The sequence below is a fragment of the Scomber scombrus genome, chromosome 21 (assembly GCF_963691925.1).
Source record: "Scomber scombrus chromosome 21, fScoSco1.1, whole genome shotgun sequence".
Classification (NCBI taxonomy): Eukaryota; Metazoa; Chordata; class Actinopteri; order Scombriformes; family Scombridae; genus Scomber; species Scomber scombrus.
Genome location: NC_084990.1, coordinates 2,699,498 through 2,771,275, shown reverse-complemented (window position 1 = coordinate 2,771,275; position 71,778 = coordinate 2,699,498). Strand labels below are relative to the sequence as shown.

The 71,778-nt window shown below is 39.8% G+C and overlaps 3 protein-coding genes across 7 annotated transcripts; all 3 read right to left on the bottom strand.

Annotated features, from left to right (window-relative positions):
• Window positions 1-71: 71 nt before the first annotated feature.
• Window positions 72-12,146, bottom strand: mbtd1 (mbt domain containing 1). The gene is made up of 17 exons (XM_062443077.1): window positions 12,052-12,146; window positions 9,473-9,677; window positions 9,249-9,382; window positions 9,046-9,160; window positions 8,857-8,939; window positions 8,355-8,472; window positions 7,438-7,572; window positions 7,244-7,332; window positions 6,920-7,154; window positions 6,763-6,818; window positions 6,270-6,374; window positions 5,814-5,961; window positions 5,579-5,661; window positions 4,590-4,824; window positions 3,803-3,874; window positions 1,964-2,116; window positions 72-1,453 (listed from the first exon to the last, which is right to left on the bottom strand). The coding sequence occupies exons 1-17, from the start codon at window positions 12,070-12,072 to the stop codon at window positions 1,335-1,337; spliced, it is 2,106 nt and encodes a 701-aa protein (XP_062299061.1). The 5' UTR covers window positions 12,073-12,146; the 3' UTR covers window positions 72-1,334.
• Window positions 12,147-13,174: 1,028 nt separating this feature from the next.
• On the bottom strand, window positions 13,175-25,812 carry tdrkh (tudor and KH domain containing). Of its 3 annotated transcripts, none has more exons than XM_062443096.1 (15): window positions 24,519-25,812; window positions 23,079-23,239; window positions 22,887-22,981; window positions 20,873-21,074; window positions 20,580-20,719; window positions 20,042-20,369; window positions 19,781-19,947; window positions 19,497-19,672; window positions 18,809-18,873; window positions 18,536-18,687; window positions 18,342-18,452; window positions 16,719-16,773; window positions 14,566-14,647; window positions 13,652-14,454; window positions 13,175-13,406 (listed from the first exon to the last, which is right to left on the bottom strand). In XM_062443096.1, exons 1-13 carry the CDS (start codon window positions 24,581-24,583, stop codon window positions 14,592-14,594), a joined length of 1,773 nt encoding a protein of 590 aa, XP_062299080.1. In that variant the 5' UTR covers window positions 24,584-25,812; the 3' UTR covers window positions 13,175-13,406; window positions 13,652-14,454; window positions 14,566-14,591. The 3 variants fall into 3 exon arrangements, with proteins under 3 accessions (XP_062299080.1, XP_062299079.1, XP_062299078.1); XM_062443095.1 differs by having other exon boundaries at window positions 25,735-25,810; XM_062443094.1 differs by lacking the exon at window positions 24,519-25,812 and having other exon boundaries at window positions 22,887-22,978; window positions 23,079-23,481.
• A 3,091-nt stretch (window positions 25,813-28,903) lies between these two features.
• On the bottom strand, window positions 28,904-70,194 carry tmem94 (transmembrane protein 94). 3 transcript variants are annotated; one of them, XM_062442226.1, is made up of 33 exons: window positions 70,089-70,194; window positions 65,951-66,369; window positions 58,303-58,419; window positions 56,183-56,310; window positions 54,984-55,120; window positions 53,635-53,840; window positions 52,422-52,573; window positions 52,202-52,304; window positions 51,998-52,084; window positions 51,672-51,788; window positions 49,775-49,831; window positions 49,325-49,354; window positions 46,817-46,921; window positions 46,084-46,257; window positions 44,422-44,643; window positions 44,034-44,346; window positions 42,435-42,608; window positions 42,230-42,332; window positions 41,929-42,137; window positions 41,659-41,840; window positions 40,665-40,797; window positions 40,459-40,574; window positions 39,419-39,518; window positions 39,185-39,293; window positions 38,858-39,047; window positions 38,572-38,649; window positions 37,935-38,020; window positions 37,661-37,742; window positions 36,456-36,619; window positions 36,128-36,222; window positions 35,915-36,008; window positions 33,926-34,096; window positions 28,904-30,073 (listed from the first exon to the last, which is right to left on the bottom strand). In XM_062442226.1, the coding sequence occupies exons 2-33, from the start codon at window positions 65,972-65,974 to the stop codon at window positions 30,001-30,003; spliced, it is 4,131 nt and encodes a 1,376-aa protein (XP_062298210.1). In that variant the 5' UTR covers window positions 65,975-66,369; window positions 70,089-70,194; the 3' UTR covers window positions 28,904-30,000. The 3 variants fall into 3 exon arrangements, with proteins under 3 accessions (XP_062298210.1, XP_062298211.1, XP_062298212.1); XM_062442227.1 differs by lacking the exons at window positions 49,325-49,354; window positions 49,775-49,831; XM_062442228.1 differs by lacking the exons at window positions 53,635-53,840; window positions 54,984-55,120; window positions 56,183-56,310; ... (1 more) ...; window positions 65,951-66,369; window positions 70,089-70,194 and having other exon boundaries at window positions 52,427-52,473.
• Window positions 70,195-71,778: the final 1,584 nt, after the last annotated feature.

Genomic DNA, 71,778 nt, shown 5'->3' with positions numbered 1-71,778 from the left:
CCTGGTAAATAGTAAAAAAAAATACCCATCATGAGTTTCTGAAGGGTTGATCAACTAAATTATTTAAAAACTGATCTATAATTAAAATATTTCAGTTGCAGCCAAAGAAGCTTTAAGTCATCTTTCTCATTTCTGTGACTTTGTTGAAGCGAACAAAGCCTTAGTATAAATGATACTGTTGAACATGAATGATATTTTTGGTTCTGTAATGTTTGAATCAGAAAGAAATGCAGCTGTGGACATCTTCTGGCCAATAAAAGATGAAACTAAATTTAAAAAAAACAAAAAAAGACCAAATATCAGTAATGCTGAGCAGCATTGTACTACACATTGTCATCCAATCACAATCAGTAATATCTATAACTCTGTAGTTCTATTTGAATAGGTCTCCACATACTATATGAATATAATCACTTTTATGAAACAATACACATTAAGTTTCCCACACAGCCACCAGAATGCAAATGCAAAAAAAAGTACATTAAGACAACTCCAAAAATCATCACAAAATTTTTTTTTAAAAAAGGAAAAAAAAAAAAGCTTCAAGTACTATTAACAAAATAAAAGTCCACCTGGCAATATTATTCAGAAGAAAAATAATCAAAATATACACAACTGTGTTCCTCTCTCTGCCAGCCTCTCTTCTCTCCTCAGGTCAATGGAAATCCTGCATTCAGTGGCTGACTCTCTGACCTGAAAACAAACCAAAACAACAACGGAAAAAAAAAAGACAAAAACAGAAAAAAAAGACCTGGCTCAATAAAAGGTTGTCACAGTTTCTACAGGTCTCTGTGCGCTGCCCAGATTGTGGCAGAGGCAGGATCGGCTGATGTTGACTTGCAGGACCCCCCCCCCCCCCCCCCCCCTCCCCGCCTTTTCTTTCTGCAGAGAGAAGGGGTTGCTTTTTATCCATCATATTATCTCGTCTGGTTGTTTCAGAGAGGAGAGGAGAGGAAGCCGATGTTACCACAAGGGTGGTACGAAAAGAGAATGCCCAAACATCTGTGACCCAGGCCTGTTACTGGGTGCTTTCCAACCCTTCAAATCATACAGGTTTGTGAGTGATTATGTGCACGCACAGCTACAAGGTTGAAAACTTGTTCAGAAGGATGTTCCATTCAGATTCATTAAAAAAACATGAAATCGACCCCCTTCGTCGCCCGTCTCCATTGATGCTGACTCCATACGAGGGCTGTGCCGTTGGTCTGTGAGTGTAATTTGAGGCTCGTTTGATTCTCCTTGTTCCTGATGCTTGCTGGGTTTTTTATGTTTGTTTGTTTGGAGAGATGCGTCCTGCCCCCCGGTTCGTCCTGCTCTGTCTCGGCCTCGTGACCTCAGGGCTCCTGTTTGATGTAGTAGCTGCCCGAGCCGTTGCTCTCCTGGTCGGAGGTGCCCTGTGAGAAGGTAAACTCGTCCACCTCTGCCGTCTCCTCCTTCATTCTCAGGAGGGAGTCTACACACAGGGACGGAGACAGATAAGAGAGAGAGAACAGCAGCAAAGATGAGCCAGTTGTGTTCATGCACTTTGAGGGAAAATAACACCAGGGAACCTTTGTCTTTGTTCCAGCTGTTAATGTTAATTCCACATGCATGAAAAGCATCAGGATAACTACTTCAAAAAAAAAAAAAAAAAAAAATCACATGAAACATGCTTCATGACTGCTTCAGAGTGGAAACACAACACTAGTAATGCACAATTCTCACAAAACAAATGAACAAGTGCAGTATCTTTGTAGACCTTCACTGACCTGGGAAATATTCACGTGAGAACAATGACAATGAACATGTGCAAACAAAGGTTGATATAACAGTAGGACATGCAGCATCAGCAGCATCCAGCTCCACAGTGAGGCCCCTTGGACTGGGACTCAAAGGACTGACTCCTGTTTAAAACGCAGGCGGGCCTCAGAGGGCTCAGTGCCGTGCTGGGTTTTTTTTTTTTTTATCGTTAGTGTGACGTTACCTGATTTGTGGGTTTGGTGGAGGTGGGTTCGGGGCCGGGGCCGAGCGGGCCCCTGGGCAGGGTAAGGGGGCGGACTCTGCTCTTCGTCCCCCGAGAAGCTCCTCCTCCTGCCTGCCTGACTGAAGGGCCGTCGACCAACCGGAATCTTCCTCTCTAAACACCAAGCCAGACTCGGGTCAGCTACCAGGGGCTTATTACACACACGGGTTCAATTCAAACGGAAGGTGTTCTCAGTGTTTAGATTTTGGATTAGGAAGGAAAGTTTAAAAAAGGTTAGAGCTCAGGGTGAAATTGTAAATTGGACCTCACACTGTTGTTGAGATGTCCATCTGAATAAGCCCCTGGTCAGCTGTACTCAGACTGCCAGACCCAAGTAAGCATATGCACTGTTGTTAGCTACCAAGAGCAAAGCTACAGCAACTGTGTACAATATATGGAGGTCCATGAATGCCAACATTTCAATGAAATCACTTAATAAAATTCCATTTTCATTTTTATGTGCATGATGTATGACAAAACTAAAAAACATTTACCACCCAATTTTTATGTTTGAAACTCTGAATTACAGCCAAAAAAAAAAAAAAAAACGAACACTGCCATAATAATAATGAAACTTAAAAATTCATTTTTATAAATAATTATTTTTTAGAATTGGTGTAAATGTATTATTTAAAAATATGTGTAAATTGGACTTTTGACTGATGTCCATAGTTAAGATCATTTCTACTGATAAATGAATAGAAATGACATTTTTCATGGTTATTTTCATAATCATCTTCATAACACTTGACTTGATGCATTGTCAGTTTTTAATGGTCAGATTGAACAAACAGGCCTGAGAGAATCCTTCTGTTACTATACGATTTCATGTTCATTAGAAACCAGCTATAATCTAATCAAATTTTCATTTAAAAAAAAAAATACAATTTCTTTCATTTTTTAAATTAGATTTTGTTATAAACATGTTATTTATTTATTTAAAATGTCAATTTTGAAGTTGAGTATGGTATTTCATTTTTGTGTTAAAATATATAAGATTTTTTTTGTAATGCAATTTTTTGAAAATGCAAAAGGATTCTACGGATTTACAGACTATGGATTTTTTCACACATCATGTACACTAAAATGAAAAATAAAATTTCAATTTTAGCAGCCATAGGCTTCCATATAAAAAATACTTTCAAAAGTGTTCAGCAATAAAAGCCTTCTACTTTAGCATTAGCATCTGCTTTTGTGAACCATAACTTTGGACCACAATAGGAGTGCACCACCAGGCCCTCTGCTGTCAAAAACCTCAAGTATCTCAAACACCAAATGAACTTTGAAACAGTTTCACTTGCTGTTATCGTCCCCCTGCTCATTCTGGCCCATTCAAAACAATGAATTCATGGACAGTGTATGTGATGAGCTCTAGTACACTTGGGACTAATGAATATTAGCTTCAGATAAACATCTGGATTGTAGCTTTGCACTCAGGGATCTTGTCATGACTAGTTTGAACAGGAGGAATGATTACAGTAAGCATTACCTGTTAAAATGTTCATATGTGCTTTAAGATGAAGATTAAGAAGAAGAAAAGTGAACCTTTCCTTTAATGCCTATCCCTCTCTAAAAGGTAAAGACACTACTTTCCCCTTTTCACAACACCCTGCAATGTGACACAAAAGGTCAGATGAAAAATATTCCAGACGCACCGAACAGGTGACCAATCAGAGAGCGGCAGAGTCTCCGCCACAAGTGTAGCCAGTGACAGTGAGAGGAAGAAGAAAAAAAGGAAAAGGCAAAGGAAGGAGTGGAGAGAAGCAAATCAGTCTCACAGTGAGAAAAGAGATTACTCACTTTTCTTTTGGCCTTTGTATTGTTGGGCCTTTTTCTTCTGCTTAGGCACAGATTGAGGCATGTCTCTGTTACCTGAAAGAAGACATCAAGAAATGACATGCTATAGAAATAAAGTTTATTATTACCTTGATATAAACTAAATATATAGTAGACTTCCTTTACACTCTCTTTAAACTCTATCTAAACATGGCTGACCCATTGCATATAGAGTTGGTATTCACATATAATTTGGGGTATTTGGTATTTACCAGGTTTAAAAGAGGGAACACAAAGCTCACGTGATGGTAGAAAATAATGACTTCAGTGATGGATTTGATTCCTTTTTTTTGCACTACTACTACTACTACTCTACATCTGACAGTGTCCAGGCATAGTATAATATTTATGGCAGGTTGGGACTGTTGTTTTTGCTCACATGCTGCAAGGTTTTGGCTGGATAGTTGCCATGAATGAAAGACAAATATTTAAGAAGAATATATGATGTTTTGTTTTTCTTCTAACACCACGGGGAAATAAAATGAATGAAAACTGTTTTACAGACTGATCAGACATGAGAGAAATCATCTAAACAAGACTGGCTCATCTACAGTAACTCATTAAAATGATGTTATTGCATTTCTTTTTGACTGAAAACTGATTTAAAGACTTGTCATTATTATTATTATTAACCAGCAGATGTACATAATGATGTGCTATCTGAAATGTAGTTGTACTGATGAAACACATTCTATTGTTTGGCCTCATGATGGCAGCATCATACAGCAGCTAAGACGTATCAGGCTCTTACTCTGCGAGGCGGGGGGTTGGAGCTGGTAGCCAGTCAGCTGACACCAGCCCACAGGGTAAAGGTCAGGCGACTCGCAGTCCACCCACTGGTCATACTCGTCCTCCCAGCCGTCAAAGTGAATCCTCAGTAGCCGGTGAACGATCCGCGTCACCGTGGCGACGCACACGAGCCGCGGCTCCATCAGATCGACGGCCTCCAGCTTCATGCCTTGCCGGAAACCGTGATTGGGAATCTCCTAGATGATGCAAGGCAGCAAGAACAGTGGCAGAAAAAAAAAGAGACTTTTAATCACTTCCATGCATTAATAAGCTACTCCTTACTTCCTGTAAATGGTAGAAAAGCTCTGATACATCCTAAATTGAAATAAACAAATAGAACAAGGAGAAAAGGTAGAAGTAGATTTCTTCCAAAGCCTTCTGCTAGAATAAAACTACTAAGTGGTAACTGAGTTAAGAAAGGTCATATTCTATTTAAAAAATCCTTTGGTTTGTTTTGGTTACATTTTTGATTAATCTGGCAATTATTTTCTTTTTTAGATAATAATGAAAAATGTTATTATTATGACAGCCTATGTGATGTATTAAAATTGCTTGTTTTATTCAAATAGTCCAAAACCCTGAGATATTCAGTTAAAACTTAAAAAAAGGTGGATCTCTCACAAACAGGCTGGTGCTACTGTGAAACCTGAAGCAACAAGAATACAACATGATTAAAAATACACTTTAACATAGCAGAGTTAGCCGCTTTACTTATCAGTTTTACTGTTTCTAATCACTTCAGATGAAACTACAGATCATAGAAATCATAGTTACTCAGTCTGTAGTTTTTAAAAAAACCAAATCATTACAACAACCTCTGTGAGAGAGTTTAATCGTCACAGGAACATCTCAAATATCACATTTAATAGCTTTAAATAAACAAGCAGAAAAATAACAGCAGAAAACAGAAGAACTCATAGAACGATATGATCTTACTAAACACACTCCTACCTTGTTAAAGAGCTTGACAGGAGCAGCTATTGAACCTGTTTCTCTGAGGTAGTCAAACCATTTAAATGGCAGTTTAGTGTACCCTGTGGGACAGAGTCAGCATTGAGACCAGGACAGAAACACACCACATGCAACAAGATGTTATCAAAAAAAACTACTTCAACTTGGCCTGGAGAGTGTATTCAGTTTCTAAAAAAGGGTTTTTAAAAGTAACAGACGTATGAATGTGGAGTACCTCTAGGGGGCGTGAGTTCAATGTTGTTGATTTCACAGAAGCCGACGGGGTAGATGGAGGGGGAGGTGCCATGGTAACAGAACCAGTCTGATCCATCCACTGCCTCCGAACCATCGATCCCGATCATGAGGTACCCGTCTGCCAACACCTAAATAATACATTCATTAAAAGCCATGATGCTTATTCTACTTATCACATGATCAAAACTGGCTTCGGATTCATTGAAATATGAAGTTGTAATGTTAAAAAAAAAAAATACTATTTCTATTACATTTGTTTTGATATTTTAAACTTTTGTCTACTATTTTATCATCTTATATTTTGTCTTTTTTAACCTTGTTTTAGTCTAGCTTTATTAAACTTTCTCTTTTATTTCATTTTAACCACATTTTTTTGTTTACTCTAACTTTTAATTAACCATATTCTCTCTTTTTTTAGGTCCAGAAACACACCCACCTTTCTTACAGTGGCTACACATATAGCTGAGAGGTTGAGGGGGTCGATGGCCTCTAACTTCATTCCATCTCTGAACCATTCCCCACTCTGATCCACATCTTTCACCTGACACACACACACACACACACACACACACACACACACACACACACACACACACACACACACACACACACACACACACACACACACACACACACACACACACACACACACACACACACACACACACACACACACACACACACAGGAAGTGAAACATGGTGACAGTTGGACATGTTTAAAAACAGTGACATTGTAGAGTATGGAGTCTTTAAGGGACACCTTGAGGTCACCATGGAAATCGATCATATATGAGATCTAAAAGCAATAGACAGCATCTGCATGAATACTAGGTCTACAATGCCGGATAAAGACACACTTGCATGTCTGGAGAAAGGGATTTTGGATGTATAGTAAATAGTACATTCGATAGGTAGTATTTTTCTGTTACCTTCAGGAAGAGCGGTGCAGGAGCATCAACCTGACCCTCGTTTTTCTTTGTAACATCTGAAAAAATACATCAACAGTTAAAAAAAAGAGATGCTTTGGCAATATAGAAATATAGGACAAAAAGAGTGTAGTGTAACGTTTCCGAATCCAAACCTTACCAGATCGTTTGAAGCGGTGTCCGATGCTGCGCGACCAGCCGATGTTGTGTATGAGAGGGCTGAACATGTGGCACCAGAAGTCGTCCGACCCATCCTGGCTCTCCTCGTAGACCAGCCTGAGGCGACCCCCGGTCACCTGCTCCACCAGCGCCACCCGTGTCCGGCACAGATAGTTCTTGTCGACCACCTCTACCCGCATCAGCTTCTTAAAGGGGAACTGTATGTTCTCGTGTACCTACAAGTCAAATACGATCAATGGGTTTGACAAATAAAGGCTGAATGTGAGGCACAAAGAGAGGTGGTGTAGGGAAATGTGTGACTTACCTTATCATTAAAGTCAGGTGGCAGTGTTTTAGCTCCAGTGAGACGCTTCACAAGAAAGGCTTTCCAGTTAGAGTACTTATGCTGTATGCCTGGAAGAGACATTACACACACACACACCCCCCAAACCATTATCATCAAACATCAGAGAGCACAGATGACTTTTAACAACTGAGAGTTCATTTTATAAGACTCACTTTTTGGAGGTACGAGAGGTTTGCGACTCGAGGCGCACCATCCCACCGGGTGCACCTCTGGGATACAGAGATTACACCAGAAGTCTTTACTGCTGTCGTTGTCAAAGCCCTCATACCTCAGGAGAGCCTTAAACCCTGCGAAAACATTAAGACAATAGTTAAAATGACAGGAAACCATTATTACACTCTGATATACTGTGGGTCTATCTGGATGGGTGTACACATGTCAGCCCTCATTCATGGTTCCCCCTTCTAATCGGGGATGGACATGATTTCATATGATTAGGATCCTCGTTCTGATTCCGATTCAGAAACTTTATTGTCTGTCGTGACAGAAAATCATCTGTGACCTGGCTCACCATTCAAAACTAACACATATAATACAGCTACCTAAAAACAGAATAAAAATATAGAGCATAAATAAGAGTATATAACATGACATGGGTATTTAAAAGTACACTGTTGGTTGAATGGATGTTGTTGTTATGTGAGCAATGTAACCATCACATACTATAAATATTACAGATGGAAGTTGATTTAATGACATTGACATTGAAATCTCATTTGAACCAAGTCTCCAAAATAAGATAAGAGGTAGACACAATGAGAAACAAGGACAGATGGAGAGAGAGAGTGATATGGACAGAGGGAGAGAGGTGAATCTATTATGTGGTAATCTAGTAACATAACTCGTGTGTGATTCTGTGGTTTATCTCAGCTGTCTCAGCTAATGTTAACAGACATTCAGCTGTGAAAATGATCTTATATGAATAGGCCATAACAAGTAAAGTCACAATAAAAAGTCACAATAATTAAGTTATCGACTTATCGTACAATAACATAATTAACAGCATCATCAGCATCATTTCTATATATGGACATTGATCGTTTTTAGCTTATTGTATACAGTTTTTTACCTGCTAGCTTTATGATTTCTGCTATCCAGTACACCTTAGTGGAGAGGTTAGTATCTGAGTTGATCACTTCAATCCTCACTCCTTCTTCAACGTCTCCCCAGCACATCCCCATAGGGGCCTGAAGCACAGGTGGCAGTTATTAAGTTAGTCATTCAGTCCAAAACATTTTTTAAAAATCAACAAATTAGTGGTAGGGCTGGGTGGTATAGATCAAATAAAATATCACAATAGTTTTGACCAAATAGCTCGATATTTCACAAAATATTTACACAGTAAGACTTTTGATAATCATCAGTAATTTGGATATGAAGACAAACTGGGTAAAGGCAAATCCTACAGCAGCTAGAACAGCCTGGTAAAAAAACAGGAAAAGACAACACTCACACCATATCACGATATTATGATACCCAAAATCTAAGACAATATCTAGTCTCATATCACAATACTGATACTGATATATTGCCCACCACTAATTAGTGGTTATTCCTGTTTCTTTACTTACGTGCTTGAAACAGCTGACTGGAGCTCCGACCGTGTTATTGCTACAGAGATACCGACCCCAGTCGAAGCTCTCAGCAGGGACCACTGACAGAAACAAGAGACAGTTTGAAGCTGTACAATAATTAAAGAAAGCAGCCCTGTTACTCTTTTTTTTTTTTTTAACCATAATGACTGCCTTTTGATAACATACCAGCTTTTGATTTGGCCTGGTTCTGTTGACTTGCTTGGTACTGGGCGTAAGCTGCCAACTTTGCCATCAGAGGCTGTTTCTGTAAGACCTTTGCCTTTTTTGTTGGTGGTTTGCCCTACAAAAAAAAAAAAAACCCAAAGAAGTGAGTATTTGTGTGGTTATATATAAATGAGCATAGTAGGCATATAGTGTAATGAATTTACCTGGAGTCTTGCTAAGATGCTAGCTTTTTTGGAATTTGAGGAATAACTCCTGGAACAAGACACACTGCAGAAGCGCTTGGTTTTCGAGTAAAAAGCATCTCGTACTCCGACCATCCCGCACATCTCACAGGTGGCTGTGAAACAGAGACAGAAAATATAATTATTTCTGTCACTCACAGGATTAGGATTCAAAGTTCCGAACATCTTCCGTTCCATGTACTGACCCATTCCCGCCTTGCCGTCGGGGTAGGTGTAGACCTGACCATTGTTCTTGATGATGGGCAGGGTGGCGGGGATGGAGGGCACCACCTCATCCTCGCTGTCCTCTGAGCTGGAGCTGCTGGTGGACTCCTCGCTACAGCTGTCGTAGCCATCAAACATCCCGAACGAGTCTCTCCGCTTACGCTCTGAACGTGGGGTGCGTTCAGCCTTCACGGTCAAGAAAACAACAAATGAGACGTTAGGGTCCGAATTAATTTAATACTACATGAATGCAAACATCAATTATCATCTTTAATAATATATCTGATTATTTCCTGAGGTCAATATTTGGTCTATAAAATGTTGAAGAAATGCTGACGACTTCTAATACAACAGTCCAAAGCCCAGACATATTCAGTTCACCATAACAAATGACAAAGAAACCCATTTATACATATATATATGTATATATATATATATATATATATATATATATATATATATATATACTGTATATTCACAGTTCAAAGCTGAAACCAGGGAATTTTTGGCATTTTGGGACCTATCATGCTCATGTCCGGCTCTATATTTTAATTCAGACTCTGCTAGAGTAGTTTTGTATGACGCTCAGTTTAAAATACTCTGTATTTATCTTGTACTGGTCCTTTATGCAGCCCCTCAGTTCAGCGTCTGTCTGAAACAGGCCGTTTTAGCTCCTGTCTTTTTACGGCTGCCTTTACAATCAGCCAACTATGTTCTGATTGGCCAAGGAGCAGCCGTATCAGTGTCATGTTAAGTTACTGCCAATGCAAACCGAACACTTCCTACTTAACGGCTTCATATTAAATGCTTTTAAATAACACTTTAACTGTGAAGAATTTACAGGAAATGGAACATATTCCTCACTGAATTAGCTGAGTTTCAATAGCAGTACTGAAAACTGGTCAACACAATAAGACATGGATATATTTGGAGCTATTTGTTCAGTGGATCAGTTAGAAGTAATTCAGGGAGGAATAGTACCAGCAGACACAGCCACAGCTGCAGATGACTAGCACGCCTTTAACAGGTAAACTAAATATTTTACTTTGCTGTGCAGTGTAATGTATAAACAGTGACAGTGACTTGACTATCCCCAAAACAATGCAAATATGTCATAATGTTAGCGGAGAAGAGCAGTGAACCTGTACGTTGTGCAGTGAGCAGATGACCATATACAGAAATCAGTCACAATGTGATGTCAGTAAAGTGGTGGAGAGAGAAAAAACAGTGGAAACCGAGCATTCAGAGCTAGTGCTTTTTGCTCACATGGATTACTACTACTTACATTTACCTCACTATCTGAAACTTTTGGCCACATTAAATATGAACATCCAACATTGTAATATTTTATATATGACTGAAAATAAGGAAAAGCATAATAACTCGACTGTCTTTGCTCGGTGTCACTACCCCGAAAACGATACATAAAATGCCCCTATGTTAGCAGAGTAAAGCAGTGAACCTGTGCACTGTGTGTTGAGCAGATGACAATATAAAGAAATCAGTCACAAGCTGATGTCATTAGAGTCCAGGGGGGAAAAAACGGTGGAAACTCAGTGTTAAGAGCAGTGTGAAACCAGTGCTTTTAGCTCACAAGGATTACTATTACATACATTTACCTCATTATCTGACACTTTTTCCACATTAAATATAAACATTCAACATTGTACTATTATATATATATGACTGAAAATAAGGAAAAACACAATAGGTCACCTTTAAATTATTAATTGATAATCAGAAATGTCCTCAATTAATATTCTATTAATCAACCAGCTGATTAATTGAATAACTGTTTCAGCATTACAATAGAATGTTGGAAAAAAGGTTTAATTAATGATTTTTGAAGTGTTGCTCATTCATAATTTACTCTATTTGCTATTTTAAAGCCTCTTTAAATATGTCATGCTTTAGAATGAGACACGGATTAGCCAATGCGGATGAATCAAACAATATTATGGTAAAATGTGCACACGCAAAAAAGGCAAATTGTAACATAATAGTAGTGCGGTGTAATACAGGTTGTTGATTAGGTGTGCAGAATCCGGAACAGTGTTAAAATGTTTACTGTTGTCAGACTAGCACTTCCTCTTGTGAGCATCACAGCTGACATCCTAACTGGCTGCGTTAACCTTCATTATTTCACCAGAGAAAAAACACAACCATATAACCAGAATGCACAGACTAAACTAAATGCAAGGTGCACAAAATAATAAAGCTGGGTAAAATGGAAGGCAGCGGCGGCCTTAGTAGAAAAAGCTCCCAATGCTAACTAGCATAGCATAGCTAGCTAGCGGAAACCTGTTTTTCCACTTTCTATTCACAAAATTAAACCACGCAATACAATTTCTTAGCACACTTGCACCTTCGCACATGTAGTCAAAACAGCAGCGGGGTTTTTTTTTGTTTCTACCATTGAGGTTCTTTTTAGAAAGCTTTCCGATATGGAAGCACTAGCTAGCTACCGTAAACAGATCAAAACAAAGGAGGAGCGCTAGCCTCAGTAAATCCTGTGCAATCGGGAGGCTCGCGGCCCTAAAAATGTATGAAATTAACTCACCAGATCCCTTGTGTCTTCCATCAGCCCTTCATATAGATAACGTTCTAGTAACCTGTGCTGCCCAGTGCAAAGAAAACCCCTCCGCCGGGGATAGAAATTCCTTTGAAATATCAAAGTCTAAATGATTACTACCAAAGCAGGATATCAACAAATTACTCTGCCGCTAGTGCGCATGTGCGAGCGTAACCTACTTTCATGTGATTGGTGGATCCGGAATGGAGGTCATCGACCCAGCAGAAACAAAACAGAGGAACTGAGCAGTGAAATGAATGAATGACCTCTTCTATTTACACATAACACACCTGAGTCTAACCAGCAGTAATCTCTCACTAATGCTGTGTGTCATACGTTTAATTGTGTTGTTATCAATGATCATTTTAACTTATGTAAAGTGTTTTTAAATACCCTGAAAAGCGCTCTGTAAAGAAAACGTATTATTATTAATTAACACAGAATGAACATGTATTGTAAAACACTTTGACTTTTGACCATTTTTTAAGTGTGTCTTAAAACATCCTTCAGGTGACCATATGAACACTGAAAGAGGTTTTCTTTCACACTTTATAGTGCCCGCTGTTTTTTTTGTGCAAAAAAACAGAAGCATTTAAAAGTAGATGATCAGCTTCTATTGAGCTTCATCAGTGTGAGTTAGTCATATCAAGTGATATCTGACACATTTACAGTCTTTTTAGCATCAAATTCCCTCTTAGTGTTTCCCTGTTGAGCTGTGGTGGAAGAATAGTAACAAAAAGACTTTGGTACTAAAAACAGTAACGTTGAAACATAGAAGATGAAGATTTGGACCAAGCTTCATATTAGCTTCAGATCAACTTTGAAATACATGTTTACACAGAAGGAGGACTGTGGATTTAGTCCTCCATCACTTCCATTGTAAGTGCATTATGAAGGGATCTTCTCATGGTCAGTATGAACAGGAGGAATGATATATTGTTTGAAGACAGATTTGAAAAAATTGTGAAACCCGTCCTTTAATGTCACTAAAATTCATAATTTTACACGACCAAGATTTGGCCATCTTAAAATATATAACTACAGTATGAATAGTAAAGTAGCAAAAGAAGCTGACACAGACACATCTCGTGACATAAAATAAATCCTTTATTATACAGTGCATTCAGAAAGTATTCAGAGCCGACTGTCCGGCCAAACTGAACAATCAGGGGTGAAGGACCTCAATAAGGGAGCTGAACAAGCACTCTGTTCAGCTCATACTGGCTGAGCTCCAGGAGATGGGAGAAACATCCTCAAGGGCAACCATCACTGCAACACTGCACCGATGCGGGCTGAGTGGAAACAATTTCTGCTCTGATGAGAACAAGACTGAACTGTTCGACCTCAAGTTCTATGCGTAATTTCTGGAGGAAACAAGGCTTCGCTCATCACCTGCCCAATACCATCATGGTGGCGGTAACATCAGGCTGGGGGGGGGGGGGGGTTTGGGGAAAGCTAGATGGAGCAAAGTTTTGAGATATCCTGGTCCAGAGCAGGATGGACCCGAGAAGTGTTTAGGTTGTAAAGGCCAAAATTGCTTCAACAAAATACTGAGTAAAGTGTCTGAATGCTTTTAATGTGAAATTACCTTTTTTCCTTTTTAAAACATTTGCAAAAAAATTCTGACATCATTTTTTTGCTTTGTCATTCTGAGGAATCTGAAGTAGATTGATAAAGGAAAAAAATACTTTCTATATACTTAAAAAAATACATACTTACTAACATAACATAAATATGAAAAAGTCAAGGGGTCTGAATACTTCCTGAAATCTGTAAAGTGCAATCTATTACACCCCTGAAGATAAACTAACTCATCTTCTGTCCTTAGATAATGATCCAGTAGACGCACATTTTCATACTGAACACACTCTGAGGACCACATTCAATAATACTGCAGGTTTTAATGTCCAAAATAGAACTGGTGAAGCCCGGTATTTTAAAGTATACCTTTAAATCTTAATATACATACGAGTGGCGAGACGAGAAATAAAATAGACATCATTAACCACAAGACAGCTGCTTTCTGGTTCCACTGACTCATATCACAGTGCTTTTCAATAATAATAATGATAATAATAATACTGGCAATTCTGTCCTTGTTCCTCACTTCATATCTAAAACACAAAACAGTAGTAACGACACGTCAAAAGCAAAGCAGCGTCGGGTACAACAGAACAGAACAGCGTGAAGGCAAAAAAAACGGAACAATTGATTCAGCACTGAAGTAACAACAGTAAAGTGAATATATCTCTGGAAGAACTGTCGCACGTTTGTCAGGTAGGTAAGGCTTCATAATGAGGAGTTATGCGGTTGGAAGTTTGGGTCAGAAGAGGAAAACGCTCTCCTCATTCCCAGCTGGGCTGATGCTGAGGAGCGGACGGATGGTCAGTGCTGAGAGACGGAGAGAGAGAGGAGACAAAATACTTGTTTTTATTTTTGCAAAACCTTCCTTTTTATACAGAATGTCATCATTTAGACAAAAACTTGACATGAGAGCGATACCTTGACATTTATGGACGTCTTTGGTCTCAGAGCAGGTCGTCCTCTAAGACGTCATCGACACTTCCTGAGATCGAGGCAGCTTCTGAGGAATGAAAGGAAGGAAACACTTCTGTTAATGCTTCAGTTAAAAATGGCTTTTCCTTTGAATCCACATGTGCAGAAGCTTGACAGGAAAATCAGAATGTAATAAGTTCCAGATGTAGACTTTAAGACGTGTCACAGAAGGTGTAAATAACCACTGTCTCACTGTACTGGGACACTTAAATACACATCTTAAAATATCAGTGAAAAGGCCTACAAACTATAACATAGTTCCTCTTTTTGTATTAGAAATGAAGTACAGTGTGTTCATGTCATAAACCTCAAACTTCTGTACTAATATGATATCCACTCATATGTGCCAGTAGCAGTACTTAAAAAGCACTGCCTTGTTTACTCATTTTTTAATCAAATACTGCATTCATTATTCAACTCAATTCTGACTGTATATTAATCAAGTGAAGCTGCTTAGGGCTGTCATGATAACTACTTTTATTTGACGATACATTGTCTCAGAAATAATCGAGATAAACCATATTATTGTAATTTTAAGATCATTTTATACCACTGATATAATGATAATATAATAGTATAATGATGTAAGGGGGGTGGGGGGTGGGATTGGAGAGTGGGTGCTACATTATGGTTGGGGACAGAGTTATTTACCTTTAATTCTTCTACAGTCTCCACTCAGGACGTACACAGTGAGGAATGGAGGACACTACTTGTTTAGTCAATGTGACATGAATAGCATCTTAGCTGCTAATGTGAGGTGTGGCAATATTGAGGTAAAAAAAAAAAGATCAAGTTCATGTCCATGTATCATATGATAAGTCCATATATAGACATGATGAGGTGGATAAGTATGTTATTGTACGATAAGTTGATAATTGTTGTGACAGGCCTAAAGCTGCTTTGTGTTAAATTAAAAATGTATTATTTGAAAATGATCAAATAATATACAGTCCTCATAAATCCTAAAAAGACGTATTACATTATACATATATTCATTTCCAGTCTTGCATTGCTACTATACTGGGACAGCTCTGAGAGTGCTTACAGCTGTGATATACTGTGTACAATATAAAGTGTACTTTACAGCTATACTTCATTACATTTTTACAAGTTCTTACATAATCCAGCTCTGATTTCAATTTCAGGGTCCAGTATATGAGTGCACACGCCACATTTGATTCACAGCATTACATCATGTGTGTGATAGAGGTATCAGTGCCCACATGCTGTACTGTGTTTAGTCCAAACAGTGTGAATTTAGGAGTTCTAGTTAAACATTCACCTCTATCTTTATCATTGTATAAGAGCACAGGTAAATGCTGAAAAGCGATTGGTTGATAGCATATTTCCTCTCTCTGACAGAGTCTGTTTGGTGTCTCTTGAAATGCTGCATTCGAATAAACCAGCTTGTTCATCTACTCCAGCTCCATTTTGATCACTATTTACCCCAATTTCACTTCTCTTCACTTCACTGTGGTGGCAGCGGCCCATTATTTCTTTCCAGTTCTTGCTGCCTGTCATCAGATTCAATAAGCTCCATGTAAATAACATCAGTGCCATCACGAGAGAAGCTTCTCTCTCGGCTGTCACGTCCTCCTTTATCCTCTCCATCTCCTTGTTGCCAAACATCCTCTCCGCGCTCATCGAATCATTTCATCAATGCTCAACTCCCAAATGCTTGGAGAGCTCTGCAGTGTTGGCACGGAGACGTCGGAGGGAGCACGCCCGAGTGGAGTACTCAACACTGAATTTGATTTGTGCCCGCTGGTAATTGGATCACATATCAGCGAATGAGGGGGGATGATGGACTATTGCTTTTCCTAGCTGGGAAAGGGGAGGCTGCACAGGATGGCATGGTGTGTGTAGAGCGTATACAGTCAATGTGTGAACAGTTTAGACTGTGTGTCAGTGAATACTTGTTCCAACTATGCATTTACAGATGTTTCTGAGTCAATTTTAATGCTCTGATATACTTTTAAAAGTGAGCTGCTGCTTTAATAGAGACGTTGCTATTTTTTGTGTTGTGTTCACACGCTTTTTGTAAATGTATATTCATGTATTGAGACACTTACTGACTCATTACCCCTTATTCTACTCACCTGATAAGCTGATACAGGACAGACTCAGCTCTGAGGAGGCTCCTATCACATCATCCTGCAGGACGATAAAAAATAAAGAGCGTTAAAGCAGCTGGTGGGCAAAAAAATGAGAAGAATGTCATTTTCAATATATGAATTAGAAGTATAATGTTTGTTGGAAGTAGTCATGTTTATTGAAGTTCAGTCATTCTTGCTGTAAGATGGTATGAATACCTAGAAGAGTCACAATGCTTCCCTCAAAATAGAGATACACCCTCTAATGTTTGTCAATGAATGATAGAGAACGGCTCAAGAATGGCTTTCAAAATGCTCAGTCCAGGTTTAAGCTGATATGAGTCCAATTAACAGTTCAGTCACCTGTAGGAATCGGGGACGTGGACTTAAAGTCTCCACACAGAATACTTATTTAGGGCCCTTAAGAGAACATTTCTGCAGTACTAACAGAAACACGTGTCTGTACTGGCTTGCATATCGTACCTCCCTCTTCTACTTATATCTTTGAACTTCCAGTTTGACAGTTGGATCATGAAAACTCTGCATGAAGGTGATAACAAATATGGATGTATTATAGGAGCTGGATAAGGCATCGCCTCAGCCTCGTAGCCAATTTTTCCCAGTGGTCACTCTCAGTATTACAGTTTAAAAAATCCTCTTACAGCACAAAATGACCACCATTGTAAAAGAGACATCTATAAACCTGCTGACAGGACATCTCAAACAGCAGACAAGGTCAATTATGACTCTTTGTGCTATGAATTTTTAATCCATGGAAGCTTTATATTTGTAAAACTTTCCTGGAGCCAAGAAACACCATTGCTGACAGACGCTGACTGCAGGTCTGTGTCAGTGTGGATTGAACAGATAGACAGAGACATTTACACACCACTCATGTCTCACTTCCTATCTGGATTCTTAGTGAGAGCGAGTTGGGACTTTTAGGGAGGGGCGGAAGCGCACTGCTGTAAAGGAAAGGTGTACACTGGATTTATAACCCGAGACACAATGAGGTCATCATTGTGAAACGAGATGCAGCGCAATACTTTTTTTTAATCTATTTTTTATTATCTTTTCATTATCTTTTCGAAGCCAAAATTGTGAGTTCAGCAAGCATGTGAACTGCTGATTAATTGCACATTTTTAAGTCTCATTGAAGACAAAGTTAACAAACTGCTGTAGCTACAAGTCATGGACAGACAGCGTGTCTATGGGCACTAACAGACATTTTGAATAGCATCTAATGCGTATGAAGTGGCATTTTCAGGTATGTTTACATGCTGATTTCTAGTTAGCGGTGCACTTTTTCATTGTAAATATTTGTTTGATGACTGCAGGAAGAAGCTATCATTCCTCATGTAACATTTTCATTTAACAACTGAGTATTGAATATTTTATATATTTTAAGTTTGTATTAAATCATTGGACATCTTGAATGTTGTTTTCATTTAAGACCATGGTTAAAAAGTTCTTTGCTTCAAGTCTTTTACAGAATAAATAGAAAGCAGTTATTTATCTCTCTTGTTTTTTATTGCTTTTTGCTGAACTGACAAATGATCCAAGACTCAAAACTGTGATACAATCCAAACCGTGACTTTTATGATCAGTTGCACCCCTTCAGTGACTCACCAGCATCCTCTGCAGGCAGCCGAGATTGTTCCCCTCACTCTTGCCGTTCACCAATTCCTGGAAGCTGACAGCATGGTCCAGCCTGATGAGCTCCTCACCGATATCTACAGTCTGGAGGAGACTATTTTCATTTCAACAAGTATGCAACAGGAGATAAAAAAGAGATGAGTAAATTAATATGATTGCTAGCAGACCTTGCCCTCGCTGTTGTCATAGAGCTTGACACTGGGCCAGGAGGAAATGTCAGAGTGAGAGTAGCTGCACAGTTTGGCCTGTAGGGGTCTCCAGCAGGCGCAGTGTGTCAGCTGCTCAAACTCGTCCAGGGCTGCCTCAGTCCACACTTCTCCTGGAGAACAGGAAGAGGACTGATTAGGAAATATAAATAGTACATTTTGTGGAAAAGGTCAAAATCAAAAGATAAAAAAAAAAGATGTCTGTGATAAAAGTTATAAAGATGAAGGCTTTACCTTTTGGTCTCACTCCTGCTAAGTTGCACTCAATAGCCTGGAATGGTAAACTGAGGAAGTCACTCCTGAAATATTAATGTAGCAAAAGCAAAAAGCTGTTATTGAATTAGCTGAGTCTAAACTGAAGTCTAAAGTCAGAAGAAAGAGAGAACTCTGCTTGCTGATCTGCTGCAGGTGTTCTCTGATGAGCTGTTAAGACTGGTTTGTCTAAGGGGGTCAGAAGGTGTCAATTTTACATGTGCAGGTGTGGTGTAGGCTAAGTATCATGTGGTTTCATTATGAGGACATTTCAGCCAATCCTCACAACTTCAAAGGGCAATTTGAGTGTTAAGACTTGGTTTTAAGGTTAAGGTTAGGATTGGGTTTAATTCGGTTTAGGGTAAGGGTTGGGTTTAGGTATTTAGTTGTGATGGTTAAGGTTGGGGTAAAGGGCTAGGGTCCTTAGAAGGACATAAAGACAAACGTCTGACTAAGACTGACATTAACTCTAATTTAGATGAGTTTAGATTGTTCTATTGCTGTGGAGCATTAATTTCCACAGACTGGTCAACACTGTGGTCAATGCCAGGATGCTGTAGATCTGTGTCTTTTTCATTTTGGATAATCATATTATTGTTTGAAATTAAAAAGTTACAATAGGAACATCTAAATTTATTTTTAAAAATGCAGTGGATTAGTTCTCTTTCACCTCATACGGCGGAGGCTCTCTTTGGGAAGCTCCCCATTGTCCCCAAAGTCAACATAGTAAAGATCCACCAGTCCAGAGGCCAGGACTCCCAGCACCCTCGCCCTGTTCCATGAGTCGTGCTCTCGGTATGGAGCTGCCACGATGTCCCCCACCACGATGGTCTCAACTCTCTGATCCTGCAGAACACACAGCAGGGTAAACATCACACCGTGGTTCAATTTGTTATTGAGTATTATTTCATTAGGACAGTGTTATAACATCAAAGTAAAGGCACTCGTCCTTACAGTGGGGCTGCCGCTGTTGTAGAACCGGTTCATCTCTTCTATCAGTTTGTCCAGCTGGAGGGAGCGGACCCCTAGGATCTGGATCCAGAAGTGGTTTGGGTTCTCTGATGCAGAAACATAAACTTCAAGATGTTCGTCAGGCTGGAAGCTCAGGTCAGGACTGGGAACTGGACGACACACACAGGGAGGAAAATATAATGAGATCTTTGTACGGAATGACTGTGTTCAAAGATAGATTGGTTCTATTATAAAGAAACTAACTTTCAAACTTGGAGACTTCAGAGAGTGAGTCTGTAGACAGACTCTCCTCCTCCTCTTCTTCTTTGCTGTCTGTGTTGGTTATTTTAAGCTCCTCCACCTTATCAAAAATACGTTCTGGTTCTCCAGTGGTTCCGTTGGCGTGGACCACCCCCCTCTTCTCTGCCTGGCTGTAGGGGCCGTTGTTATTCAGGCCCAGCGGTGCTTCTGTCTCTGTGCTGTCTGCTCTCTGATTCGCTGCTGTCTGTCCACGTTTCTGACGCAGGGCAGAAGACTGCGAGATCTTTGTCCTCACCATCATGTCCTCTCTGACTTTTTCTAGAATCAGCTCCTGCAAATACACCACAAAAGAAGAGTTGACTTAAGATTCTAAATAGGATGCTTTGAAAAGAGGACCCACCACCAGAAATGGGTTATTTCCCCCTGAGCAATACCACAAAGTTGGGTTCAGGAACAAAAGCAGGAAAGATAATGATGGCAACACATTAAGATACGGCTCATTAAGTTCCTGCTATGTGTCCACTGAATGAATCGTCCTCACCTTGGCCTGTTTCACTTCCTGTCTGGTCCCTGTGATTGTGACGCTGCCCTTTGCACCAGGACCCTGTGTCTTCTCTTTGGAACAAGCCACTTTGACCCCTGTGGTCCTGGTGATTAGTTTCAAATTCTCTCCACCACGCCCTGAAACACACATGGGGGGTGGGCACAAGACTTATGTATATGGGGCCAATTTTGTGTCAAAAACATCTGTCAACTTCAACGTTCAGAATTCATCAATGCTACTAACTAATGTAATGGTTATGGTCTAGGAATCAATCTGATCATCCTCGCTACCTATAATACGTCCAAACGCAGTCTGAGGGACCTCCAAAGCCTCAGTCATGGGTTGGCAGTCTGTGACCAGGTTCTCCAGGATGCAGCGAGCCAGCAGGACTTGCTCCTTAGAGCCCTGCAGCACGAAACACACGGCCGTCTTACATCCTGGTTCCCCCGAATCTGATAAAACCCGGACATGAGCTCCAGACTTCTGGGTCACCTGAAGGAGAAAGAAGCAGAGAGGGAAAGCAAAGAGTTAAAGACTGAAATCACACACTGGGGAAATACACATAGTAGAATCAGATTTCAGTGGATTTGTTTTGACATGCAGTCATGCAACTACAAAAATGGGTTAGGGTTAGGTTATTTTTTCAATAGCAGAGGCAGTAGGCAAGAATACAATATAGTTTGAAGTCCATTGCCTTTCATTTAAATGTGTATTTCTTCACTGTGCAGAATGATGCATGTGCAGTTTGTTTCACGTTCATTAGGCCAAACTTATATAGATGTATCAGTAGTGATTAGGGTATTGGGTACTTTAAGGTATCGACTGAAATAAATCGATACCAAGTAGTATGGAAACATCTCCGGTCAAACGATACCTGCAATTGATCCTTTTTGCACCCAGAGCTACAACATATGACTATTTGTATGGATTTCCTAACAGCCAATCAATGCAAGCGTTCTGTAATTTAATGCGATATGTGATTGGCCCACTGCCACAGCAGCTACAACCTGTCTGTGGTGGTGAAGTCGTGGTGAATTTGAGTTAGCGTGATTAGCAGTTCAGCAACACTACACTCCTGTTACACCAGATAAAAGACAGAACACTACATGTGTGATGGGTATCAAATGAAGAACTCAGTTGGTATCAGTGTCACTTTAAGGTACTTGGATTGGTACTGGTATCGTACGTTTTTTAAACGATACCCAGCCTTAGTAGTGATGGTTGAAAAACTAAGGATGAAAAACTACATCATCTACATCAGCATGGAACCATGGAGACAACATCAAATCTCCATGGTGATAAAAATTAGACTGAACTTTGAGCTCCTGTCAGGTAATTGGGTCTTTTTTTTGGCAGCAGAAATAGAAGCTGTAGCTGAGAATAAGACAATTAAGTGAACTTCAAATTAAGATACAGTCACACAAAGTAAATAAACTAATAAAATGACACATGGTGACAGAAGGATGAACGTATTGAAGCAGCTGTCTATATAAATGTCCACTGATATCTATGATGACTCATCCGTGTAAAGGTTGCCCCTCTCAATTTTCAATGGACCCTGCTTCCAAACATTGCTACTGTGCAGTGTATTAGATCATTACCTTCACTTATCAGTCATGTTACACAAATAATGGAAAATAGGTTTCAGTGGAGGTTCACAATGTTTTATTTTGTTGAAGGGCTTCATTTTCCCTGATGTGATTATTGTGTGAGTGTGTGTATAACCAGAGAAAACTGTTATTATCAGCAGTAATAGCAGCATCAATGTTGTTCTATATGTTTTGGAAGCTTTGTATCAGTGTGGTTCACCTCGTGCTAATCTGAGTAGATGCTACACTCCAGTTTAGTGAGGCTGAAAAGGTAAAAGGCCAGTCAATGCTCCATTGTTGTGGATGGAGTAGGTGGCAGCTTGCTGTGAGGTTAAGTAACTATTGTTGAGTTTCCCGAGGTAGATTTTTGCATTGTCATCATTCATAATCTTTTGTTTTTACACACACTCCTGCCTGCTTCTTTAACGTCCCTCTAAATCAGAGGTCTCTCGTTATCAAGCAGCTGAAGCTTGTCAAGGGCTTGATAACAAGTTCATTATTAGAACCAGGTGTGTTAGAGTGGAGAGATACTTAAAACATGCAGTGCAGTAGCTCTCCAGGAGCAGAGTTGGTGACCACGGCTCTAAAAGCATCAAGTGCCATATAACATAATCTGTCAATTACAAAAGAAAAAAATATGCAGAATGAATTTAACTGTGAAGTGTCTGCACCTGAAACTACTTACAGAGTTTCTATCTGGAAGTGAATTACTCACCATGTCCAGAAACGTGGCTTGATATCTGGATATGTTCCTGTACACCTCTACAGGAAGTGACATCTTGGATAACTCAACCTCGGGGCCCTCACCTGCTAATGAGAACACACCCGGTCATTCACACATTAGCTTATAAGACATTAAAGCATGAATTTGGCTTGCAGCATTAACTCTTTAGAGGCAGTCACTCACTGTTGTAGGTGCTGCTCATGTGGCGGTACACAATGTAGCCCACCGTGGCCCCCACAGAGAGCCCCGCAGCCAGGGCCACCATTTTCCCCGAGCTCAGGGAGCTCTTTTGACCCTCCTTCACGGCGTCCATGAAGCGCTGCGCACCCAGCGGGATGCTCCACCTGAACACAAACATGAAACAAGTCTACCTTCTGATGGTGGTGTTCTCGTCTGTGAGTGTCCCCCCCACCTGGGGACATGTCCTCTCTCAGGTCTCTGTCACCTGCTGTCGGTGTGTTGTTGCTGAGCAGCTGTGCGGTCATGCAGCACAAATATGAAAGCATGAGCCAGCCCGAGGTTCTAAAACAGATCAGGTGTTCTCAAACTTTGTCATCTCACAGACCCCTTATGAATTATTAATATGATTCCGTCCATTTGACATATGTGAGATGATGTTTTGTTATTATTTATTCATTGCTGTTGAGTTATGTAACTGTCATGGTAACTGCTCAGCTCAGTTTTGTTGAACAGGAGTTGAGAAAAACAGTCTCACCACGAGGTTCATTAAGTGTCCGTTGTGCTTTTTAAATCAAAGCGCATGATCTTCATCAGGAGACGGTGTTCTCTTAGTCATCATACAATTCTAAATGTGCTAATTTCCATTTTTTTGAGCATGTTGCTGAGAGTCAAAGTTCATTTTTGGGCTTAAAAACATCGTGATCGGTTGATGAAGCTCATGCAATATGACTGAAAGCTCCGGGAACAGCTACTAAATGGAGCTTGTGGCGAGGTGGACGACTCAACTGCATAATAGTTGCTATACAGTGAGTGAGAAACAGTCCATAACTTCTTTTTCACTTTCAATTTCACTTTCAATTTTTGTTACCTCAAAAAGGGGCCCTTGGAGGGTCCCCGCACCCCACTTTGATTTTGAGAACCACTGCAATGAGATTCTTACAATGTAGCCTTTCACTAACTCAAGACTACATCAGTAGCCAAAACCATTAGCCCGGCGAACACGTGCACAAGCAGTCACATACACTCTCCATCGTCCCCTAAATGATTAAAACATTTAGTGTGTAATCACTGTGCGTTTACGTACACACACACACACACACACACACTCACTCTCTCTCACACACACACACAGCACTGCGCTTCTTCTTTATAAAAGCACCAAGCCAAACTGCGGCGGCCCTGACCTGAATGCACTGAAAAGCTGCAGCTGCACACACTGAATACCAACATTACTGTAGTTGGGCGACCTCCAGTCATTCCGTAAAAAAAAAGTCACTGAGTAGAGTTTTGCGTCCAATTCTTTCTTAAAACTACGACACACGCACACATACACACACACTATGAGGCAGAATGCACTGGAGGTAAGCCAACAGTGAAGAAGAAGTACTGGGACCACGCAGGACGGAGGAGCACACAGCACCACCATGCAGATGCGTGTCTCACTGGGAGAAGAGGGCTCTGGGGCTGTAGTTGAGAAACACATGGGACTTGGACACTCCAACGTCCATCTCGGGAAGAATCGTGACAATAAAGACACAAATCTTCTCCAATCCGGCCTCTTTCTCTGTGTGTGTGTTTTTTTTTGCTTACATCCAAGTTCAAGACTACTGACAGACAGGCAGAAGAGGGAGAAAGTTTCAGCATTTTAAGTCACCACAGGACAGCAGCTGTCTTCAACAAAGAGAGAGCATTAATACAGTACTTAATGCACTACTTCACTGTGGTGAGAATGTGTAAACCGATGAGGCAAAGCGTACCCCAAAACAAAAAAGGATGACTGGCTGCGTGTAGGCTGCAGCCAAGTTCTACTGCGTGTTTAAGGTGAGCCGATCCTCGCTTAGAAAAAGAGCAATTTAATGTTAAGCTCCTTCAGGAAAGATGTAAGAGACGTAGAAAGACTGAAACACGCAACTTAAGACTTTTCTATAATTCATCACGGGTTTAAATCATTTCGGCATTGAATAAATGATTTAAACGTTACGCCACTTTGTGTCAATTAAATAGAGCAAATGTCTTCATTGGATAACGTAACGCTGCTTGGTACCGCCGCCGTTGCACCGTGATATCACCCCTGAGTATTTTGGTTGCTTGGTAGAAAAATAACTGGATATTTGTTGTATAATGTAGCATTAAACCGAACCCAAATCAACCCGAATGAAAGAGTTTTAGTAATAATCCGTACTGCATCTTTAGTCACGTTATACCAATAAGCTATATTTGCACAAAAGCAAAGCGACTTTAAATGTGAAGATTTTTACACTAAGTTTGGCGTAGCGACTCTCGACGTTAAGCAAACATCATTTACACGACTGGTAAGATAACCTTGGCTTTTTTTTATCCTCTAAGCCAAATTAATGGTAAATAATTAGTGTGTCAACACCAAGCTGTTAGTCAATATCACCTGTACATTGTTAGAATATATTTTTTATCTCTTACGAGCTGTCAAATCGACCGCTAACGCACAAAACGCACACTTTCTCCTCTGAGCTAGCCAAGCTAACATTAGCTTGCTGCTGGTTGACACATGCAAGCAAGTCAACACTGGGAAAAGGTCATTAGCACTCGCGCAGACCGTGACAATACAGCCTGTGTATGTTTAAAAGGTTTAACATACTTCAGTAATTCACAGTTAATATCTTGTATCATGCTAAACACTTACAAACAGAACCCTCGCTCTCTCTTTAGAACCGAGCCCTCGTCTGCTTGTCAAGTTAGCCGAAGACAGCGAACCCAGAGGAAACAGCTAACTCTACTTCCAGTGTAGAGGAAACATTGAAGGAAAGAAGAATCACAAAGCGAACAGTAGTGGAGCTCTTGTGTCTGAAATGACTCCTCCTAAATCTCAGGTGGACGTTTATGAATTAGAAATGTGACCACAACTGAAATATCGACTTTTACTTTGAAGGGTGAACCGGAAGTGATGTTGAGTCCGGTTAGCTTGACATCAGTGTGAGGAAATAAGATGCTGCTGGTACCCAATTCACAGAATCACGTAGGAGGAAACTGATCACTTCTCTCATCTTAGTCATGTAAAATCTCCACATGATCAGGTTATAGCATCAGAAAAAGAGAGAAATACTAATCAATATATGTGGTAAGCGTGTGTTATAATAGGTATTTTCCACAAAAGACAAGTGAACAATCATTAAGTTTTTCATATTCATATTTTCAACTTCTTAAATAGCTTTAGCAGGGGTGTCAAACTTATTTTAGTTCAAGCCCAATTTGATCCCAAGTGAGCCGGGAAAGCAAAACCATTGCATAATAACCTATTATATAATATATATATATAAGTCAACTTTACCATAGTAAATCATCTATTTACAAAACAGATGAACAGTATGAAAACTAGCAATTTTAAAAAATGAGTGTTCTGGTCATGGTGGAAGAACCTCTGAAGCAGCTAGTTATCTAGTGGGCCAGATATAGACACCTCTGCAGGCCAGTTTTTGCCTACGGTCCATATGTTTGACACCACTGGTTTAATATCTCTGAGTGTTTTGTTTTTAAGACTGTAATATGTGTGAAATATTGTTTCTTAGCACTGAATTCAAATATAGTGTATATGAGGGTAAACTAAGGCACTGCATTAAAGAAGCATTCCAGAAATTCAGCACACTCACAACATTCCTAAAAAAATTATCTAAATGTGATTTTTTTTTCTACTTTTAGTTCCTATGTTTGGTTAAGCTTTAAAAAATAAAAGCACACTGGTTCCTATTCATAATGAAACTCATCAGCGTGACATCATGTGGGTACTTCCTAGGCAACAGAGGACAGGATACAAATATTTTCACAGACTGAGCACAACTCCTCGTGACGAGTCACCTGAATGTGGTCAAATTAAAGGTTAAGAATTTCTAGATAAAACAGGAAGTTAACCGAGAACCAAATCTCATTTACTGGAAATGGTAAAACGATATGAATTGCATGTAAGTTTGGAGGTCAACTATAAATGGATTGAAATCAGAAGCATGTGTGTGTCTGAGTGTGTACACGTCGAGAAAACACACACTTGCCTCTAGTATTGACACTTATTCTCTGTATCAAATAATAGACTTAGACTCTAATTGATTAGAAGTTGTAACATAAAGCAGAATTTGAGTCCTCTTGCTGCACTGAATGATTTCCACACTACAATGTTATAAATAAAAGAGCATATTTATTAACATGACATAATCATTACACAAACAAATCTGTCAAAAGTCCTGAACATAGACACTTTAAAAAATACAAAATATACATTTATGTATTCTTGTGAACAACTATAACATAGTCCATCATCCTGCAACCCTCTTATACCCCCCCACACCCTTTCCCAAATATCCACTGATAGAGGCTTCAGCTCCCAGCATGTGTGTGTGTGATCATGATATCAAAAAGCCTGGCGTGACGGGGGGGCTCTAACGTACAGTATATATGCAGTACAACCCCCCCCCCCCCATGCTCAGATGAGTGTGTGTGTGTGTGTGTGTATGTGTATTTGTGTGTGTGTGTGTGTGTGTGTGTGTGTGTGGTGAACAGAACAGTAGCAGTATAGATTAACATGTACACTGATCAAGACAAGAGCATTCACTGGATCCGATTCATGCAGCACAATCCATATGTTTGTCATGATAGAAAACAGGAAAAGTTGAAAAAAGAGGGAGGGGTGTGAGGGGGGGTGCGAAATAAAATAAACAAAAATATAAACGATTCTTTGCATTGTGACATTGGTCTTAAATATCAGCAGTTTACTTGCGATGTCCGGACTAAATGGTCACCACCACACCACAACGCTCTAAAACCAGAAAACCTCCTTTAAATGACTTTGATTCACAGTAAAGCTATGGAATAAATCAAACAGGCACACATGTAAAAGTGAGCACACAGGTTTAACAGAGCTGTGGACACACACTGAAGTCATGAGTTCAATTCCATCACCAACCCTGAATACAGAAAATAAGCTTTAATCAATTCAATGTGTCAGATTTGATCTACTCCATTGTGTTTAAATGTTCAATTCTTTATTTTTATCGTCTTAAAATCAGTCAAATTTAAATAAATCGTATCTATAATCAGCTTATAAAATATCCACCAGGAGGACGTTTTTAAATGACCCCCACATGTTGCTAAAACCTCCAAATTCCCAGAGAATAAATACCAAAGCACATGACCTCAGCTCATTATATTTGCAGTCTTTTCATTGACTGAAACTTTTAGGAATAAGAGTGATAAAATCCTCTGTTGAAATTAGATTAAAAAACTCAATATTTAAGGAATTATGATGTAAATGTCACAAGATTCCAAATGATTTAAAAAAAGAAAAAAAAAGAAATATCTTTTATAACAGTTCATATCATTTTATATTTTTGTATCACATCAAAGCATGGTGTTTAATTCTCACCTGTATTCTAATAACAGCACCACACAGAAGGCTGGTCTGACTGGAGGAGACCATCAGTGATACAGACGTGTGCTGCTGATGCTGATGCTGAGACGTGGATGTTGTGAATTAAAAAAAAAAAAAAAGTCGGAACACAGTAGGAAAAAAAATGAAAAAGCAGGCAGGGAAAATGAAAATGAAAAAATGTGGCGGGTTAACACATTTAGCAGATCATATACTTCACTATTTTTTAAAATTTGTTTCTACATTTCCTAACTTGACATTATCCTGAGCTCCTGTGTGTGGAGGTGTTGAGATGTGTGTGTGAGAGAGAGAGAGAGAGAGAGAGAGAGAGAGAGAGAGAGAGAGAGAGAGAGGAGAGAGAGAGAGAGAGAGAGAGAGAGAGAGAGAGAGAGAGAGAGAGGAGAGAGGGAGAGAGAGAGAGAGAGAGAGAGAGAGACAGAGAGAGAGAGAGAGAGAGAGAGAAGGAAGGCAACTGAATGATATGAAGCACCTTTCAGAAGACTCCAGTAGGTTTAATTACCAGAGGTGAACATCCTTTTATTATATACATGTATACTTTTAGACCCTACTGTGTGTATGTATATATATATATATATCATCAAATCTGCCACTTACAGTAGGAAGGGACTTGCTAAAATATATATATATCAAATCTGCCACTTACAGTAGGAAGGGACTTGCTAAAATCACTGCACAGCTGCGTGGGTTCTAAGCAGCATGCTGCCACATTCAGTTAGATGCACAGTACAAGTCAAAAGTTTGGACACACTTTCTCTTTTAAGTGAATGGAAAAGTTCTATATATATTTAAATGTAAATATGTGTGTAGAAAAGGTCTGATCCGATTGAATCCCTAATCCAGCAGGTCTGACCTCGGCTTAGCTCAGGAATTGAGTAAGAATATTGTGTTAAAATAGGATCAAATAATAGAGAACCTTTGTAGCTCAGAGGCTGAATCACATTATTTCAGAGGTAGTGTTACAACCCGACTCTGGAAGGAGACACACTGATGTTAATGTGAAACTGGCTGAAAGTCTGGAGCGCGTCTCACTGGATGATGCTTCCTGTAGATGAGAGCGGACCGTGCAGAATGAGTCTTTAAGAAAAGAGGTGGAGGACAGGAAGTGAGAAGTGAGGAAGCGTAAACCTCTTCAGAAACATTCCTCATGCCTTTTTAAAAACTAACTAAAAACCCCAGACAATAAATAGTTGCCTTTTTTTGGCTCTTTTCTTCTTCAAAAAAAAGGAAAATGAATGCTTTGGAGTTTTTCCTTTTTTTCCCTGCTCGAGAGAATCCGCTGTTTCAAAGATAACACACTCCGGTTAGCTTTGATATTTGTAATAAAGCCCCCCCCCACACCCACTCCCACTAGCCCCCTGTTGTGACGTTTGGTTGACACTTGCTCCTGCTGATGGTTGCAGTGTTAATGGAGGGGACTGCAGTGTTCCCTGCTTTCCACAACTGACTGACTTGACTGACTGGTTCCCAGTGTTGCCACGTCAACCGATGTCCAACTTCCAGCTGTGAGGGAAGGTCTCAGAAAGGAGAGTTCATTCCCAGCTTTGTTTCAAACTGCAGCTTCTGCCTCTTCTGGTAGCGAACTCGCACCCTGAAATACACAAAGGGGACAAATCAGAGCTCATGATCAACACACAGGACATGTAACAGTGGAGAGACCTAACATGCAGAGATGCAGCAATATTCTCTAAAATGTTCTCTTACATTTGTGTTAAAAGAAAAAAAAAGAGAAGTTAACTCCAGATGTGCCACATGTCCTTAACCACCCAAATATGGTCTGGTTCAGCTGTGCTGAATAATTGAATTGAATGGACACATTGAATAATGAATCCCAGTTCATGGCTGAAAGTGACTCTACCCAACCCTATCTATGTGTTCATGATCATGCCTCCTGTCACTTACACAGTGAGTCTCTGTTAATATTCTGTACTGATTTGATTCAGACACAAAGAGCAACAACGCTCACAGCTAAAAGTTGTGATATGAAGGAAGCAGAGTGTGCATCAGTTTAAACACTGATTTTGCCGTCATAGTTTGGATTAATCACCATCGTCACCCTAAGACAGTCTACACAGGTGATGTAGTGAAAGCTGTTTCATCTCCCTGTCCAAACATGAGGCGTTCAGGCACAGTATGGAGTGTAGGTCGCCTGTGTTTTGCCAACTGAAGCTTGGAATTAAAAAAAAACATGCTTCAGGTCAGTTTTCTGCATTAAACATGAGAGTAATGACGTTTGAGAGATGAAAAACATGGTTGAAATGACGAGACATATTTAGACTCATTTCATTCATATCATTCCAGTCATTTTACACACTAATGTGATACAGCAAGAATCTCATCAACCAACACTCATTTTATTCTTTGTGCCAAAAAGATGATAAGTCAATGAATTTAAGAAGGTGGAGCGAGACTTTGATTGAATAAGTCACTCTGTGCTTATTTAGGTCTGATAAAATAAGACTGCTTCATGACTGGAACTTAAAAGTGACATGGAGTATTCATATGACTGATATTATGTGCACTTCTGAAAGTGGCTGAAGATCCAATGTGCTACATGTTTCACTGTGATCACTCAATAATCCTCAATAATCCCACAGTGATTCCAGCTGCAAATCTAAATCTGTGACATCTGCTTTTAATAATAATACATTTTATTTGTAAAGCACTTTTCATAAAGTAATCTCAAAGTGCTACAGAAACCAAAAAACAAAATAAACAAAAGACTAAGAGAAAAATCAGACACGATTAAAATCAGCAGAAGAAAGAATAGCTATAAGAGGAGAAGAAAGTGCAGAAAGAGAATAAAAACATCTAGGAACGACCTGGGAAAGCCTGTCTGAACAAAAAAGTTTTAAGCCCTTTTTTAAAGGCATCGACAGACTGGGGTTGTCGTAGGTGTTCAGGGAGGGAGTTCCAGATGTGGGGGGCAGTGGAGCAGAAGGCTCGGTCTCCCATGGTGCGGAGTCGTGTGCGGGGCTGATGGAGGAGGTTGGTGCTTTGGGACCGGAGGTTACGGGTGGATGAGTGAGGGGTAAGGAGGTCTTTGAGGTATTGCGGGGCGTTGCTGTAGATGCAAAGGTGGGTGAAGAGGGCGATTTTGTATTGGATTCTTGAGGTTATGGGAAGCCAGTGTAGGTTCTGAAGAATGGGGGTGATGTGGTCGTATTTACGGGTTTTCATCAGAGTTCGGGCAGCACAGTTCTGAATGAATTGAAGTTTCTGAAGGTGTTTGTTGGGTATACCGATGAGCAGGCTGTTACAGTAATCAAGCCTGGAGGAGATCAGGGCGTGGACGAGTTTTTCAGCATCAGAGAAGGTGAGGAATGGGCGGAGTTTAGAAATGTTCTTGATATGGAAAAAGCAGGTTTTGTACAGATGTTTGATGTGGTTTAAAAAGGTAAGTTGTGGGTCCAGCTTCACACCGAGGTTGGTAACTGAGGTAAAGAGGGGGATGTCTTGACCAGAGAAGGAGATGGTGGTTATGGGTGATGACTGGACCTGATGAGGGGTACCAATTTGTATGGCTTCGGTTTTGGAGCTGTTCAGCAGGAGGAAGTTGTGACTCATCCACGCCCTGATCTCCTCCAGGCAGTTGGAGAGGGCTAGAGTAGGTGATGATGAGTGGACCGGGGTTGAACGTAGGTTGGGGTCAGTTCGGAGGTACAACTGAGTGTCATCGGCGTAGCAGTGAAAAGAGATGCCGTGCCGGCTGATGACACGACCCAGTGGCAGCATGTACAGAATAAAGAGGAGGGGTCCTAGGACAGATCCTTGGGGGACACCGCATGTAACAGGGGCTGTTTGGGACCTGGCAGAGCCCAGGCTGATGTACTCTGTCCTGTTGGCGAGGTAAGAGGTGAACCAGTCCAGTGTGGAATGATGGAGACCAATGTCGGTGTGGAGGCGGCTTAGGAGGATATGGTGGTCGACAGTGTCAAAAGCCGCTGAAAGGTCCAGAAGGATGAGCAGGGAGGGGGATCCAGAATCGGCAGAGATGAGAAGGTCGTTGGTAACTCTCAACAATGCTGTCTCTGTACTATGGGCAGTGCGGAAACCAGATTGGAATATTTCAAACAGTGAGTGGAGTTGTAGATGTTCCTGTAGCTGTGCGGCAACAGCTTTTTCAAGCACTTTAGACAGGAATGGAAGATGGGAAATGGGCCGGTAGTTTGAGAGACATTCTGGGTCGAGGTTGGGTTTCTTCAGGAGAGGCTTGATAACGGCAGTTTTGAGTGAGGGCGGGACATGGCCGGAGTTTAACGAGTGGTTTATTATTTGTGTGATAAGAGGGCTTATGACAGACAGGTTTGATTTGATGAGTGTTGTAGGGATGGGGTCCAGGGGGGAGGTGGAGGGCTTCATCTTTTTGATGAAACCCTCAACTTCAGTCTGTGTGACTGTAGCAAAGGTGCTGAAAAGTGCAGGTTGAGGGCAGGCAGATGGCAGAAATGGAGCTGGGGAGCCTGAGAGCTGGGACCGGATGGAATTTATCTTGTCTTTGAAAAATGCAAGAAACCTGTTGCAGTGTTCTACTGTGGGTTCTGTATGGGTTTGGTTTTTGGGATTAAGGAGATAGTTTATGGTGGAAAACAGCTGTTTTGAATTTCCTGGACTGTTATTGATGATGTTGGAGTAGTAGATGGACCGGGCTTCTTTAAGGGCTGCTGCATAGGCCTTCTGGTGGTTTTTGTAGGCCAGCTTGTGTACCACCAGGCCAGATGATTTGACACGCCTCTCAATGGCACGGCCAGCAGCCTTCATCTTGCGCAGTTCTTTCGTGAACCAGGGGGCAGTGCGGGAGAAAGACACAGTTCTTGTTTTGAGAGGGGCATGTATATCCAGGAGGCAGCGAAGAGAATGGTTGTAGTGATCGACCGATTTGTTGACTGATGGAAGGTTGACTGAGGCCAGCAGTTGGAGGTCAGAGTGCAAGATGGCAGGGTTGATGTTTTTTATGTTGCGAAAATGAATATCGCGTTTAGGCTGGGGGAGGAGAGATGGGCAGGAAATGTCCATGGAAATGATGCTGTGATCAGAGACGCCCAGGTCATATACTGACAGATCTTTGATGGAAGGAGAGTCTGTGATGACCAGGTCTAAAGTGCGCCCTCTGGTGTGTGTAGGTGCATCAACGTGCTGTGTGAGGTTGAGACAGTCCAGTACATGAAGGAAATCAGCTGCCAGGGGGGAGGAGGGATTATCAATGTGAATGTTCATATCACCAAGTATGATGTTATTGGAGGATAGAGAGCAGAGCGAGGTGAGAAGGTCGTGAATCTCTGTGATGAAGGATGGGTGTGGTTTGGGCGGCCGGTAGATCAGTACAGCATTGATCTTGGAAGGGGGTTTTGATTTTACTTTCTCTGTCGCTCCTTACAGCTTCCAAACGTTAAAATAATAATCATCACGTCCATCACTAAGCTGTGAAAGCGGGTGTTCGTACCGTATCTCGTGCAGCTTCACCACCTCGTTGACCACCACCACCAGCAGCGGGGACAGAGAGGCCAGCAGCCAGGCCAGCAGCGGTATGTCAGCCAGGTCAAAGGTCAGCAGGCTGCCCTGATCACGCCACAGCTGGTAATCCACCGTGGCCTGAACCACCTGGCTCAGCAGACTGGAGGAGAGGAGAGGAGAGGAGGGGAGGAGAGGAGAGGAGGGTCAGTTACTCTATGTTGTGATTTTAAAGTAATAAAAAGCTTAGCAGGTTCAGTTACTGAGTGACTTTCAAAGTTCAAAGATCAGTCTAAAATAAGTCTGAGGTCACATTTTAGCACACTCTATTTCACAGTGTGAATGAATTCTCTGTCTCTGGTTTGTAGGATGAACTCTACATTACTGACAGTTATTTTCATTATTGAAGAATCTGCTGATTATTATGTTGATTTTTCAATTAATCAATTATCAACTTCTTTATGAGATGTATAGTGTCAGCGGACATCTTCATCTTCAGTATGTCTTGTGTCAGTTTACTGTATCTATAACAACGAGGAGAACAAGAGAATATGAGGCTTTTTTTAAAAACTATTTCTGCTTTAAAAAATGACTGAAATGATTCATTTATTATCAAAATAGTTGAAAATAATTCTCTTGACTTAATGAATTGAGCTCTACATTACATATAAAGACCTCTTCACTTTCAAATTGTATGTTGCAGCTTTATGCTCAAATTGTTTCATTGTATTTTTGTAATAACCCACAATGACAAGACAAACTGAATATTAGATATGTTTAGAAATGAATTAAAAAGTAAGAACAGAAATATCACACTGACTTCAGTGTTCAGACCCTTTGGTATGATAGTAGTGATTTCTACATCATTTACTAGAGTCCACCTGTGCTAAATGAAACTGATTGGACATGATTTGGAAAGACACACACTTTATATTAACATAAACAGTCTCACAGCTGACATTTAAAATCAGAGCAAAAACCAAGCTATGAGTTGGAAGGAGCTGCCTGCAGAACTCAGAGAGGACTGTGTTGAGACAAAAACATTTCTGCTGCACTGAAGGTTCTCAGCAGCACAGAGGCATCCATAATTCTTAAATAGAGGAAGTTTGCAACAACCAGGACTCTTCCTAGAGCATGACGCCTGACCTTGGCAAGAGAGACTGACCAAGAACTCAATGAACCAAGAACCAATGGTCACTCTGGCTGAGCTCCAGAAACTTGTGTGGAGAAACTTCCAGAAGGAGCATCATCACTGCTCTGATGTGGGCTTTATGTGATTTGATTTTTATATTTTTTGTTTTTCCTTAATTAATACATTTACAAAGAATAGATCCTGTTTTAACTGTGTCATTATGGGGTACTGAGTGCAGATTGATTGGGGGGGGGGGGGATTTATTTAAACACTTCAGGCTGCAACATACCATAAATGTGAAAAGGTCAAGGAGTCTGTGTCTCAGTCTCACATTGAGGAGTTTCAGACAGATAAAGCAGCAGTTGTATGTTATGAGAGGATTTTACAGCTCTGGGAAGTTTATGAAGGTTATATAAGATCATTTAAACCTCCATCTCAACTAGCACAAGCTAAACAGCAGAACTACATGTAACTAACTTATCCAGGAATGTGTGCTTGTACGTATTTGATTGGCCAATGCAGTGTGTTCTGGCAAATGTTGAGCTTTTATGCTTTTTTTCCCCAGAATGATGCAGCTTTTTTTTTCTTGCTTTTTTTGTGTGGGAGCGCTCTGTTTGTCTCACTGTAATGAATGAGTAGTCTGAATTTCTCTGCAGTAATAATATGAGTCTGTACACAGCTTTAGACGGAGTGATTAAGAGATTTACAGCACAGAGCAGTCTGAGAAGTGCTGGACTTTAAAGCTGCTCAGTAAAAATCAGCGAATAAAATCACAGTGAGAAAAACACGTGGAGCAAAAACGTCCCTGTTATTGAACCTAGCGTGACTTCCATCAAGGTGAGTACTTACACCACAGGTACAGTGAGACACCACCAGGTGTTGCTGAATGGACTCTTCCTCCACAGAGGCTGAGAGCGGTGGACGTAGCTGAGAGAGATCACCACTGACAAACACAGAGAAGACCTCAATTATTACAACTAGAAATATATGTCACATTGCAGTTTACATCCATATCTGTTTATTTAATATGTGTAGTGAAGATTAGTGAATGAGTGTTCCTACCTGTGTGTAAGACGAGGAACCCTGCCATGACTTTCTGAGTCAGTAGCAGGCCGTTTGACAGCTCGCTGAACCAATGAGGAGCTTCGTCTGAAGAGCTGCAGGAATATATATATAACACATTCATTATATGTGTGTGTTATTTCTATCACACTCTGAATAAATATCATCCTACTTTTATTATGACACCTTGTAATCACCATCAGCTAATGAGTCTATGGTTGGGGAAAGACTACATTTCCCACAACCCCCTGTTTAAATGCTTAATAAGTGTAGTTTAACACTGTGTTAGGAAGCTGTGTGAGGGTGAGCATGACAGAGTTGCTCCTACCTGGTAGTGAGTATATGAAGGCAGGTGACAGTGCTGTTGTCAGATAAGGTGAGGTTGTTGCTTCTGAGGCAGATCTCCTGAAGGGTGAAGCCGAACGCCAACAGGTAGGCGCACACCGTCAGGCTGAACTTCAACAGGAAACAGCCCAGGAAGTAGTTCTGAGTCTGGCAGAGGACACGACACGACACGAGAGAGTCAGAATAAACTGCTTTCTTTTCATGAGGAACTTCTTATCTGTTCATTTTGTATGTAATAATGATAATAAACTTTATTTATAGAGCACCTTTCATACATGGGATGGAGCTCAAAGTGCTTTACAGAGAAAAATAAAAATAAAATACAATAAAACAAACAGCAAATAATAAAAAATAAAATAATAATAATACAATTAGATAATTTGTAAAAAATTAGACACTAATTAAAAACCAGATCAAATATGTTTTCAGCTGTGGTTTAAACATGTTCACAGAGCTCACTTCTCTTACAGCTTTATGTAGAGTATTAAATTAATATCATGTGCAACTGTAAGAAAGCTGTTTATGAAATATAAAATTACATAACTAAAAAAAGTTACATATCAGAATGTATTCAGTGTTTTTTCTTAATAAATGTCTTGGGGGCATTTACGCTTTTATTATGGTGACAGTAGAGAGAATCAACAGGAAGTTGAATTTATTCCTGTCTTACTATTTATTTTCCTATTTATTGTTCTGCACTGTTTTTTGTCCTGCAATGTATTTTCAGGGTTAGGTTATTTAGTTTTTTTGACGTATGGAAGTGAATAAGAAATGACAAATAAATAAATAAATACAGAACATAAATAAAAGATATAGGAAGTGAAGGGGAATTGAAACTGGGATGTTGTGGTTTTATGGCATGTGTCTTCCCCAGTAGACTGCCGGGGTGCGCTGACATGTATTTCATATGAAAACACATAAAAATACAAGAAGAAGATGAAGAGCGCAGATATGGGGATTTCCTGTCCTTCATGAAAAGCCAGTGGTGGACGTGCAGCAAGAACAACGTGCACACAGGACATTTCTTTTTGTTTTTTTTGCTATTAATAGTTACCATGATTATGAAGAAACATTTCTTCTAGAATGACTCCAGTTGGTCGGAAGGATCTTCTCTCACTCACTGTACATCATCATGCACAGCTTCCACTAACTGAAGCTCATGGAGCAGCAGTAGATGTGAGTTCTTACCTTCCTGGGAATGGCATCCAGGTTCTTCCCTGTGGCGACTGACATGACTGAACTGTCTGGTGGCTTCCCCAAAAGAGACACACTGTCAACACCATATGAAGCAGCTCATTAGTACCACATACTGTTCAACATAGCACACAGTGGTCAGTATTAATAGTTTGTTAGGTTGTGTGTGTGTGTGTGTGTGTGTGTGTGTGTGTGTGTGTGTGTGTGTGTGTGTGTGTGTGTGTGTGTGTGTGTGTGTGTGTGTGTGTGTGTGTGTGTGTGTGTGTACCTCAGCAGTGGGCAGCTGAAGCAGGACAGCCAGAGGATGTCGGTGGTGTTTATGGGAGGAGGGAGCTGAGCTAGACAGGCTAAGAACTGAAAAAAAACACCAGATTTACTTTATTTAGTCAATATCACTTTCTTGCTGTTATCATTCCTCCTGTTCATACTGACCATTAGAAGATTCCTTCATAATGTTTACAATGGTGATAGAGGACTAATTCCACAGTTCTCCTTCTGTGTAAAAATGTATTTAAAAGTTGATCTGAAGCTAATATGAAGCTTCGTCCAAATGAGTCAAATCTTCATCTTCTATGTTTCAACGTTACAGTGTTTTTAGTGCCAAAGTCTATCACTTCATACTAACTCACACTGCTGAAGCTCAATAGAAGCTGATCATCTACTTTGAAATGCTCAAAACAAGGACTGTGGAACTTGTAATAGTCATTATTAACAAGAGGAATGATTGCATGTTCATAAGAGCACCTGACTTTTGTTTCAAGGAGACATGAAAAATTGTGAACTGGTCCTTTAACTACATACAGTTTGCTCTCCTGTTCAGAAAGGTAGCAATGATATACACACAGATAAATAAAATAGATGTATTTTTATAGTCAGTTATCAGTGTGTGTACTGTGCTCTCTCACCTGGATGATGACCAGACTGAGCTGACACTGCAGCAGGAACAGGAAGCACTTGCGGATGCCGTAGGTGGTGTGTCGAGCCTGGAACACAGGGATGCCAATTCAGATAATGAATGTGACACCTCTCTCTGATTGACTCAGTGTCTGTGTGTGTGTGTGTTTGAGTGTGTGTGTGTTTGAGTGTGTGTGTGTGTGTGTGTGTGTGTGTGTGTGTGTGTGTGTGAGAGTGTGTGTGTGTGTGTGTGTGTGTGTGTGTGTGTGTGTGTGTGTGTGTGTGTGTGTGTTGCACCTGCTCTATGAGTTTGACCATGCTGACGCTCTCTCCCTGGTGGAAGGTGACGGAGCAGCCCATACTGTTGAGCTGTCCAGAGAGCCTCAGAGGAGACAGACCCTCCACCTCTCCGTTGAATCCTCCTCCTGTGGCGTAGCCGAACGTCTCCCACGAACACTGAGACGGGTACAGAGGGTCCAGACCGATGCTGTGGAGGAAGAAGAGGAGAGCTTAATCTATCTATTACCTTTTATCTAGCCTTTATAATCACATACAGACTCATGGCTGTTTACACCATAGAGGAACAATAATACTGTAATGGGAGATGTGTGTTTTTCTGTATACCTGACGTCACTCTGTAAGAACAGGCGGCTGTTTCGGAAATTGGCAGCGCTTCCCAGACAGCATGTAACCTCCCTGTTCTCCTGCATGATCTTCATCATCTCACACATCGCTGCAATGTTAAAAGAAACAAAAAAAAAAAGATCCATTTTAATCCTACGACGACCCAGAATCACAGAAACCGTTTGTCTTTTCGCAGCAGTTGTTGAGATTGTAAAACACAAGAAGACGACTCACTGTCAGGGGTGCAGTCTGTGAAAAGTGGCACCAGAAGAGGCACGTTATCTATGTTCTTCAAATGAGGACGAACCTGGTGGATACCACGAGGTAGCTTGGCCTGTGAGAGAGCGGGAACAGTGAAAAAAAGACAGTCAGACAGACAGTTTAGACATATGGAATCCACTTCTTTTCTAACTGAATGGAAAGCCTGTGAACGCCTCAGGACTGTTTAATACAGATAACTAATGTTGATTTCTTGACTGTATGAGTGTACATTAGATGTGTCATTGTTCATATGGTCACTGCTGTGTATACAATACTTATAAAGGGATTGACCTGCCGCTTGACTCAGAGACAGTCCATTACAAGGATTCCATGTGTGAAATGAAACAATGGGATGCAGTAACTTGTAATTTGATGACTTACTATATAATAGACTGCTGTAGTAATGTTTTATCTTTGTGTATTGTGTTTGTTTGTTTTTTTTGGTATGGATGTCAGGATGTAGGTTTTTATAATAATAATAATAATAATAATAATAATTATACATTTTATTCATAAAGCTTTTTACATTTGAAAAACAAAACTTAAAGTGATAACAAACTTTTGGTATTTTCTGATGTCGGTTTATAATATAATTGAAAATTGATCTTAATGAAATATTCAAAAAATGTTAAGTGACAATATTTTAAACTCTTAGACCCAAAACATGCAAAACATACTGTAATACTATTACTGACACTGTAAGTACAATTACAGTCAATATAATTATATCTTGTGTAACCCTGTTCTGGTCTTTTATTCTCATGTTTTTTTATTCAGTTTATTTGATGGGGACAAAGCAAGTTAACATAGTAACACGTTCACATGAAGTAATGATGTTTGCCATTGTCCCTTTTTGGTGTTCTTTAAACAGTTCAAAGGAAGTAACACAGCTGGTTAACAAAGAATAGACTGAGTGTTTGTTGGGGTGAGTGTGAAGCAGATACTGCTATTTTCTCCATTATAGAGGGAGAGCAGAGCAGCAGCATCACTGGTTTTAATAAAGCTATAATCACCCTGTTACAGTCTTCCAGAAAGCTGGGCACATCACTGTCTGTGGGCTGGAAGCTGGCCAGGTCAGAGTGAGCTTCCTCCTCTGGCAGCAGAGGACCTTCTGCTTCATCCCGAGAGTCTGTGTCACATATGAAGACAATCTGTTAGATATGCAGTTCTATAACTCCAAAAACACCAGATGTCACACATGTTAGAGGTAGTAGGGTACCCTGGTTCAGGTCTTCGTGGAGGGAGCCGTGACCGGGGCTGGATGGACCTCCATCACAGGGACTTTCTCCGTTTGGAGTCAGAGAGATGTGACAGTTCCAGCCTGTCTCTAAACCCATCTTCTCTGCAAACACCTGCACACACACACACACACACACACACACACAATTATACACACATTAACAACACAGCATGCACATACTGTATACACTTCTGAATGCTGCTATTACTATTGTCATTAGTCATACTCCTATTATTATCCTTGTTGTTACTGAGCCTCTCTCTCTGGTCAAATGGTTAAATGTAAGTGCCATCATACATACACAGTACTCAGTAAGTACACATAGACAGATGCTTGTATTGAAATTGTGTAATAAATAATAAATAAGAACATTGGACTTTAATGGTGAGAGGTAAATTCCTCCAGTATAATGCTTTTGAAACTTTATATAGATTTTCTACTACAGTAGAAATAATAACTATATTTTATGTACATTTTCTTCATGCACATATTTTTCAATCATTTGTTTGTCTTAACATATATGTGTGCTACAGATGATTTTTTACACCAAACACTGTTAACCAGAAACAACCTACTTTTTTAGTTTAGTGTAATTCTGTCATTAAACTCTAATACACATGTATAAATAAGGCAAATATCATATGTTCTTGTTTTTTCATCTCTATAAGAAATAGTAACAAACCTAAAAATAAAAATAAAATAAATAAATAAATACGTTTCTGACTGAAAAGGTGTAGGCTGAAGCATTTGCTTAAAACATCTAACCTTTTTACATTAGTAATTCAATAGATCCTTATTTACATAAATAGATCCCTATGTGCATAACTGTATGATGGGAAAATACATTTATTGTGCCAACTGGTGGAAAAAACTGCCAGTTATATATAATAGATCAAATACATACTTTCTTGTCATTCAGGCTTAGATCATCTACTATATATGAAATGTTTCTATGAGCTTTGTGTGTGTTCACCTTGCTGCGAAGTTCATCCTCCATAGAAAAATAAACAAAGCGGATGCAGGCGGTGACCAGGGCATCGATGAGCCGCACCGTGTCCAGCCTGGCCTGGAACTGAGACGACACCATGCCCATGAAGATCTGCCCGCTCAGCGCCTGCACGCAGTCCTCACGCTCCACACCCTCCCCTATGCCCTCTGTACACAACGACAGGGAGAGACACACACAAATGAGAAAAGTTGCACTCTTATTTCAACTATCAGCTCCTCTGTGTTTTATTCGTACCGTCTGAGCTCCAGCTGTTCCTGCAGGAGTTGTGTTTGATGGGAGTGGTGGAGGGCAGCTCCAGTCCAGAGAAGACGCAGGGGCCGTGAGACAGCTCCACACACTTCCCGTTCAGCTGGTTGGACAGTGACACCTGCATGGGTTTGTAGGCGAACGCTGAACAGTAACCTGACAGACAGGCACGCTGGTAAAAGTCCAGAACCTTCTTTCTGTAACAACAAAGAATGAAAAGACTTTTTAGAAATGTGTAGATTAGATTTTAGAGATGTAGATTTACAAAAAAGTGGGAGAGATTCTGCACCTGTCTGAGCCTGAGAGGGGATAAATATCAGTTCCATCCCAAAAGTCAGTGCACGCCTCCAGGATGAGGTCGGCCGAGCCGTGAGAAAGCATCTGGACGTTATCTGGAACACAGAGGTCAGAGGTCAGCACAGACAGAGTGAATCAAACAGCTGTGTTATTTATTCAGTAGACTGGTAGAAAAAGATAAGCGGGGGTCGACTCACTGGAGGAGGAGTCTCGTACGAACAGGGAGATGAGGTGGGAGATGGGAGGCTGGCGTTTTGTGAAGTAATGCAGGCGGCGGGACGACAGCTCCTTGGTCTTCTCTCCAGACGGCAGCTGGTACAGAGCCAAGTGGTTCTCCTGTTTAAACAGCTCCCTCGCACCAGGAGTGAACCCTGACACACACACACACACACACACATTAGACACTTAATCTAGCTCTGAAAACTTATCTGTATTCAAACAAAAGTAAAGCACCTGTTTAGTTGAATGTGTACTACATCTATCAGCTTAATAAAAGCCAAAGCAGGAGCTCTGATGGATGGTCTAACAGCTTCTGAAGCCTCATTTTATGGGCTGTGTCATACAGTTCCTGTAACTTTCCAAAACCAACAATCACACTCACAGTGACCAATCAGTATGTATTGGCACCTAATGTATTTGATCCTTTTACTTAATTCAAGTTTAAAATATGTATGTATGTTTTTTTTAATTCATAGCTTATTAAATTCCCAGTGTAATTCATTGTTTCACTGCACTGATGTCATTTTATACAATGAAGTCTATTGTTAAACTGTAATTGTCCATTACATATCTTTGTCATAAGTGTTTGATAGCCACATTTGAGGGATCATTGCAAAAAAATGTGTGTTTATGTATATATTCTGTGCATATAATATCAACAGCCAATATGCTGATATCTAGTATCGGACGGGCCCTAGCTGACGTGTTCCTTTATTCCCACACACACACACACACACACACACACACACACACACACACACACACACACACACACACACACACACACACACACACACACACACACACACACACACACACACACACACACACACACACACACACACACACACACACACACACAGTCCTGCTGCCAGAAATCTTCACCAGAGCCCCAAATGTGGATTAATCAACTGCTGAAAATAGTTGAAAATCTCTATGTCGTCCTGTCTGAGTAACATCTGCTAAAAAGTACAGTGAGCAGCTGTATGAATTTAAAAAAAATATATATATATATATATATATATATATATATATATATTTTTAGGCAGTATGTAAAGATTTGTTGTCATTGAGACAATTATAGAATAACAGCAGCCGTATCCTTTAATATATTCTCATCACTGTGGGTAAATGTAATATATATCTTGTGTTAAAAACTCATTTTAAGAGGAAATCAGAGCAAAGTCCAACTTTCTTTCAGGTGACTTTTATTTGATCTGAAATGATTGTTCTGTTGTTGTTTAGTTGGGTGAACTACAACCTCTGCAGTGACAGCAAAAACTTGTGGCCTTCATCATCAAAATCATGTGGAGTGCAGCTCTCACTCTGACTCATATAAGAGCTTTCTTCTGGGATAAAATGTGCCTTAATCCATAATTCATGCTGGGAGAGATGACAGTCAGATCAGCTTTTCTCTCAGAAGGAAACTCTAAACCCACAGAGCCAAACCTTCTGAATAAGAGCCAACTGATATCTGTGTCCTAACATGAACCTGACAAACCCAACTAAACCCTGCTGTAAGATGGCTGCTCTAAACCTACAAACTATAACTGCTGTGTCCATCGCGCCTCCCTCACCTATGAGCCTGGAGAGCTCGCAGAGCCCCCAGGGGACGCAGACGGGCAGCACGGTGCCGTGGCTCTCCTGCAGCGCCAGGTTAGACAGGTGGTCAGAGAAGCGGCAGAGCTGCTGGGTGACGCTGGCGTTGCAGAGGTTCAGCATGATGTTCAGGCCCAGAGGTTTGAGGGAAGGTAGGTGACACTGCCAGGACAGGTCATCAAACTGGATGCTGGCTGGATTCTGCTGGTCCTGGGACAGGCTCAGCATCTCCAGGTGGTAGTCGCACACAAAGTCGTCGGCCTCCGCATCCGGACAGCCCATCCCAAAGTCCTGGTGACGCAGCATGACATCAAATCCACATTCATAATATTCTCTTACATTCACACCTATTGAGCTCTAGCTCACCTGGGCCTGGTCGTCCTCGCCTCCCTCGGTGTCGTGGCTGAAGCTCACGTTGGACCCCGAGTGGTGTTTGGTGCGTGTGTGCGCTTGCTGGCAGGAGCGCAGGAGCCGGAGCGCGTCGCTGGAGCGAGCCGTGTCATGTGACGTCTCGCTGGGTTCGGGCCCCTCTCCCAGCTGGGCGGAGGACTCTGCTGGTAGACAGAGCAGAGCCTCCACTTCCTGCACCTGTACAGCAGGAGAGGATACATAAACTGAGCGTCATCCCTGAATGTCAATCACATTCTACTGAAACACTGTTTTCAATCTGTAGCACCGGTACTCTCTGAATGAGCGGGAAAAACATGACCCCCTCTTAAACTAGTCAGTCATGTTTTATTAGCTTCTAACTTCATGTCAATGCTTTCCCTTTTATTTCTGTCACAGTACAGCATTGCCCTGCTATTTACTAAAGGAGTCACCTTATAAAGTCATGATTACACTAATGATGAAATCTAGTGCATGCATACCTAATCATGAATAGGTGACATTCATCAGGCTAATATTAGAGAATTTGTTGGATCCAATTTGGAAAAAAGTAAGAAAAAAATTTGAAAAAAATGTCAGACTTTTAGGAGAGGAATAAAATATATTCAGACTTATTGTTCCTAGCTTCATTTTCAGCACACATAGTAATTTGGCCCCAAGTTCATGAATGTAAATAAACAGTAAAAAAAAAAGTGTTATTCAGCCATTTAAAACACTAGCATGTTAATATACTGTGTGACCATTATTACAGCCAGTCTGCTAGTAAGGCTGGAAACTGACTGACAAAACAAATCAAAAACATGTTAAAAATAGTTTTAAAAGAAGCATCAGGTTTGTTAAAATGTACATTTAGTATTTTTGTTGGTTTTATATCATTTAAAATGACATTTGCACCATTGTTTACCAAAAGTAAGACTGAATGCTCCTGAAAATGTCAAATGGTGTAACCACAAACGAATGATAAATATTACATATTTTATCCATCTACAGTGTATTTAAGTGGACTTATACTAATAATTTACATTTAAAAAATGTAAATGGTTCCTGACTGACATGATTCCCCAGATTAAATGTAATATCAGAATTTCATTGATTTTCTCCTTTAATGGCAACAAGAGCGTCAGTTTTAGTAGCTGGAAGTAACAGTAGTAAAGTAGTTTTATCAATAATGATAGTGTACCACAAACATAACATATTATATAATATATATACGTACATCTTCAATGAGATTTTAAAAAGTATATAAAAGGTCAAAGGCTGGATGTTAGAGTAAAGGAAACTGATCTTTAAATGTCAATAAATAAAATGACAGAGTTTCAAACTTGATGACCACAACACAGAATGTTGCAAACCACCAATCTGAAGGTATTTTAACTAGAGCCCGACCAATATATCAGTCAGCTGATATTATCGGCCCATATTGGTCTATGTGTGTGTTGTGTTGCACATTTCACTTTAAAATGCTTTTAGAAATGTTCTTTTTAAACATCAAAAAACTAAACTGTTTACAAAAATAAGTCATGTGACAATACCCTAATCCTCCTACGCATTTAGTCCACTAAATATACCGATCATTAACAGAGTGACGACATAAAGATTTTAGCTCACTAAAGTCATTGACAAACACACACACACACACACCTCATCCCGATCATCATCCATCTCCATTCTACAGTAGGAGTTGACGGACAGGTCGTCTCTCAGATCGTCCTGGCTGTTGTGAGGAGGTTCCACCCGTCCACTGAAGAACAGCACGGTCTCTGGACTGGGGTTGGGCCACGACAGGATGCCCTGTTTATCCACACAACACAGCACCTACACACACACACACACACACACACACACAGGCAGTGAAGAACAGAGAATGGAAAGTTATTATTATTACTATTAGTATACTATTATTACTATTATTATAACTTAAGAGAGTTTAAGTCCAACAGGGGCTGACAGTCACATTTGTTTGAGACCATAAAGGACACATATATGGTTTGCCAAATGGAATGCCATTTTTGGAATGTTAGGATCATTCTTTGATATTATATAGTTTTTTTCAAGCACACTTGTGAAGGTAAAAACCTTACAAAATAACAGCTGGACTGGTTAATTTTCTATAGAAAACCAGTCACAGTAAGTTTTAATAGTATTTCACTCTTTTGAATAACTGATTGTAGAAAAAAACTATCTGTCAGAACCTCAAAATGCAAGAAACTGCAACATTTGATCAGATTCTCTTCACAGAGGAACAACATGCTTATGATTATGCTCGATATAAGCTTAACTTGTAAGGCCTGGAGTTTAGTTTGGAGAAACTATAACAGTTTAAATGACAATATAAAAGAATTCATTAGAACATGTTCAGGCCTGCAGTACTTACAGTGACAGATCCCAGAGTGTGTAAAAGACTGGAGGTGTAGCAGAGTGTCTGAGATTCTCCCTTCAGGACTCCAACCAGGTGTCTCCACACACACCGCAGCATCTCCTGCACACGTCAACACACACACGCACACACACACACGCATACATTCAGTCAGAAAACTGCTTTCTGCTACATACTGGGGTATGGATTGGTCTCAATGCATACAAACCATTTAAATGAAATTCTAAAGTCTATGAGAAATAGAAATAAAGCCAAACAGCTACTGACTGATCATTTCAAAGTAGCTTTCATTAACGAGGAAAAAGCAAACTGAGTAAATGATCCACACCAATTCTAAAATAAATCACCACATCTGCATCAGCTTTCTGATTGGACTAGAAAGAAAGAAAGAAGAGGAGGCAAAGCTTCTATACTACGATGCTAATGGCACAAGGTGAAGCCTAGTGCAAGCTGCAGCGTTTTGTGAGTGATCCAAAACACATCCATGCAGATTTTGACTCTTTAAAGATGGAATCCATGATGACTCAGCAGGTGTGTGGTGGTGGGAGTGGCGGGGGGAGGGGGGCAAACTGCAACAATCACGACTTGCTGAAGGGAAACGTTGGTGAACATTTGTGGTCAGATTCCTCTCCTTGTCTCCTCTCTGTGAGGGGCATCATCCACAGTGAACGTTCTGCACATATGTGATGCTTCAACATGTTAAACCAGATCAATCATCAATGGAAATCATTACACAGCAATACCACACCCTCATTTTAAAGTGGAAATCATTACAAGTGACTTTAAAGATTTAGTCTTTAAGATTTTCATTATTTCAAGTCCCATTTCGATACCATTTGTGGTCATTAAATTGTCTGCAACTGCCACTGTTTATATATTCCGTAAATACCTTTCTATATAGTAGCTGTCGTTATTAGTGGTGGAGTTTACCATCCCCACAAAGTGTTAAAATGATCTACACTCACTCAAAAGTATTCACAGAAAATGATGCATTCATGTGCTTCAATATTACTGTTTATTATTGTATCTCTCTCATTGTAAAGCAGCTGTTACCATTCCCTACACTCCTAAACCATTACAATACAGCTGAATGATGTCATCAAACTACAGCAAACTACAGGATGGCTTTAACTGTGAAGCAGATTATCAGCACATCACATAGAAAGCATCAGACCTGTTGAAGATCTGACTGTTCTATATGATTACATTTTGTGGCTCAGGGTAAGTTTACCCATAATTCTACTATATTTCATTCATACTGTGAAGCAGCCATAGAAACTTTATATGTTAGTGAGGTTAGCACTGACTGCTATTCAACACCAAAAATGAGTCTACAAAACGAGACTTTATTTGGTGCTTTTCATCAGTGGATCATTAGTATTTTTTTCTAAAGTGTGATGGAACTCGTCAACATGTCAATAATGTCACAGAGATTTAGATTATTTCTGAAACAGTGCTTAAACACTCAGGTGGATGCTGATTTTCATTTTAAAACACTTTTAAAATTAGAATATATTGATATGAACATAGTTTCAGTGGTGAAATAAAATGAATTCCACTGAAACTGAAGTATTTTACTTTGTGTTCACAGCATGAGAAGACACTGTGGTTGCTCACAGCATGATGGAAATGATTGACTTTCCTCTTTATTTTAACAGCTCGCAATTTGTTTGATGTACTGTAAACAGATGCACTGCTTCTGTTGTCGTTACCTGTGTGATTTTAGGCAATTCTGAGACCTGCAGTAGTATAAAATGCATTTACTTTGAGCACCAGTAATCACAGGTGTTACAACAAAAACATCTTAAGGATTAATACTTTAAGTTATATTATAAATATTAAAGGCAAGGTGGAAAGTAAAGTGAATGAGGAATCCAGGAGTCCACTGGATATGATTCACAGTCAGAGTGGTGAGCAGAGACTAACTTTTAAATAGGTAGAGACTACATTTATTCAAATCTCACATACTTAAAATTCTAGCATCTCAAATAATAACAATAATAACAATATTATAATAGTATATTAGTTCATCTGCCAAATACAGATTTTAACTGCATTTTTTAACTGTGACCAAGACTAAAATATTTCCATGGTCATTTCCAAAGAGGTAGGACACAAGGAGAGGAACACCTGGATTATCGGTATAAAGCCAGAGTGGGGCTGATTTCCAGTCATGCAGTGCAGGCAGACAAGCAGAGGTGGAAGATCAGGCACAGATTCAAGTGAAAGTCCCTCTCAGGATCACATAGTCCTTATATTTAACACTTGTTAAATCTAGAGCCAGAGACAGATCAGAGACAGATCAGAGACAGATCAGTGGTAATCTACTGATTTCCTTTGGTTCTTCTTTGAGTACTACAGCCCGGCAACAGTGAGGAACAATGATTGGGTTTGGTCAGGAAGATGTGAGAGGTCATGAGAACACAAGTCGTATCCATGAGGTGAGAAATGATCTTAAAAGATAAAAGGAAGCAGTGACGTGTCAGTGATGACTGGAGGACTTACATCCAGAGCTGTCTGGTCAAGATGTGCTGACTGATAATCCGCAGGTGAAGAAGTAGAGTGACCAAAACCAAAGAACAGAAAACATGTTGTGCCAGATGAATAAATAACTGAAAGCAAAGTGATCTTATTAAAGTGGAAAAAAAAGAAGGAAAAAAAAGTGTGAACACACCGATAAAATGAGAGAGGTTGTCTGAATCAAAAGATGGTCCGTGAAGATTTCCAAGAGGGAAGAAACCAAAGATGTGATGTGAGGGTGAGACAGTGACAGCTGTGTACAAGGTGGTGGTAGGAGTGGTGGTGGGGGTTCCACAGAGGGACTTGCAAAAGGGGGGGAGGATAGCGAGCGAGTGAAGACAGGCGGGTTCAGGTGAAGTTGGGAGCCAAGCGAGTGGAGGAGAGTAGGAGGGGGTGGGGGGGGGGGGGGGGTAGCGAGACAGCGAGAGGTTATACCTGGGAGGAAACCACTTCCGTGTAGCTGCTTAGAGTGTCCTCAGAGAACTTAGCAAGCTGGGGCAAGAGAAGAGTCTAGTTAAAACACAGAGGGAGGCCCTCGCTGAGTCTCCTCTGTGCATGTGTGTGTGTGTGTGTGTGTGTGTGTGTGTGTGTGTGTGTGTGTGTGTGTGTACAAGAGGATTAGACTGATACAGGTTTATGAAGGTCTATACTGATCTATTTGAACTGAACGTGCCAAAAGACAACAGTGAAAACATTGTGAAGCAGCATCTGGAATACAAAAACACAAACCTCTACTGAAACTGAAGAGGACAGAAATGAATGTTTACAGTCTCTAAACATTTAGACAGAAACATGTTGTTGCTGTTGTTGTTTTGGCTGTGTAATTCACTCACAGCTTTGGAAAGGAAGGCTGTAGATAAGTGCAGATTAGCACTAACACACTGTAGAAAGTCCAGGCAATGATTGGCCATAGACACTCAGCTGGCTCTTGCTTTAGGGTATCAAGGCTGTAAGTGCTGACTTTACCTTTACTTTGAGGGTATTAACCTTCATATTGGCTGAACAATAAATGAGCTCATTTTGTACAGTCAAAAGTCTTCACTCTGTCCTCCAGCCTGTGACCCAGAAACCGATGGGAAAAATGAAGGATCCAAATATTTGTCCTCCCCTCTCATCATAGTCTTGATTTAACAAAATAAACAGAGAAGACTGTGTGCGTCATGAGTAACTGGAGTCTCCTCTGTGTGATGCTGGAGGGAGCGACAATGTCCCATCCTGGAAATATAATCCACCATCCTTGCTAAAAAGAGATGGGAGCAATGCTGACCACATAAAGAGCAGCATTAGTGATGCTCCGTTAGGTTTGTATTACACTGCAGCTTCACTTGTTTTACACTTATAGACTTCAGTGTGCTCTTCAGCTACTGAAAGGCAAATGAATTAAAGTCAGATGACTGATGTGAGCAGTTAAAAACTTCTGGTTCTGTGGAATGTGATCACTGCTGCTGTCTATCACATAGTTCAGATGCAGCTCATCAGGCCTCAGTGTGGTCTCACTGACTTGTGAATGTTAAATATACATTCAATATTTATCTTCTATTTAGAAAAAGTGAAGTATCATGAAGTCCATGACCGGATTTACCATACAAGCAATCTGGGCAAGTGCCAAGGGGCCCTCGGTTTTGTCAGGCTCTACAGTGATTAGACACAAGGCTTGACTCATTCTGTTAATGTTGATAATTATGGTCAGTGTCAGAAACAGAGTATGTCCAAAACTAAACAGCAGACAGCAGAGTTGTCCAATCAGAATAAAATATGAGTTGTTTTGGGGACATGACCTCCAGTGCCCAGGGGCCCCTGGTGGTTCTAATACAGCCAGTCATTATTAATCACAGCAAAGTCATTATTAAAAAGCTGTGTTTGAGCATTTATTCCTAATTTAATGAGGCATATACAAATAAGAATGAATAGTTGGTTTAACACCTAGCACTATTAGTAAACTATTACTCTGAAGAAAATAATTAATACCTTATTTTAAGTTCAATTATCCATCATGATTTCTTTACCTCCTGTTCATAAGGAAATAAGTTGACAATAAAATAGCAGCTAAGTCTTTACAGAGCTGCTTGTAAATGCAGCTGGTAAACATATGGAGGTCATGTATATGTAATCAGTCACACTGTATAATAACATACCATTGCCTCCTGCTATAGAGCTTTTATTAAAAACCACACCAACATATCAGTCTAACCCTCCAGAGTGAGTGTGTGTGTGTGTGTGTGTGTGTGTGTGTGTGTGTGTGTGTGTGTGTGTGTGTGTGTGTGTGTGTGTGTGTGTGTGTGTGTGTGTGTGTGTGAGCGTGTGTTTGCGTGTGTTTGCGTGTGTTCCTCACCAGGCCAGCTGGTGATGCGCGGCTGAACTCTGCGAGGACCCTGGCTTCTCCGAAGGCGTTCACCAGCACCCACATGACGGGGAAGAGCAGCGGCAAGATGGGCAGAGCACCCATCACCTGCAAGTACAAAGAAACACACACCATTTTTACATGATCATCAATCCTGTATGTTTATTAACAATATATAATGGAACAGTTTGACTGATGAATTGATTATAATTCAAATATAAGCTGCCTGACTATACTCATATATAATAAACATTACTAATATAAACCAGGTTAATAAATGGCAAAACACTGCATTCACTTATTTTGTATGACTTTACCTGAAGTTGAAAGAAATTGTAGCAGGGTGGGGTGAGACTGGGTGCATCACAAAAATATCGGATGGTGTTTACAAGCAGGAACGTCACCTGAACACAGAGATCATAATTATATCATTGAGACAGATGTGGCACATATCACATCTGGATGGTTTATAAGTAGAGAACAAGTGATTCTTCACATGTTACAGAATATTCATTTCTCACCAGCACAATAGGACAGACAACTTTGGTGATGACTGACTGTACTGTAAACCTCTCGTTGTCCAGCACTGTGATTGGTCGAGACCGCGCCATTTCCAAACTGTTCCTGTGGAAAAAAAAGAACACAGAAGATGAAAACATGACATGACATAATACAAAAAAAGTTAAATATCTTCTCTCGATCTCATAAGGAGTGCCTAAAAAAAAAGAACAAGTTGCTCACCTGACTGGGTCCAGAACTGGAGTCCGCACCACTCTGAAGAGACGGTGCTGCTGGGGGCGCTGGGGGCCTCTCTTCTCATTGGCCCGTGGGGAAGGAGGAGGGGAGTATGGTGGGAATAAATCTCCTGGCTCCAATACAATGTGTTCATCATCCTGAGAAAGAGAAGGATTTATTGTCACACAGTTTAGGTATTTCTTTCATTTTGGGAAATACACGGTGGAATCAGTCTTCTCTTCTGTCTGTTAAATATGAAGCTAACAACCAGGAGATGGTTAGCTGAAAGCATAATGACAGGAAACAGTAATAAATTCCACTTATCAGCATCTCTAAAGATCATTAACCAAAACATTATGCTTTAAATTCTCATAATACCTTATAGTGGCAACAAGACTACAGGAAGTCACTACATAACATGACAACGTTTTGCTGTTACTATAAAACAAACAGCAACAGAACTTGTGTGTGTTTTAGATCTTTTGATTAAATGGCAGCAGGATATAGACCTAAAAATAAAGCTCCACTTAGCTGATAAAAGGTCATTCACATGTACAGTACCAGTCACTTTCTCATTCAAGTGAATGGGAAGGTTTGTCCAAACTTTAAACTACTACTATACATTAAAATGAGAGAAAAAAAAAGTTCCTATAAAATTCTAATCAATCTTGTTGAATTGACAAAAAGTTAGAAGTTAAAGATAAGAGTTAAGGTAAAGTAAAGTAGTTAAAGTAACGTAACGTAAAGTAGTTAAAGTAATGGTACCTAAAATAACGTAACATACCGTGAAGTAACATAAATTAAAGTAGTTTAAGTAACGCAATGTAAAGTAGTTTAAGGAAAGTAGTTAGTAAAGTAACATAACCCAAAGTAACATAACCTAAATAACGTAATGTAACCTAACGTAAAGTAGTTAAAGTAAAGGAAAATGGTTTGAGTAGAGTAGAGTAGAGTAGAGTAGAGTAGAGTAGAGTAGAGTAGAGTAGAGTAGAGTTAGTTAAGTTAAAGAGAAATATCAGACTTTCGGGCTCTGGGGTTAGGGTTAGTCTAAAAAACAAACATTATGACTGATGCTGTATTTGTGCCAGGTGAGGGAGCTTGTGAGTAGTTGTAGTGGAATCCAGCATATGTTCCTCCTCTTCATGTCTATACTACAGGTAAAACAGAGAAACAAGTGTGAAGGTAAATGTACTGTATGTGTATCTATACAGACGCTCACTTTAATTCCTCTGAGTGATGCAAATGCTTCTTGTCCAGGTCTCAGAGCGATGACGTCTCCTTCCACCAGCAGACTCACAGGCAGGTTAATCAGCTGGGAGTCCCGGTAGGTCCAGTGAAGGGACCACGACGGGGACGAGGGGGTGTACAGGTCGGGGTAGAGAGAGGGAGACCACCGCACTTCACCCACACACCCTGACAGATAGTCTGGAGATGAGAAACGTATTTCAGTCAGATGTGTTTTACAGGTAGAAAACTGTGGAGACATGCTTGTCCTCTTCAGTGTCATTTTGGAAGTTCTGTTAAATCTGATAGCAGGTCAAAGCAGGTCACACTGTCCTAATATTCAGTAGTACAGATTAACAATGGAATCCAGTGAGTGCTGGTGCATGGTGTTTAGTTATTTATTAAACACAGCAATGGGGCATTTGTGACAGCTGGTGTACTCAGAGCTGCTGGCACTTGCTTTATCCTGCTGATGCCATTCAATTAAAAACATCATGTTGAGTCCTAATAACACAATGACAAACTGACCCAATGACATTCATTCAGTTCATATTGAATTAGTCACCAAACACATACATGAGGACCAGCATGTATTACCAATCCAAGACAAACACACCATCTAAAATGTGGTTACACTGAACTGGAGTCAATGACGATAACACTGGTTGCCATGACTGCAACATCTGGCAGCAATGCAGACAGAACAATTTATCACAGAGATGCTGAACAAAATGCAGCTGGTATATTTTACATACTCATACACAGCTTATTATGCTAATACTTAATTATGAATATTATTGTTATTATTATATACAGTTAAGCCTACTTAGCTACGCATCTTAAAATGTGGCAAATTCTTATAGGTTTTAAGGCTCTCTTTCCTTTACTAGCAGTAACTACTAATCAGTGAATCTCCTTATTCTAGTTCATATTATTAAATGTCTCCTATTGTTGCACAAAAATCAAAAAGGAACCGATAATCAGTATCAATACAAGTATTTGCATCATTGAAAACTTAATGATAGACTCAATTAAACATTTATTTTGTGAAATGTTTAATTTGAAAGATAGGAGATTTATATTGCAGTAAAAAAAACAAAAAACAGAAGTGTTAGAATCAAAGTATCAGAATTGGTAGCAGTATCAATGATTGTGTGTGACAGACAGTCAAAGTGAAAGCAGGAATAAGACTAGAGCAGCCAGTTTGTTAGATAACCGTTGCTTTAGATAAACCCCAGTGACTGTAATGCTGTGGACACATGATGCACAATCTGATAGCATTCATCAATGCCATTAATTCTCCTTTATCTCCAGTGATGAGTCAACAGGCCTTTGCTGACTCACCGCTGAGCTGCGTGATGATGCCTTTAAGGCGGTGGACCATCTCACTCCTCTTCAGCTTCTCCTGACGTCCGACCAGCAGCAGGTTGAGCAGGAAGAGGAGAAGGAGGAGCGCTGCGTTCACCAGCTCTATGCCAGAACTGTGAAGGAGAGAAGGACGGCAGAGACACAGAAAAACAGGAGTTCAGCACAATGAGAGACACAGTTCTCAATGTTCTGGTGTTGCTGGATTAACTAACGTTCATATAGCGTTACCTCAAACATTCTATCTGCAATTTACAAGTCTGAGTTTATTTACAAGTTTAGAGACAAGACACCGTTTTATGAAATGTGATGAGAACAATTACATAACTAAAAGAAACTAATGTAAAAGAAATCTAAATATCACTATATAAAAAGGTTTGTTTTCTGTTTAAATACTACAATAGAAGTAACGCGTGATAAGTCATCTTTTATTTGAGTGTTGCATCTCCAGTCTGACCTTCAGTATGTGGTGACACAGACAGAGAGACAGAACAAGAAAAGGAAAGAAAAGAGAGAAAATAGTAGATTTCACTAGCTAATGTTAGGTTTGATGATTTTATAGTTAAAACATCTTTCACTGTGTGTTATTATTACAATGTGTTATATTCAAATAATATAAACAATAAATATACAATACATTAGTGGGAGTGGGTTAATGTTAAGAATGATGCAACTACAGCCTATAAAGTCATTTTAAACTAAAATACTACAATTTGTCCCCATAAATTGTGGGTATATATTATGTATAGAAAAAAATTGTTTTGTTAGAAAGTGCACTTTATGTGTTATTTACATGTTGTTGTTTACTCCAACCGCTGGCATACTGCAGGCATATGTACACACATATCATAAGTGAATAAACCTTTAAGGAAGTACATATTATGTTAATTTGTCAGTATGCATAATTAGTAAGTTGGTGTTATAAATAAAGCAGAACTGTGCAGGAGAGTGTAATATTGACTTAGCACACAGCAAGAGCAATAACAGCTGCTGTTTGTGTAGCTACTGATTCACTTCAAGCTCTCAGTTCTGTTCATCATAAACATGCTCATTATTTTTCACCACATCATACATGGACAAGTGGATCAACAGTATTGCTTATTCTTCATCAGATTTGAATATGTGGCATTTAGATTTTCTTCCATAACGGGAATGCTCAGCTACAAAGAGTCACCTACCTGCCCTTAGGCTGGCTGCCGTGGCAACAGAAAAGTCCCAGCACCACCAGTAGAGTGAGGGCGGCCCCCGGCCAATGGAGGCAGGAGTGGCGGTTGCCATGGTAAAGGAAGCTGTACACCCACTGTTCCTGTGAAAACATGACAACGGCAGTGATAGGTGAGGAAAACAATACACGGCGGGTTATGTAAGGAGTTTATCATGTGATGTGTTATTTAATAAATGATCAAGGGACTGTGTTTCTATAAACAGATGGGACAAGGCTGTGTGTGTGTGTGTGTGTGCGCGTGTGTGTGTGTGTGTGTGCGTGTGTGCGCGTGTGTGTGTGTGTGTGTATTACTGTGCTTTTATCCTTATGAGGGCAAAACATCCTCACAAGGGAGCAATAATGATTTTTTTTTTTAAACAACCTCAGAATGGAAGTCATGTGACCTTCATGAGAGAGTTACAAGGTTTCAATCATCACTTCACAGTTTAATAATATTTCCATACGTCATGCAACTTTCTTCTCTTTTTTTTTTTTTTTTACATTTTCTGTCACATGTTTTTTCTTTCCTACAAAGTTTTTCCACACTGTGATGGTGGTTATGAAATGAAATGTACCCGTCTATAGCCTGAATTTCAACAAAAGATGAAGCATTTGCACTTCTTTGTATGGCGATAGTGGTTTACAAAGTACAGAGTAGGATCTGTCACTTTCTTCTTTTTTTTCTTCTTCTATCTGTAGTTAAGATCAGCCATGCAGGCATACAGTGTCCCATGTGGATCATAACTCCCTACACACCCTCTTTAGAAATGAGTCTCAGTAAGACCTTTATGAGGGACACTTTCTATATTTTACACATGTATTACTGAGTATTATAAATCATTACCAGGTAAAGCTCCATGTTGACTTATCTGCTGTAGGTGATGATTTCTTTAAGGACACAGTATGGAAAAATATGAGCGGTACATGTAGCGTCATTCTAATTGTGATATATATCCACTTACACATATGTAGTGGGAATCGGTCCTGATGTGATTAGACTCTAGAAGCATATATCTCTCACTGTTTGAAACAAGGATCCCACATTCTACTAAATGTTGCCTCCTCTTTAGATTTTTCTTCTGTGGGCTGCTCTCACTGCAGCCAAGAAAGTGTTAGCCTTAAAGTGGCGTCTGCCAACTGTCTCTTCCTAACTGTCCTGATAGAGTGGTCAGTGGTCCGGATACATGGGGCCAGCCTGAACACTCTCTGAGTGTGGGATGCTGCTTACAATTTAGTTAAAGAGAGACTGCATTTCATTTGTTTTTGGGGGGTAGAGATTACAGCCAGACTGATATATCGGCGAGCCGATATTATTGGCTGATATTGACCTATCACAGATATATTGGTATCAGCAAATATGTTGTCTGACATGTGCTGATTTTTTATTTTTTAATATTTAAGTTATATACGCAGCATTTTATGTATATTTGACCCTTTTTTAATTCAAGTTTAATGTATGTATGTTTATTTTTTGTTATATTATTCATAGCTAATTCTAATTATTCAATTCCCAGCTGTGTTTTTACTGTTTGAGTGCACTGATGTCATTTTATACAATAAAATTTATTGTTAAACTGTAAAATATCAAAATATCTTTGTCACAAGTGTTTAATAACCACATTTGAGGGATCTTTGCAAAAAAAAAGTACATATGTACATATAATATTACCAGCCAACATATCGATATCAGAATTTTTTTTGCTCCCTTGTATCGGAATTGGCCCCTAAAATCTAGTATCGGTTGGTTCCTAGTAAAGATCCAGTGTAGGGGTGTGTATGGTGGGGGGAAATCAGGGGTTTGATGATGTTAGTTCTCCATAATCACACAAGCTTACTGTATATATATATATATATATATACGTGTGTGTGTGTGTGTGTGTGTGTGTGTGTGTGCGCTATGGAGGGTGGTGGGATGGAAAAGGATAAAATGGATGATGTCGTTCTCCTCAATAAAAAATTGATCAAAAAAAAAAAAGGAATTAAAAAAGAAACATTTCAGTGAATTTGCATTTTGCCAACGTAGGTTAAGGGTTAACATTATAACATATTATTTCTATATTAGCCATTATTATACATGTGTGTGCGTGTGTGTACCTGTGCAGAGGCTCGTCTGCGTGCAGCTCTCTGGTGCTGCTCCAGCAGGCTGCTCAGCTGATCCCGGAGCTTCCTCAGAGCCTGACCAGTGGACAGTCCCAGAGTCACATCCTCCTCCTGCAGTATCACACACACAGTCATGCTCTGCTTAAAACATTTATACTTTTCTATTATCATAAACACAGAGGCTAGCTCATGCTATTATATACATACTGCATGTGTAAAACACTTTATATCAGATATACACTTATTAAGACACATACAACACTATCATACATTGATGGTAAGCATTTAATGTGTGCTTAACAACAGACTATGCTGTCATTTATTTCCTACATATATACAGTATGCTTTATTCTGAAAACAACTGTGTTAGCTCCTTTGTTCATGGATAGTTATAAGAGCGATACAAAGGTTTGTTTAGTGATTCTTTTGGCAGTCATGTTGATTAACCTGTTCCATAGTCGGACCTTTAGCCTAGCTTTACATGGCTCCTATCACATACTGTCACTTTAAATCCCTAACACCAGTCTGCCATTCTTTATTATTAACCTGCTTTGTACAATTTATAATAAGAATCATTTGCTTTAAATCCCAACATCCATGTCCCTGATATGGACTAGAGACACAATCCATCCTTACATACGCATGTTTTGAGGCGTGTCTGGATTTTGGACAGTAAGTTAAACTTGTGTGTTGGGCTTCACTGATTCACCATTTCTGTTTGTACTTTGAGTGTCAAGGTTTCAAGGTATTCTTCACAAACGATAAAGGGTACGATGGAGCATGAGTGCATGGAACACACACACACACACCCCTCACATACAAACACACACACCTTTGTGTCCCACATTTGACATTAATCAAGCCGGAAAATGCTAAGACGCTCACGATGAACATGCTAGCGTGCTAACGTATTGCTAATTACCAGTAAACCCAAGAAACTACAGCTGAGATGATGTCAAATGTATTAAGTTCTGCAGTTATTTGATCATACAGAACAGAACAGAATTACAGTAAAGTTTGGAATATTTTTCTCTCACTAGGAAGCATGACATAAAAAATACCATCCGATAGTTGATAAGATAGGTGGATTAACTGACCAATCAACATTGCCATTTCTACATCTATGCTGATACATATAGTTTCATTTCACCACACAGTCAAACTTGTTCATTTGCGGGTTTTGTATGTGCAGCTGCAGCTTGTACGTTTGAAGACGTGCTGAATCATTGCACCTTACAATGATTTCAATGATTGATTCATCTATTACTTTCACAATTAATCGTTCGGTCAATCAAACGTCAAAAAATGTCAATCACTGTTTCCTGATGCTCAAGATGACTAGGCCTGTTACAATGATTACGTTATCGACTTATCATACAATAACATAATTATTCATATTAAAAAATCTGAAGGTGAAATCAATAAAATCATGGATGTACGAAGCTCTTTAATAATGATCGGAAAATAGCTCCATAGCCCGGCTGCTAGGCCTGTCACAATAATTATAGTATCGATTTATTGTGCAATAACGTAATGATCTGTATCATCATGTCTATATATGGACTTATCTTATGATACATGGACATGACTTGATCATTTTTTGACCTCAGTATTGCCACACTTCACATTAGCAGCTAAGAGGCTATTCATGTCACATTGTAGTGTCAACAAGTAGTGTCCTCCATTCCTCACTGTGTACGTCCTGGGTGGAGACTGTAGAAGAATTAAAGGTAAATAACTCTGTCTCAGCCCATAGTTTGCCCCTCTGTGTAGCACCCACTCTCCAATCCCATCCCCCACTCTCTTGCATCATTATACTATTATATTATCATTATATCAGTGGTATAAAATGATCTTCAAATGACAATAATATTGTTTATTGAGACAATATATCGTCCAACAAAAGTTATTGTGACAGGCCTAAAGATGACGTCCTCAAATGTCAATTGACAATCAGTCAACAAACCAAAAATGTTCAGTTCACTGTCACAGAGAACTAAATAAAACACAAAATATTCATTTAAGCAGCTAGTCTGGGTTTTATTTCTTGAAAAATGACTCAAAGAAATGACTCAAAAAGACTTCCACCAACAATTAAACTGACAATTGTTTTTACAGTTAATTTATGCCCATCACAATTTTTCCAACTTGCCCAACTTATGTCTCCATAGATTTAACAGTGCACAACCCAAAGATATTCAGTACAAATAATATAAAAAGGAAAAGAATAGTAGCATTGTGAGGTTCAGTGCTAATCTCACTGCCTTCATTCATTCATTGTGTCCAGCAAACATAACAGATGACTTATTGTGTTCATATTACAGAGGCCTGGTGCATACGTCCAAGGAGCTAGAGAAAGGAAACGGCTATATCTAATGTTAATGGGAACGCAACCTTTTCCCACACTCTGTGTCACGCTGTGAGGATGTTTGTGTATGTGTGTGTATGTGTTTGTGTGTGTGTGTGTGTGTGTGTGTGTATCTGCAAAGGCCAGCACATGCACAACTTGCACAAACACACACACACAGGGTTCAGCTTTCAGGCTCTACATCCCCACACAGCCAGGCTATAAATACCTTCTCATTTCCCCAGTGTAACAAAGCCTCAACAAAAAAAATTAAATCCTCCAAACGAACGTAAAAACGCGCAGAGAGGAGAAGCCTGAGCGAGCCTGCAACCTGGGAAGCATGTAGATTAACCTTTGATGCTTCACACTGTATTGCACACAGAAGACTTGAATAACTACAGTAGATCTGACTGAGGAGAATCTGTTCAGAAAGAAGAGAGACAACTTACGCCGCTCCTCTTCCACAGATAAATCCCCTCTCTCATCTTCAACACCATGACGGCCGTGACTCTGCTCTGCCTCTCTTGAAAAAATAAATTAAAAAAATCTCTATCTCTGCTGCTGCTGCTGCTGCTGCTGTTGCTGCTGCTGCTGGGATACCGGGGTGAGAGGGGGGGGTTGCCGACGTCTTACCGGCAGCTCCGATACGTGCGGAGAATTGTTACATTTCGGAAAGTAGCTGAAGAGATGGAGGAGAGAGTTGGTGATGCTGCAAAACCTCACCCAAAATTTTCTCTCCCCTCTCTCGTCACTGAGGCTGCAAACAACAAGAGTGGGTGCGTGCTGCCAGCTGGACTCTGATTCAAAAAAACAGCCGGTCTGGCTGCCTCTCTGGCACCGACCGAGCCTCATTCAGTTCAACGCGGTTCAGCAGCTGGCTGGCCAGGACACCAATGAACAAAACCCCTCACTACAGAGAGTGAAGAGGGGAGGGGATGGGGGGGGCAGACATAGTGAGGGGAGAAAAAGAGGCTCTTTTGATGGGAGAAACAATGCCAACCTGGCCTGTGTAACCCTACCTGGCCTTTTTTTTTCTACTTTTGCCAGCTTAGCATATTTTGCAGTGAAGGAGAGATTCATATAAAAGACTACACTGAGAAAAAACTTTTTCTCAAATAGTAAATGTATGCAGAGTGCTAAAATAATCAGTTGTTGCACCGTTACAATAAACATGAAACTATAACGTTCATAACTGTTTGGAATCATTAACTGAATTTTGGAAAAATGTTCATTATATGTTCATATTATTGCATTTTTTAAATAATAATACATAAGTCATAATTGTAAAAGCCGAAAGTGACAGCGCTGCATTCAGTGTTTTCAACTGAGTGGGAATTTCTGCTTCTGACTGATGAAGTTAGATCTGTAATTTGATTAGTGCGGTTTGAGCGTGAGCGGGCGCTAAAAATAGTTTGTTATTCCTTATATCTCTTCAATTCCAAGTCTGCTCATTTGCCATTACTGCAACAGGACTTATAACAGAAGGGAAGCTAAGCTAACGCTAGCTGGACCCTTCCTTCACAGTCTATAAGACAAACACAGTATGAAGTGTAGAGGAGCGGCTGATGAGGTGTTTAATGGATATGAATGAAAAGTAGCATCTGGTGGGAAACAGCATTAACTTTAGAACCTCTGCTTCCATGTAGGATACAAACAGTGCAGGATGAGTCGTCTCTAATGTTGAATACTGCAGAGCCTGAGCTGCTTTAGTTTGTAATTTTGATAACTAGCAAGAGAGGAAAAAGAAGGGAATAAAAGCATCTTTGTATTCATGTTCTTGGGAATCTGATGTCTTCTGTCAATGGTGCACCATGGACGTTTTCCAATGTTTTAAGCATTGATTGAAAGTTGAAAATCACTAGCAAAACTAATGCCTTGTCCTCACTCTTCTATATATTACTCTCATTCCTCATGTTGCTTTTTCCCCACCATATTTTTATGAAGACCACCTTTCATGAAGTACAGCCTTTTATATGCATAATATACATTTACACATATATATATTTATTTATATATATTTATATATACACATATACATATATATATAATGGAAAGCCTGATAACATCCAGCTTATCCATTGAGTGGATAAACCTGTCAATCAAGTCTTTTTCCATAACAGTGCAATACATTTTTAGGCATTAAACAAGCTGAGGTCTATCAATAATCTTCTCGGTTATAATTCTCACCTCTTCCCAGAACGTTTTCATCTTTCTGCATTGCCAAAAAATAATGAAACAACGTTCCTCTAGTTTTTGTACATTTTGTGCATACGTCTGGTATGTTTTTGCTGCATGGATACATGGATATATTTTGACATCATACCATATCTAGGGCTTGGTATCGGTACCATTAAGGTATCGACCAAAATAAATCAATACCAAGTAGTATTGAAACGTCTCCCATCAAACGATACCTGCAATTGATCCTTTTTACACCCAGAGATAGAAAATATGACTATTTGTATGGATTTCCTAACAGCCAATCAATGCAAGCGTTCTTGGATTTAATGCAACATATGATTGACCCTCTGCCACAGCAGCTACAACCTGTCTGTGGTGGTGAAGTCATGGTGAATTTGAGTTAGCGTGATTAGCAGTTCAGCAGCCAAGATGCCACCTAAAGGCTCTAAAGTGTGTCCACACTACACTCCTGTTACACCGGAAAATACTTCTTTTTTTATTTATTTTTTTAAATGATACCTATCCATATCTCTATCATGTGTTTTAAAATAGGGTTTTTTAGTTTGTTTCCATAGTGTATGTAATGTTTTTCTAAATGACAAATAATACCAATGGAAGAGCGGACTACTTTGATTAAAAGACGATAATAAGATGTTCTGGTCTGTTCATTCATCACAGACTTTTAGTTGCATATTCCAAACATTAAAACCCTTATGACACTAAGTGCTGTAGTCTATAGCATGTTGAAGATGGTAAATTAAATTGACTTTTTAAGTATTGAGAATATTTGACAGGATATGAATCTTTGTTTTGCCTACTGAGGATCATAAACTGGTTTTCCACCAATCAGGAGGTTCTTCCTGAAAATGTTGGTATGTAAATGCCAGTATATTTTACATTTAAATATATAATTTACAAGCCTCTACATGAGACTTAGATGCTATTTGTACAATTAGAAACGGTCGAGGTATCATTAAAGTTTACATCCAAAGTGAAATTTCAGTTCAGAAAAGACAACTTTGATTAGAACTAGACCTGTCACAATAATGACATTATTTTACAACATCATCACGTCTATATATGGACTTCCCATTGATCATTTTTTTGAACCTCAGTATTGCCACACTTCACATTAGCAGCTAAGAGGCTATTCATGTCACAATGACTAAACAAGTAGTGTTCTCCATTCCTCACTGTGTACGTCCTGAGTGGAGACTGTAGAAGAATTAAAGGTAAATAACTCTGTCCTCAACCATAATGACATGAATGTGTTTTAACACAAGTGTAGCACCCACTCTCCAATCACACCCCCCACCCCCCTTGCATTATTATACTATTATATATACAAAGTTTATCATAATATCATAATATTAGTGGTATAAAATGATCTTCAAATGACAACAATATTGTTTATGGTGATTATTTCTGAGACAATATATTGTGACAGGCCTAATAAAATCAAAAGAAGGGATGACCAAATGCATTTGCTGAACTAACCTCAGCACACACCAACACCAACTATCTTCTATGGACATGTTCACTAAGCAATAAACAGACATCGTTAGTCCTGTGCAGAAATGTTGGAGTGCAGCGTAGTTCCTGAATTTGAAGCCATCAGAGAAGTTACACTTAAGAGTTCATGCATACTATAACAGTACGTCCATTTGAAGGCATCTTTAGTCCCATGCAGTTCTTCATACTAATGCATTTGCAATATATTAATATCAAAACAAATGTGAAATAATTCACTTAATCAATCAAAGTTACGTCAAGTGATTTAAATTGTGAAAGTGTGAGTTGTACTCTACCTCTAAGACTTGTAGGACATTCATATCTCCTTGAGAAGGAGGGCGGCTCCATGCTTTCTGACTGTACCGTCAGTGTTAATGATTATATAACATAACGCAGCACATGTGGTGGGAACGCTGAGAATGAAGAGGTAGACAGAGAGCTCTCTTCTTTGAGCTCGTTGAGCAACAGGTCAGCGGCGTTCCTACGCACGTTGTGTTGACCGAGCGGCGCCTGGTTGTGAAACGGCCTCTCCTACACATCTATGTTTAACTAGAGAGGTTTGATCTTTTAACCCTTTCTAACAGGTGATCTGAAGTGATAAAGAGCCGTGAGAGTTTGTGTGGACAATGTCAATACGGATGAACGTGACCAAGGTGTTCATCAGAATATTATTCTAACTGATGGAAAGAGCCAAATGAAACAAGATTATAAAATAAGACTTAAGCTGTAATGAGTTTTATTTTTATGGTGCTGACAGACTGAGGCTGAATGATACTTGACCATTTTAACAAGTATATGAAAATTATATACTTATTACATTTTATAATTAATAATTTTGAAATGTTCTTAGATGTTTGCTGCTCTTGAGGAAGATGGAAACCTTGAAAAACCCATGGACCAATGTCATCACTATGTAGCTTATATTACGCAAGATGCATAAAATGAAATGATGACAATAAATAAAGCATAACAAAATAAGTATGTAAATAGCAGAGTTCCTTCTGACTTCATTCCAAACACACACAGGCTTTTCACACAGTATTAAGACTGTGTCAGTAGAAATGGCAGCCTGTATTTGACACTATATGGAAACTTTTGAAGAGTATAGCTGATGTTTTCTTTAGTTTAACATTTGTATTTCCCTCTTGGCATCACCTTATGCCATAAATGAGTGTTAATATTAAGGCTACATGTCTGCTCTTTTCAGAAATGAATTACTTTTTGTCGTTGTTGTTTCTTGAGGGAAGACAGATGTGCAAGTAGAATTAAAATGAACATCTATCAATTTATTTGTGTGTAAAAAAAATGGTTTGCTATGAATTCTTGAGCAATTGTGATTGATTTACAATTGTGTAGTAATGCACACATATATAAGTGTGCATTACTATATGTGTGTGGTCGTCCCAAGGAAGAGTAGTGAATACTTAAATGCTGTTGCTAGTTGGCATCCTAATAAATATATGATAAATACATAGAGAGTTCACACTCCTCTCTTTGAAGCATAGCTAAGCACTGGCCTGATCTCAGAGGCTCTGTCTGCTCAGTACACATCTCTCCACCTGAGGGACAGAAGCAAATGCTGAGCTAAGCAACCAAACTCACCTGCTTCTTATCCTGCGGCTCCATAGCAACCACAGCCACTCCACATGCTCCGCTTCTCAACCAGCCAACACCACCTGGCAGAGCCCCGTAAGCGCCGCTCTGCAGTATCCAAATCCGGACGCCGCGAACTCGGGGGTCTCGGGCCGATCCCTCTCAGCCCGCCACCTGTGGAAGCCGCGGATCGGGCGGTTCGGGTAAGGACGGAGGAAGGTGAAGAAGGCAGGCGGGTGCAGCCTTGGTCCCCCACCTGGCAACACCTCCTGCCCCGCCTCCTCTGCCAGTGTGACAGGAGGCACGCCCACAGCTGCAGGACCAGCAGAGGGAAGCAGGGAACTCTGGGATGTGGGGCTTATATTTGGAAGGTTAATTGTTGCTCAGGTGCAGGACAGAGATCCTCTTCATAACAGTCATGTAGAGGTCTGTGGATAGAAGATAGATTACATGTGTCAGTTAATAAGCATGTCTGACACCTACAATCCAGTATTCTACGGAGTTAGAACACTGTAAACATTTTCTAACTTGTTTTATATTAAATGAACATTTTACCAATTTTAACATGAGTGCAATGTGACTCAGCCACTCTCAAGTGGAATATAATAAGAGTCCATTAATGAGAGTGTAGCACAACTGATTAACACATTATGTTTTATTTCTCAGAAAAACCAACCAGCTGAACTTGTCTTCCTGTGTTAAGAGGAAGTGTGTGGCAGTGTTTCCGTTTGAACACCACAGTGGGTACACACAGCACAGCACGGCACGGCTATACTATGCTAACGACTAGCTGCTTGGTTGCTGCCAGGCTGGTATACCCATGTATTCACCGGTTGTTTTCAAAACACCAATTTGGTCAATTAAAAAATATGAATAAAATTGTGTTTTTCTGCACTTTTGCAGCGATTACTCTCAAGATGTTCTTATTGAGACTTTTTGTAAGGTTTCCTGACACAAGTTCTGAAACTGGAGTGGTGGGAAGGTTATTTATGTTAATTGTAAAAAAAAATTGACAAAAAGATATATTTGAAAATAAGCCTTGTGGCACATGGGTGATATTAGTCTGTGTGTTATACAGTTGGTTTGACATCATTCACTCAAATGGTTGAAGTGCATAATAGGTTTGTATTTTGAATGTCAAATGAATGTTGAATATTAAACTAACTTAATGTCACCCCTGTCCCTAAAAACTCTTTCTCTCCTAAGCGCTCCTCTCACGATCCGCGCACCAATGTGGACAGGATCTTCTATGATTGGGCCATTTTCCAAGAGGACTGATTGGTCAGGAGGTGGTGCTTTTATACTCGTTGATCTTCTATCCAGAACATAACCTGCTCCGGAGCAGGTTAGCCATTCAGCATAAGTTACCATGGTGATTAACCCCGGTAAGAAGTGAACCAGCGTTGTAGGACGTAAAACTCAGGGTTAACCCTGAAGTTACCTCGATAAGAGAAAATCCAGCTTCGTAGTACAGGCCTCAGGTGTACAGTTGACCAATGAAATGATCCCTGCCTCCTTGTAGGCGCATTAGCTTTACCTCTTTGAGTATCCCGTTCACCACCTTCGAGGGTTTTATTAAATGTACTTCACTTGTTTTCTTTACAACTTCTACAATAGGACAGTTTAGTTATACATATATATTTTTACTATAATATCTGCTGACTATAATATAATACAGTAGCCACATGGCACAGCGCTCCCCCATTGGTGTGCAGTACTTTTACACAGTATACAAGGGGGATATGACTGAAATCTAATATCCCGATATAGGTCATTCCATATCCTGATAACAGCTATCCAAATATAGCTCATTTTAAGTCAGTGTATAAATAGTTGGTCACCCCCAACTATGTATCGTTGCATCTCAATGATAAATAATACAGCAAAATATAAAAATTTGACTTTTTTTTCCTCTCATCACACGTTATATATCATTATATCAGACAGCCTTAATACAAAGAATTTGACTCATGTTTAATTAAGAATTGTGATGTCAAATATCATCATGATTGTTTTTTTTAACATCACCAAACCAGTTTCAGCTGCTTCGTTAAAGTTAGCTTTAATGCTGTGGTGGTGCATGGTGTTGGGGCTACAGTGAGAGTGCCCAGATGTTAGTATAATAACTCTATTGAAAAGCAGACCAAGGCCCCGAATCTACTGACACACAGGCCCGCTCGCTCTGACCACATAAGCAGCTTCCTCTGGCACAAAAACCCCACTGAACTCCAGAGTCAGCAGTCTCCATTGGCAGACAGTTGACAGCGCTCGGGCCAAACACAGGAGAAAAGAGACTGACAGAGTGAAGGGTGAGAGGGTGCACTGACTGCAAAATAAGAAACATCAAACCCCCCTAAAAACCAGAGAGTGGTGGAGTGTAATCCTAAATAATGTATGAACATGTTGTGTATTGTTTGAAGAAGGGCTCTCAGTCAAACATTAGTGACAGACTGACTTTATGCTGGGAAAAAGCTTAATGTCCTGCGTGTCACTCACAAGTCTAAATCTACTCCGGGTTAGGATGTGAATGATCCTCAGCTTAACTCTCACTTTAACTTGGAAAAACTGATCTTAGGTTAATGTTACAAGGCAAAGCAGGTGACGCCAGTGATGTGTTGAAGTCAGTTCCCCCTTGTTAGAATTGTATTTTCTGTGGCAGCACCTCCATGGTTGGGTTATGGTTATGGTTATGGTTATGGTTAGGCATAGCAGAGAGAACAGGTTGTGGTTAAGGTAAGCTTGGGGTCAGGTTAAGACATCTCAGAGGACCAGTGGGTGGGGTTAGGGATAAGGTTAAGGTTAAGGTGAAGGTGAAGGTTAAGGTTAAACGCATATGGACGGGGGAACAGACTTCGACACCATACCGAACCTGACAACAGATGTTCGACAAGACCGTTCCAAAATGGGCCAATACAACTGAACTTAGCGAGCTACTTCTTGAACAAAACAAGGTGGTCAGCGGTGAAATAAAAAGAACAAATTGCCTTAAACTTGAAGTTTACAATTGACTCTATTTTAAATGCTTAGCTGACGACTAACAAGTTTGCACAACTACAGTTGACAATATGGCACCGCTTCCTATACAACTAGTGCCACCAGACCAAACCAAGTTCCTGTTCTTTGCTTCCCACCTGCTGATCTACCATACTGCTGAAGTTGCTAAAGGGTTAACCTAACATGACCAGGCTCACTTACAGTGGATTGTCATTTAATGTGGACCAGCTATTGTCATTACAGTGACAGTCTCTGCCTTTACTTAACAGAGAATGGAGGAATGTTGCTGTTACAGAGAGAATTATTGATCCCAATGAAAAATGTATTTTGCTGTAATTAATACTGCAACTGCTACTTAGTGTTAAATGAGTGTAGCTGGCTTTGATTTTATTTACTGTGTAAATTTGTAAAGTGTTTTGTTTTTATTTATATATTAAGGTAACATTATATGTCAAAACTGAGTTAACATATTGATCAATTTAGCCCTTGCTATAATAAAGCCATTAATTAGCCTATTATCGTCCACCGTTTATAAAATATCGGCACCGGTACTGTTCTAGAAGCTGTAATATATAGGGATAAAACCGAGGTGATACCAAACCCTAACAACATATATCATATCAAAGCAGAAGTATTATACTCATCATAACTCATCCATTACACTATACATCCGCGATGTTGCCTTCACTGACCGCTAAATTAGAGGGGAAACCTCGCAGCACATGTTTTTAAACAAATATTTAGAAGTCAGTGCGACACGATGGCACCGCTGTATATCCGTTTCATAATAAATCACATTTACAATAGCTCATAAGTACTGTTGCTTCAATTAAACTATGTTGTTATTTCAGATAATTAACACTTCAGGGAATTAAGGCAGCACCACATTTCAAAAGACGACAATGATAAGTCGTGTTGAACGTTAACAACAATATAGCATGACATGTTTAACGACAGGTAGAAAGTACACATGTAGACAACAATTAGTGCAACAATGTAAACGCGTTTCAGTTCTAGCTGATGCTGCCGTCCTCTCCGCACAGCGGCGGCTAGATGTCAAACGCAGATGCTAACAGAACCGAGGCTTCCGCCTAACGTTAACTACGCAACAACACAACCAATAGATATATACAGCAGAAGTCTGAGAACTCACCTTCTGTTATTTTTAGGTCGCTGTTGATATCCTTATGAATGTGTGCTTTTCTACCGAGTGCAACCGTAGTTGTGTGTCTTTACCGTATAGCAGCAGCCATGTTGGGTTGCGTTCTGCCTGGAAGAAGCAATAGTGTGATATTATTGGACGGCGCCAGAGTACTCTCTCCTTTGATTGGCTGGGCTCTGAGTGGGCGACGGTAGATTTAAGATTGTTTGTGGTTCTATTTTGAAATAGGAAACCTCACGTTTACTGACGACGAGTAGCTACCAACCCGCGACGCTCAAAGGCGTCTGAATATTGAGTTATAATAGCTATAACAATATTCCCAATAAATGCAATTACAATGAGAATAGCTGTAAAAAAAAAAAAAAATAGCTGTAAAAAATAAAATACAGCTTTCTACAACATGTTATAAACTATCATACACCACGAAGTAGGTTCCCATTGCCTGGTTGTTACTCATCAGCTTTTATGTAGTACACCATTTCACATAGTTAACAATTTACAGCATACAGATTATTGCATTGTTAAACTAAAACCCACAGAGTTATGCTGATGCTGTTCAGGGTGTGATCAAATCTAAAGTAGGCAATTGAATGCTAGTGAGCCGTAGGGACGTAATTCCAGTAATTCCTGTATGTTCTACCTGGTAATCCTAATGTCCAGTTTCACCTGAATGCAGCACTATAAGGAACGAGCCCACTGTATGATTGATATATTGACATTTAAGTTTAGGGAAGTATTAAACTTTAGTACTTTAAAAAGAGAAAACAACATTAATTTAATTAAACAAAGATGTCTTGGCTCTCAAGGGGACAGGATGACATCCGATTTTATTGTCTTTTAATGATTTTACCTTTATTTTCCAAACTTCAGTTAGGTTCACTGTGATAAGGAATCTCCTTCCCAACAGTGAGCTCAACAATATGAGAGTGTATCAAATCTAACACGACATGCAAAGACTATAAGTACTAACAACAGACGGTCTCTCTTTTATCTTTAGTGCAATTTTTGGTGCATAAATGTTGGTTTACACTTACAGGGGTCATTTTCCTGCATAATAACAACTTTGAGCACTTTTAAAGGACAGGTTCACAATTTTTAAAGTCTGTCTTAAACAAACAGTCATGTGTTCATAACAACAGTAAAGAGGTTTTCCTCTCTGTAATCATTCCTCCTGTTCATACTGACTATTAAAAGATCTCCTTCAAATGTGCTTTCAATGGAAGTGATGGAGGACTAAATCCACAGTGTGTCCACACAGTCATTTAAAAGTAGATGATCAGCTTCTATTGAGCTTCATCAGTGTGAGTTAGTCATATCCAGTGATATCTGACACATTTACAGTCTTTTTAGCATCAAATTCCCTCTTAGTGTTTCCCTGTTGAGCTGTGGTGGAAGAATAGTAACAAAAAGACTTTGGTACTAAAAACACTAACGTTGAAACATAGAAGATGAAGATTTGACTCATTTGGACGAAGCTTCATATTAGCTTCAGATCAACTTTTAAATACATGTTTATCCTTCATGATCCCCAAAGATCTTCTAATGGTCAGTATCAACAGGAGGAATGATTATAAGAAAAACTCAGTTTCATTTGGGCTTCTCACTGTTGCCTGAAGACAGTCTTGAAAAATCACGACTCTGTCCTTTATGTATATACGTTATAAGTATATGTTTCTAATGA

Bases quoted from the DNA above. Each gene is read 5' to 3' on its own strand.
- mbtd1 (XM_062443077.1), bottom strand. From the start codon at position 12,072: ATGGAAGACACAAGGGATCTG. The intron at 8,473-8,856 runs GTAAGTAAAGAA...CCTGTGCTTCAG, and splicing joins CAGTCAGCTGTTTCAAGCAC to GCCCCTATGGGGATGTGCTG. The intron at 7,333-7,437 runs GTGAGTCTTATA...TGTCTCTTCCAG, and splicing joins ACCTCTCGTACCTCCAAAAA to GCATACAGCATAAGTACTCT.
- tdrkh (XM_062443096.1), bottom strand. From the start codon at position 24,583: ATGGACGTTGGAGTGTCCAAGTCCCATGTGTTTCTCAACTACAGCCCC. The intron at 20,370-20,579 runs GTGAGGACGATT...GTGTATTTGCAG, and splicing joins AGGAAGTGAAACAGGCCAAG to GAGCTGATTCTAGAAAAAGT. The intron at 18,453-18,535 runs GTCTGCTAGCAA...AGTCTCCTCCAG, and splicing joins ATGACAACAGCGAGGGCAAG to ACTGTAGATATCGGTGAGGA.
- tmem94 (XM_062442226.1), bottom strand. From the start codon at position 65,974: ATGGAGCCGCAGGATAAGAAGCAG. The intron at 49,355-49,774 runs GTATAACCTCTC...GCGGATTATCAG, and splicing joins CGGAAGTGGTTTCCTCCCAG to TCAGCACATCTTGACCAGAC. The intron at 40,575-40,664 runs GTACCCTACTAC...TATGTGACACAG, and splicing joins CCACGAAGACCTGAACCAGG to ACTCTCGGGATGAAGCAGAA.